The 72089-nt window shown below is 37.8% G+C and overlaps 1 protein-coding gene, 1 long non-coding RNA gene and 1 pseudogene across 2 annotated transcripts; all 3 read left to right on the forward strand.

The window, feature by feature from the left end:
* The first annotated feature begins 14953 nt into the window (after positions 1 to 14953).
* LOC137004146 (calcium-activated chloride channel regulator 1-like) lies at positions 14954 to 19733 on the forward strand (annotated as a pseudogene).
* An 8133-nt stretch (positions 19734 to 27866) lies between these two features.
* Positions 27867 to 29963, forward strand: LOC137004585 (uncharacterized). Its single transcript, XR_010892147.1, has 3 exons — positions 27867 to 28073; positions 29489 to 29677; positions 29807 to 29963. It is a non-coding gene; the product is annotated as an uncharacterized lncRNA (long non-coding RNA).
* An 8106-nt stretch (positions 29964 to 38069) lies between these two features.
* On the forward strand, positions 38070 to 46219 carry LOC137004968 (calcium-activated chloride channel regulator 1-like). Its single transcript, XM_067365704.1, has 15 exons — positions 38070 to 38179; positions 41798 to 41946; positions 42210 to 42347; positions 42441 to 42591; positions 42681 to 42786; positions 42868 to 43024; positions 43106 to 43333; positions 43475 to 43699; positions 43790 to 43970; positions 44128 to 44234; positions 44323 to 44538; positions 44624 to 44888; positions 44985 to 45149; positions 45345 to 45569; positions 45662 to 46219. Exons 2-15 carry the CDS (start codon positions 41800 to 41802, stop codon positions 46048 to 46050), a joined length of 2700 nt encoding a protein of 899 aa, XP_067221805.1. The 5' UTR covers positions 38070 to 38179; positions 41798 to 41799; the 3' UTR covers positions 46051 to 46219.
* Positions 46220 to 72089: the final 25870 nt, after the last annotated feature.

Consider the following 72089-nt stretch of genomic DNA (forward strand, 5'->3'; position numbering starts at 1 on the left):
ATATTGTTTACATTCTGAATGAATTTGAGGCTGTTCTCCGTGGCTAACAGCTAATGCTACACTGTTGGAGAGATTTATAAAGAATGAAGTTGTGTTTATGAATTATACAGACTGCAAGTGTTTAAAAATGAAAATAACGACGGCTCTTGTCTCCGTGAATACAGTAAGAAACGATGGTAACTTTAACCACATTTAACAGTACATTAGCAACATGCTAACAAAACATTTAGAAATACAGTTTACAAATATCACTAAAAATATGATGTTATCATGAATCATGTCAGTTATTATTGTTCCATCTGCCATTTTTCTCTATTGTTCTTGCTTGCTTACCTAGTCTGATGGTTCGGTTGTGCTGCTCCAGACGTTAATGGCTGCCCTTGTCTAATGCCTTTCATAATGTTGGGAACATGGGCGGGCATATGCAAATATTGGGGCGTACACCCCGACTGTTACGTGACAGTGGGTGTTATGTTGAGATTCGCCTGTTCTTCGGAGGTCTTTTAAACAAATGAGATTTATATAAGAAGGAGGAAACAATGGAGTTTGAGACTCACTGTATGTCATTTCCATGTACTGAACTCTTGTTATTTAACTATGCCAAGATAAATTCAATTTTTGAATCTAGGGCACCTTTAATCGGCGTTTGTTTCTTTCGAAGAGAAAGCACCCGTTTGATAGCCTAAATGAGCCAGTAGTGTAGAAATAATAACTTATAAGAAATCATCTTTTTTGAGTAATGCCCCCAACACTGACTATTACTGCGTTCACGTCACCTCGTATTTACCGGAATCTTGACATGACAACACGTGACGTTATATTCGGAGCTGTTCACGTCCTTTTGGTCCTTGGACTAGGAATTATGCGTTTCCATGACACCACTATCAACACCTAAATGAATCTACAGCGGTCAGGTGGTACAGCGGCCACGTGGAACATGTGGGAGCTCTCAGAAAACTACCAGCTTACAAGCTGTAATTACGATCTCTACGAGGACGTGAACGCTTTTTACAAGCTCGAATCTCGTAACTACAGGAATTACAAGGCCGCGTGAACGCACCTTTTAGTCCTCCTTGCTGGAGTGTGACGTGATTTGATGTGCAGGTGTGATGGATTACGTACAAACCAATAGGGTGTCAGAATGGTACGTTATATGTTTTATCTTCTCATCCAACCACAATCAAATTCACTCTATCCGGATGGCGCGATTTATCTGGATAGTTTTTTTTTTTTTTTAAAGCCGGAATGAAAACAAGCCGAAATGAAATAAGAGTAACGAGGCTATTTTTAAAATGTAAGGAGTAGAAAGTACAGATAATTGCGTGAAAATGTAAGGAGTAGAAGTAAAAAGTAAGCTGAAAAATAATTACTCCAGTAAAGTATAGATACCCGAAATTTCTACTTAAGTAAGGTAACGAAGTATTTGTACTTCGTTACTTGACACCTCTGATCCAGAGTGAGTTTGAGCCCTTTTTCTCTCTCTGGATGTATACAGTTCATGGAGAATACAGTTATCTAGTGTTATAGAATACTACTTTGATTCCTGAGAAGTTGACACAATGCTTGAGGCCAATAAGTTTATTTAAAAAGCACCATCAGATTTTAATCATCAATCCATAACAGCAGGCGTGTGACTTGGGCTAATAGTCCCTAATGTTTTATTTTTGTGTGTTTTTACTAGGATCATATCTAGTCATTTTTGAAAGTGTGGTGGCAATTGGATTGATTTAATGTGTAATGGCTGTAATTTAACATGTACAATTTAGACTGTAAATATTACCTGTTGAGCTTGTATTTTAAAGTAGAACTTAATTATGAACTTTCTGAGCACTCATGGCACTCATGTCATTTCCCCACTTCCTTGTCACAGCAATAATGACAAGGTAAAAATAAATAAATAAATAAATAAATAATAATAATAATAATAATAATAATAGAGGCAAAACGTTAATTTTATAATTCTGCCCTACAAAAGACAGTAACTTCATTTTTGGTCAAAAATGAGATATTGATATTTTGTGACATTCAAGACCTCATTTGTCATGTGGAAATATCTTTCTTTTTTTTTTTTTTTTTTTTGAGAAAAAAATAATGGGTTGTATTGACAGTAATTTCCAAAAGCCCATGAGAAACCAAGGCAGAACACCGTAACCCCAGTTACCGCTCTTTGACTTTGTTTTGGAACACTCAGATTGAGTTAGGGTTCTCTGTTATTATTTAGCCGTTGTTTAGAAGTTATTGTATGGCCTAGAGCAGCAGTTCCCAAACTTTTTTTCCTGTGCATCCCCTTCTATGTCCCAACCGGGTTGGCGCACCCCTATCCCCACTTCAAAAAAAAAAACGCAACAAAGCTTTGTTTTATCGCCATATAAAGACTCATGTTTAATCATGCGCAAATAACCAGAACACGCATGACAATAACAACATCAACAAAGTTTCAATATAATGCAACAAAGCTACACACAAGCTTCCACTTTTAAGAGGACGAGTGACAGACACAGGCTCAGTAACAGAAAGCACGGTTATTTTCAGCCGCGTAAAAGAAACATTGCAGCAATTGGCTAGCCTGCAGTGCATAAAAGAAGAGCAGTGCGTAGAACAGTGGTTCTCAACCTTTTTCCCAGTGGGCCGCACAATGGTCCAAGTGCAAGTCTCACGGGCCGCATATAATTTACATATGACGTCACTAATGCAAACCAATCAGATTTAATGTTATGGTATTAGCAGATAATACTATTATTATACCTAGATGTTGCACACAATAAATAACAAATAAAAATTAACTTACTGATATTAGCTTGATAATAATAACCAGATAGTATTGCTCAATGAACACACTGTGTTCAACAAACTGTATATACAATCACTTTAAGTTGCTATTTAATTCTGTATAACAAATGATATAAATACTGTTCGGTTTCTCGGACAAACCGATTGTTTCGTGTCTTAGGACATTAATGTGTCATCACGAGCCGTAGGGTTTAATTTGGATTTGTCTATGCATAATTTTTTACTCTTATAAATTGTGTTGCCAATCATTCGCATTATAAGACTGACAGACGGCAGCGGTTGCGGTTAAAAATCATAATTTGTGTTCTACTGAAGAAACAAAGTCACCCACATCTTGGATGCTCTGGGGGTAAGCAGATAAACATCAAATTTTCATTTTTGGGTGAACTATCCCTTTAAGAGTCCAATCTTAGTTAGATTTACATTATTGATTTTTTAAAAAGTTACAGAAAAACAGCAAAATTTAAATAGTGAGAATAAAGTAAATTACTAAGACAATTCAGCTCATAATTTATGCAGCAATGCATGATGGGAGGCATGGATGAATTTTGATTGGTGACACCCAGAATGCATTGCAACATGCTCACCACTGTTGAGATTCACAGACTGATTCTTGATGTCTGTGTGTTTAAACTCGTGTTGAGAAGTCCGGATCATTTTACTGACTTGGACTTTTGAGTCTCGTTCAACAAAATGAACAAATCTTTGTTTGAGTCATTTTGGTCATTTTAGCAAAATGTAATTTAAATGTTACGTGTTAATTCCCCAACACATCTACTACTTATGCAAATGTTGATCCCACTACAAACAATACAAAACTACAATGCTATAAGATTCAGAAATGATTAATTCATTACATGAGTCTTCAGTTTATGACAAGCTGATTAAGCTCACCTCACCTCTTGTCTTCGGGTTTAAGTAATTCCTTAATGACGTGACAGACAGTCCCATGCTAAACCAATGCATTCTGAGCCGGTAAGATAATTGATTAGTTAATTTCATGAGTCTTTCGGGTTTTTGAGTCGTTCCTTAAACACGTGACAGACCCATACGCTATTTCTGACATTTCTGTCACTGTTTTTGTTACTGTTTCTTGAGGATCTGTGGTGTGTTATTATAAATAAATAAAGCCCTGTTATAAATAAAATATTGATTAATTTATCTTTTTGACTGTCTATCTGTAAATAAACACTAGGCTATATAATAATATAATAATCCAAGCCAATACAAAGTATTTATAGCCTAGTTTGTTCATTTTTACTCCAATTTTGAGTTTGCTGTTATAATAATTGCTTTTCCTAGGCAGACTTGACATATTGGTCTAATATAAGAAGATTGCTCAAAAAGGACATAATGACATAAATTAAAAGCAAATAACATTTTGAATTTGAATTGTTAATGTTAGTTTAAAACATCAAGGAAATAACAACAGCAGCTTTAACAGTTGTAACAGAAACTCAAACAAAACTGGAGAGTTAACGTTATTTACTAATAAATATAATGTGCTTGGGTCACACAGCATAGCGTATGGGTCTGTCACGTGATTAAGGAAGGACTCAAAAACCCGAAAGACTCATGAAATTAACTAATCAATTGAATCATCAGGTGAACTACTTCTAGCAGTACAGAACCTGTAGAATATTGCACATGCGCAACTGAACGAATCACCCCCCGAGATGACTCGTTCTTCCCGAGTCACATTAAAGATTCGTTCAAAATGAACGAATCGTTCAAGAACGACACATCACTAGTTTAAAGTAAAGTTATTTTAATTCAGATCTTTAAATATATATATATATGGCGCCCCCTAGTGAGATGCATGCTGGATACCAGCATAGTACAAAACTTTTTTTTTTTTTTTGTAGAATCACAGTCTTGCTGTAATCAATAATGTAAATTTAACTAAGACTGGGCTTTAGATGAGTTCAGGTCAAATAATGATTATGTGAAAACATAACCGACACCACCTGATCATCTTTTAACTTTGCTTGTCAGGTTAGCTTTAATGCAGTTAAAACTGCCCAAACAAAAACTAATATTAAAAAGTCAAGGGTCAAGAGCTCGATGATGGTAACTTAAAAATAGTGATTTCCTCCTTTGGTGATTCTGCTTGTTATCATCAGGTATCTTCAATAATGGTCAATCATCACTCAGTTAAACACTTATTTATCTCATTAATGCTTCAGTGGGTGGAATAAAAATATGGCAGGACTTTTACTTTCTTTTTAATGAAATGTGAGAGATTTCTGTTCCTCCATTAACAGTCCACACAACTACCACTCTGACGCTTCGAAAAGTTCATGAAGAGATTGTAAAATTAATCCATATGAACTGAGTGGTTTATTCAATATTTTCTGAAGAGACTCGATTGCTTTATATGAGTAACAGATTTAATTTAAGCTTTTATGTACATAGGCTATAAACACTGGTCAGTGAATAGTTATGTATTGGTTAACACATAACCACCACATAATCTCTTGATTCACTAAATTCATACTGTGCTTTATTACATTACTAAGAGAATACATTTTTTTATTATCAAGAAACTACAAGAGCACCAAGATCAATCAGCTAAAAAAAATTTATTTTTAAACACATAAACAAAAAACAGCTGCAGCATTATTTAGACACACACAGATATCAAAAATCAGCACATCAATCTCAACAATGGTGGCAATAAAAAAGGACCATTCAGCTGTATAATTTATTCATGCTGCAGTGCATGCTGGGAGTTTTGTACTATGGTGGTATCCAGCATGCATTGCAACATTAAACTTTTGGATGTCACCATTGTTGAGATTCATATTCTGATTGTTGATGTCTTTGCTGTGCAGTAAATGCAGGAGCTTGAATAATTTTGTGCATTATAAGATTTTTTATATATATTCTCTCAACTAACTGATTATTGAAAGGCTGCTGGTTCTTATGCTTTTGAATCACAGATATAAAGATAAAATCAAAGACTAAACCCAAAAAGAGATCAGTGAATTAATGAAGTCCAAGATGATCACAGGAAAAACACCTGATCAACATGTTGGCTTTTTCCTATCATAACAAATGTGTTTTATAAACACTCAGTTACAGCAACCAGAAAAAACTAATGTAAAAGAGTCAAGAGCCCAACTAAAGCAGACACTGGTCACCACGATGGTGACTGCAAACTTCAATACATTTTTATTTTCAATAAAACATCAACATACAAATCTGTTAATTCTCAACAAGAACTTCTGTACATGTATGAAAGAAATAATGTCAAACTTGTTTGTGAACTGGTTTGACACTCAGTGTGGCTGAAGTCAGTTGTAGTTCTTGTGTTTCTGCTCGTGTCTTCTCTTTTTTATGGTCTTGTTTCTCTGTCCTTCAGTGATTCTGCTAATCAGGTGTTCATTAGTGTCTGAATTCACTCACTTCTTTTCATTCACTCTGTCAAGTGGACTATATTAATGAACTAATGTAGGGAATAGTGAAAGAGGGAATAGGGTGTGATTTAGAACACAGCCTGTGAGTTTTAATGGAAAATGTTTTTTTACTCTCAGAATTTGGCCGTTTTTCTACAGCAAGGTCTAACAGTGTATATTATAATTCAAATGTTTTTTGTTTTATTGACCACAATGTTGTTGTTGTTGATAATTGTTGAGAGGGGTACTTTTGTCATAATGATTTGTGAAATTGTGAAATATTATTTCAGTGGAAAAAGGCATACCCTTCAACACATAGCAGCTGGATAAAAGAGATTATGTCATACATTCTGCTGGAAAATATTAAATACATAATTTGAGACTGGAAACATATGTTTTAGGTCATTGAAGGGAACTGTCTGAGTCATTGGAGGGAGGGAGATTTTTGACATGCCCAGGAGGTTCAGTTTTCTCAAATTCTTGAGAATGATTATTCACTGGAAAGTGAATCAGTTTTGGTATTTTAGTGATAAGGGGAAAAACAGTTTTCTTAAAGAAGAACAAATTATTAAGACAAACAGCACAATGTCTGCTTTCTGGATCAAACCTAAAAGGCAGACACCTAAAGCCGAGTTCAGACTGCACGATTTTCAAAGCAGTCGGGTCACTGTTCTTTTCACACTGCATGACTATCTTGGCCAGCATTCAGTCGCTGCTGCGTTCATACTGCACGATGGATCGGCGACAGAAGGTTTCACACTGCATGACTTTACAATAGGAAGAATCGCCGACAACTCTGTCTGGCACGCAAACAACGTTTCACAACCAAACACACACGAGATGTGACAAAGAAACAACGCGATATCACCCGTGCAAGACCGGAGTTTTTATTATTATTATTAAAAACGGTAGCCCGCAAGAAGCTTGCAATATGAATTGCCGGTGCGCAGATTTGCAGCGAAAACAAGAAAAAGAGAAGAAGAATATGGAGGAGGAAATGGTTGGGGAGACTGTGGATTGTGTGTTCTGTAACCAGAGTTGGAGGTAAATAAATAACTTTTCAATGTGCTGCTGTTGCGGATGGTCAAGCAAATGTTTGTGCTTTGTTTCTGTTTGATAGAATTGTAATGTTTATGTGAATGAAGCCATGCTTGCTGATATTGTGGTCTATAACTCCTCCCCGAACTCCCCGCTGCTCTGTATCTTGCTCTCTCATTGGCTGTCGGTCATCGCCGATGTAGTTTTCAGTCAGAACACTTTTCACACAGCAGGATTTTGAATCGCCGACAGGTCCAGATATTTAGCATGCCAAATATCTCACGGGTGTCGGCGACTCGTCGGCAATTCTCTCAGATCGCGTCTTTGCTCATTCACACTGCGTGATTGTCACTCGCGTGAACGAGCACCGATTTGCCTGTGATTTCGGGCATTTGTCAGCGATTTCTCAAAACCTGTCGGCGAGCCAAAATCGGGGCTAAAATCGTGCAGTCTGAACTCGGCTTTAAACACAAAGTATTGGTGTGGGCACACTGTTAGACCTTGCCAGGCTTTTTTACAGTAAAATACTGGCAACACTGTTGCCAGTTATTTACTGTAATCTACAGTATGTAAAACCAATCAGACAAGCAAAGTTAAAAGATGATCAGGTGGCATTGGTTATGTTTTCACATTATCATTATTTGATCTGATTCACTGAATTCATTTAGAGCCCAATCTTAGTTAGATTTACATTATTGATTACAGCAGCACTGTGATTCTACAACAGAAAATCAACTTTATCAATGCAAAAAAATTTTGAAAGTTGTCCTTATCACAAAAAAACAAAACTTATTTTAGGCACAAACAGACATCAAGAATCGGCGTATGAATTTCAACAACGGTGATAAGCAACATATTCTGATAAACAGATCAACTCTGAACATTAGAAAACAAGCTACTAAAAAGTCACAGAAAAACAGCAAAATTTAAATAGTGAGGATAAAGAAAATTACTAAGACAATTCAGATCATAATTTATTCATGCAGCAATGCATGATGGGAGGCATGGATGAATTTGGATTGGTGGCACCCAGAATGCATTGCAACATGCTTTATTACTCTCACCACTTTTGAGATTCACAGACTGATTCTTGATGTCTGTGTGTTTAAATTATAAATTTTTTCTTCTTAAGTCAGAACTTTAAAAAAAAATATATTTTTTGTATTAATCAAAAGTTGATTTTCTGCTGTAGAATCACAGTGCTGTTGTAATCAATAATGTAAATATAACTAAAATGAGCTATGCGAAACCTGAAATATGACAGAGATAAAAGGGAACAATGCATTAAAATGAAAGTGTCCTGTTGTTGATAGGGGCACAACCTTAGTAAACGCTCCTATGGGTCGTATTTCAGGGAAGTGACAAACGACCTATATAGGCGTATTGGTTGGAGAACATGTTGAAATTTAAAGAATTGGGAGCTAAGCTTAAAATTTTACAGAATTGCTTTATTAACGCTTATTTGATTATAGCTGGAGATTTTAATGAAACTCCTGACGATGCACAAGATAGATTTCCTACAAGAACTACTTCTAATTCACATGTTTCTAATTCACAAGATGTTCATGCTGTTAATCATCAGTTTGCCCCATTTACTAACCACATTTTAATTTCTTTAGATCTTGCACAATATAAAAAGTTAAATAGAACAAGGAGTTATTGGAAATTTAACAACTGTCTTTTGGAAGACGCTAATTTTAATGATAGTGTAATTCAGCTGTCTAATTCTATGTTCAGTAATACTGAAGACAAACTTGGCTCTAGTTGGGAGTTCTTTAAATTTAAAGTTAGAGACCTTGCTGTTAAAGGTGCCTTAGAACCCTTTTTCACAAGATGTAATATAAGTCTAAGGTGTCCCCTGAATGTGTCTGTGAAGTTTCAGCTCAAAATACCCCATAGATTTTTTTTTATTCAATTTTTTTTTTAACTGCCTATTTCGGGGCATAATTAAATATGCGTCAATTCAGCGCACATCCCCTTTAAATGCTCGCACCTTTAATAGAAGTAGACAAATTAAAAGAGAAAAAATAAATTAAAGAATTTGAATTCATTCATAGATTACATTTGTTAATGCAGAAAGAAAATCCCAGTAAAGAAGATGAGGTTGAATTGAGCGTATGTCAATCGCACATTGAAAATGTGTACACAGTGATTGTTAAAGGTGCTTTTATATGCTCTAGAGCGAAGTGGATCGAGAAGGGTGAAAGAAACACTATTTACTTTTTTGCTCTAGAGAAAAGAAATCGTAAAAAGACATCTCTCTCTGCTTTAAATGTTAATGGTGTTTTATGTACAGATCCAGGAATGATCTCAACCTTTGTATATTCTTTTTACAAAAAATTGTATACTTCTCAATTTTCTCAAGAAAAATGTGATGATTTTCTTTTGTGTATTCATGATAAGGTTTCATGTATTAATGATGATTATAATCAATTTTGTGATTCTGATTGTAACGGTGGCTGTTTCAGAGGAGTAGGATCCAGATGCAGCAAACAGTTATTCAAACAAACATAAATCAAAGTAAATCCAGGCAAAACTGATAAATCCAGACATGGGCAAGGAAAAACTGACAACAACCGCACACACATAACATCCATGGAAGAACAACACCAGACAAAGAACATGAGAAACACTGGGGTATACACAAGGAGAAAACAGGCTACCAGAATAACAAGGATCAAGAAACACTGTAGACAGCCCAGGAGACACCCATCTGGGCCCCACATAGCTGTACTGGCTGGGTATAAAAACAACTTTAATAGGCCTACGAAATATATAGTCTACCGTTATCAGCATATTATGTTGAAATTCGTCACTGACAGAATATGCTCTGTTAATGCAGCGTCAGACAGCTCCGCCACTTTTTACTTTCACTTTGAATACTGACCGAGGTTAAGCTTCGGCATAATACTTGCACAAAGTTTGCAAGTGTGACGCATCCCCCTGGAACTTGCGGGTGTGCCCCGTGGATTTCATTGGATTCAGATGTTTCCTCAAATTCTTGTGAATGATTATTCACTGGAAATTGAATCAATGTTTTGTATTCTAGTGAAGAGGGAAAAAACTGTTTTCTTAAAGAAGAACAAATTATTAACACAGACAGCACAATGTCTGCTTTCTGCATCAAACCTAAAAGGCAGACACCTAAAACTCAAAGTATTGGTGTGGGCAGAATATAAATTGCCTGAATCACGCACCCTTTCACTTAAAAGAATTAATTGTCAGTTGAGGTTTATTTATTTAAAGTGTTGTTTAACATACAAAGAATACAGTATGACATCCTCAACTTGTAGTTTGTAACTTTAAGTGTAACAGACAGATTTGATTAAAGACTAATCTTATAGACTAAGACTAATAAAATTTAATTTTGTAATTGTTTTCAAGTGTCTTGTTGAGTTTTTATGTAATAAACAAACATTTAACCTGTGATGGTGAACACACACTTTTAGACCTTGCTGTAGAAAAACAGCCAAATTCTCACAGTAACAAACAATTTTCCATTAAAACAGTAATATACTGTAGAAACAATGCATTCTTGTTAATATTTGTCATTTTTGAGAAAGTAGCCTACAGGCAGAGGTGGGAAGTCCAGGAGTTAGAGAGTAAAAGTCCTGCCATATTTTTTCCACCCACTGAAGCATTAATGAGATAATTAAGTGATTAATTGAGTGATGATTGACCATTATTGAAGACACCTGATGATAACAAGCAGAATCACCAAAGGAGAAAATCACTATTTTAAGTTACCATCATCGAGGTCAGGGTTTTCTTTTTTTAAATCAGAACTTTAAATATATATATATTTTTTTTTTTTTTGGTGTGTTGCAAAAGTTAATCTTCTGCTGTAGAATCACAGTGTTGCTGTAATCAATAACATAAATATAACTAAGTTTGGGCTCTAGATTAGTTCAGATCAAATACTGATTATGTGAAAACATAACCAACACCACCTGATCATGTGCTTGTTGGGTTGGTTTTAATATAGTTAAAACTGCCCAAACAAAATCTAATATTTAAAAAGTCAAGGGTCAAGAGTAGTGATTTATAGTGATTTTCTCCTTTGGTGATTCTGCTTGTTATCATCAGGTGTCTTCAATAATGGTCAATCATCACTCAATTAAACACTTATTTATCTCATTAATGCTTCAGTGGGTGGAAAAAAATATGGCAGGACTTTTACTCTCTGACCCCTGGACTTTCCACCTCTGACTCACACCCTATTCCCTCTTTCACTATTCCCTACATTAGTTCATTAATATAGTCCACTTGACAGAGTGAATGAAAAGAAGTGAGTGAATTCAGACGCTAATGAACACCTGATTAGCAGAATCACTGAACGACAGAAAAAAGAGAAGAGATAAACAGAAACACAAGAACTACAACTGACTTCAGCCACACTGAGTGTCAAACCAGTTCACAAACCAGTTTGACATTATTTCTTTCATACATGTACAGAAGTTCTTGTTGAGAATTAACAGATTTGGATGTTGATGTTTTATTGAAAATAAAAATGTATTGAAGTTTGCAGTCACCATTGTGGTGACCAGTGTCTGCTTTAGTTGGGCTCTTGACTCTTTTACATTAGCTTTGTTTTTTTGCTGTAACTGATAGTGATGTCCAGTTTGCAAACGAATCATTCTTTTTAACAGGTTCACCAAATTGGTCTGAATTGTTCCAAACAGTTTGCATCTCCAGTTAACAAACACGAATCTTCAAATTACTAAATTTACTCACTTTTTGACGTGCCTGACACTACCTCTCGAAATAAACCAACATCCTGGAGTTATTCAGTTAATCCGACAGTACAGTGACTTAACCTGCTGTGAAGAGAGAACTGATGATGATGAGCACGAGCAGCAGAGTCAAGAACCGGTTGCAACGGTTTTCGGATCATCAGTACACAACCGAGAACCGCTTCTTTCGGACATGTCCGATTTGAGAACCGGTGAGCTGATGATACTGCGCATGCGTTTAACTTTTCAAGATAACGAAAAGCACGTTAGTCAAGTTTTGTTGAACATCAGACAGTGTGATAATATAAAACATACTGAAAATATGTTTGTGACTTAATTCCAAATACACCATAGCAGATTAATAGCATATAATACTGTTCATAATACTGTACATAATAAACTACATGCCAACATGAACATAATATTTTGTACACAGATCAAACTAATGTTCAGAAATAGTTCAACAAATTTATTTTTCTATATTAATGTTATTTAAAAAGCAATATAGTGAAAGTTGTGCAGTTGTGCTTTCAAGTTATTTTTTTTAAAGATTGAAACATTTATTTGTTTCATAAATAATCCATCAGTTTATTTAATTTCTAAACAAGGTGATATAAAGATAACTACAGCAAGAGCAAACAAGCGACTCCTTTTGAATCGCTCTTGCGGTTCTCGAATCTCAATCTCATTCTCGAGTAGAACCGGTTGCAACGGTTTTCGGATCATCAGTACACAACCGAAGAACCGCTTCTTTCGGACGTGTCCGATTTGAGAACCGATGAGCTGATGATACTGCGCATGCGTGATTCAGCGTGTGACTGATCTGAAGCTACCAAACAGTAACATCACAGCACCGGTTAACTAGGACAACTGATGCTATAAGAGGACTCGAATGAGGGGCCAATCTGGCGAAACGTAAGTTTATTTAATTACAAATAAATCGTAATGTAAGCGGATCAGGGTTTCTGCTCTGATGAAGACTAATTTATTTATAACTGTAAAACTTTGTTTGCACATCACTGCCAGTATATGTCATGTGTTTGGATGCTTTACATGCAAAACTAAATTGTAAGAAACGCTTCAGATTATGATGTTTTAGTTGACTGATGTTATGATTACTGACTTTATATATTTGAATGTGTTAAGTTTTTTCATCCCGGCCCGCGTAATGACGTAATTACGTCGGAACGTAAAAGAACCGTTGAACCGTTTTTTTCAACCGGTTTATTGAATTGAACCGTCCGAAAGAACCAGTTCGCGGAAAAGAACCGAACTTCCCATCACTAATAACTGAGTGTTTATAAAAAAATAAGAGAAAAAGAAAAAAACCAATATGAAGTTGATCAGGTTCATTGGCTCTTATAATGATTTTGTAGTCATCTTGTTTAGTTCACTGATCTCTGTGCTTTATACTATATTCAACAGAGTAAGAACCAGCAATGTTTCACTAATCAGTTGTTTAGAAGTAAATACAACATGCATAAAATGGCAGCAGAGACATCAACAATCTCATTGTGAATCTCAACAATGGTGACATCCAAAAGTTTAATGTTGCAATGCATGCTGGATGCCAGCATAGTACAAAACTCCCAGCATGCACTGCAGCGTGAATAAATTATGCAGCTTTATTGCCACCATTGTTGAGATTGATGTGTTGATTTTTGATCTGTGTGTGTCTAAATAATGCTGCAGCTGTTTTTTATCCATGGTGTGTAAAAATAAACTAATTTTAACTGATTGTTGTTGGAGCTTTTGCTGTAGTTTTGCAGTGGTGATAATGTAAAATGTTAGTTAATAATGTAACAATGGATAAAACACAGTATGAATTTAGTGTATCAAAAGAGTGATGTGACGGTTATGTTTTCACCAACGCAGAACTATTTAGCACTCAGTGACTTTTTTCTCTATATTTGTTTCTGCCATAATAAATGTGACAAAATATTTTAAGCTGTCAGAGAAAAAAACAAAAGAAAAAAAAGTCATGGGTAAAGAGCTCAACTAAAGGTAGTGCTGTTCTCCTCAATGGTGACATTAAACCAAACATTTTTTCAGTAGTTCTGCTTGTTAACAGCAGGTGTTCATCATTAATGCTCAATCATCACTTAAATATTAACTTAATTATCTCACTATAACGCAGCGTCAATTTTACTTTTACTCTACTTTTACTATAGTGTGGACACACGAGGATGTTTCTGTGGGGTTGAAAGGGTTAAAGGTGTAAGATAAAAAGACACACCCACAAATTATATTTTAACAGTGACAAATGTAAGTTAAAAAACAGTTATACACTGGCAACACTATTGCCAGTAGTTTACTGTAAAATTGAGTTTTGTGGTTCACCATTGTGCTCAAGAGTAGAGCCTGTGATTAAGTTCAGGAGAAGATCAAGAAACAATGATGATATGTTGCATGTTGTTTTATTTAACAGATGGTGACTGTGTAGTTGTTGATGCAGTGAAAGTCTCTTTATTTATTTTATGTTTTTTATTGAACTCCAAAGAAATAAGTTTATAGTAATAATGTGCTCATATGATTAGCATATAATTAAAAAATAGTTTGTAATTTTAAATGGCAGTCTGACAATTTGAGGCAGTTGGTTTCTGCAAATGAAATGAGGTAACAAATTTTAGTTTAGTGCATCTTTACAGTAACATACTGTAAATTACTGTAAATAACTGTACAATCAATAGTAAATCACTGGCAACAGTGTTGCAACAGTGCATTTTTAGTTGTATGCACTATTTTGAGCCCATATCAGTGCACTGACACAGTATAGTCACACAAAGTAAAATAATTGTTAGCAAACATTTTTCAAATGTACAATCCATGTGCAAATTTAATATATTAAGTACATATACATCTTATGTTTTAATTGGGCCAGAATGTAGTCACACCCCTGCTTGACATTGAACCACACACCCTCTTATCAGACTCCTTGGGGTCACTTGTGAAATTGTTTAAAAGGGGGTTTGAGGAGTTGCTGTTCATCAGAACTCTACAGCTATGGACTCAAAAACAGTGTTGGTCTTATTATGGATGTTGCTGTCGTCCTCCACTGGAATCAAACTAGATGGAAATGGTTATGTTGATGTTACCATTGCAATCAGTTCAAGAGTACCACAGGATAACACGCTCATTGATAAAATCAAGGTGAATATATGTTTTTTTGTCTATTTAACAAAATATGAATTAAGTGGCTTTTGTGAAAGATAATATTTTGTTGCAGTTTGTAAAGAAAATCATAGAAAGAAACATGGGGGGGAATTCAGTTGATTGGGACACTTTTTTGTCTCAATTGCAAAAATTGTTCCAATCATCCTCAAATCACCCTAATCAAGTTTCATTAACAGTATTTGTGAATGAACAAATTAAAGTATAATTACTTTTTTAGAAATACTGTATTTTGAGTTTTTCTAATTTTTCATTCTGACAGGACATGGTCACTAAAGGGTCGATTCATCTTCATCAAGCATTGGATAAAAAGGTTTATTTCAAAGAAGCTACGATACTCATTCCACCCCACTGGAATAGTACGGAATATACCAAAGCAAGAACAGAGTCCTATGAAAAGGTACAGAGAATTATGCCATTTTATCTTACGTGTCAAATATTAATGTTTACTCATTTCATTGACATACTGCTGACAATTTCAATGTGAAATCAGGCAAACATAAGAATTGATAATGCTAATCCAGCATATGGTGATGAACCCTACACTCTTCGATATGGTGAATGTGGAGCTGAGGCTCAGTTCATTCATTTCACCCCAAACTTCCTCCGAGACGACACACTCATTAAGACTTATGGGTCAAGAGGTGAATGTCATTTGTTATCCTTCAACATCTATCCAGGTTAATGCACTAATCTGTTTGTTTTATTAACAAGAATGTTTGTTTGTTTGCAGGAAATGTCTTGGTTCATGAATGGGCTCATCTGAGATGGGGCGTGTATGATGAATACAGTGAAACAAAACCATTCTACTACTCTAATGGCCGTATTGAAGCTACAAGGTCATAAAACTTAATAAAACAGAATATTTTTAAAATGTCACTGAAAATTATATCAACCATTGATTTCCTGCTTATCTTTAGTTGTAGCAAAAACATTGAAGGTCAGTTTTATGATGAATCACATCAACCGTGCCAGATTGATCCACAAACTTTACTACCAACTAAAGGGTGCAAGTTTTTTCCTAACAAATATCAAAACACAGACAGCTTTATAATGTTCTTACCAAGCCTGGATTCTGTAAGTACAGATTTTACATGTTCCCACACATGCAAATTTTATCTTTGACCATTTGACGAATTAAGAAATTATTTGAAATATTTGGTTTCAGGTGAGCACATTTTGTCATGAAAACGAGCACAATTATGAAGCCCCAAACCTGCAAAACAAAAAATGTGGCAAAGCAACACGGACTGTGATATTTGAGGATTCTGTTGATAAAGACGCACTTCGTTCTCTGAAACCACTGCTGTCCTCTCCACCAGCGCCAACTTTCAAAGTTGTACAGCGAAAACATCGGGTTGTTTGTCTCGTCCTTGATGTCTCAGGAAGCATGACCGTATGCCATAACATTAACTTTACTTGAAAACAAAGATGCTTCCAATTATTATTAACTTCAATGCTCTGATATGATCTTAATCATTTTAAATGAGTATAAACCTGATATTACATGCATTTTTTTTTTTAATGCACCCCTTTTCTAGGGCTCCAGAATCCTCCGACAGCAGCAGGCTGCCACACATTTCCTTCAGACCATCATTGAGGATCAAGCCAGTGTTGGAATTGTAACCTTTAGTTCTAATGCTAAAACTCTGAGCCCCTTGACTACTATTGACAGTGAATCCACACGAGAGAAACTCATCAAATTGTTGCCAAAAGTAGCAGATGGAGGAACATACGTTTGTAAAGGCCTCAATCTTGGCTTACAGGTGCAATATTGATCATGTTTATGATGTGTTAAGTATATAGCCTACAGTTTGTTTTATACCAATGTTCTGTATTTGTCTTCAAAACTTAAAGGTACTCGAAAAGGACAATGGGGATGTGATGGGGGATGAAATCATTTTTCTGACAGATGGTGAAGCATCAGACAATATTAATAGTTGTGTCCCAGCTGCAATTGAAAGTGACGCCATTATACACACAATAGCTTTGGGTGATAAAGCAGATAAAGCACTGAGGGAAATGGCTGAGAAAACTGGTAAGTACCATCATCACATAATGATGTACAATGTTCCAGAAAAAGTCAAAATAAAAAAAAAGAGAGTTCCAAGTTCCATGTAAATTATTATTTTTTTTTTTTTGGGGTTAATTAAATTTAAATTTATTATAGTATTTATTTATTTATTTATTATTATTACTATAATATTATTATTATTATAGTATTTATTTATTTATTACTCTAAATTTATTATAGTAGGCCTTCATCTATAGGTGGATCTTGACATGAAAAATTTTGGGAACTAACAAAATTTCAAAGCAATTGGCAAATCTACAAACATATGATGCTAGAAGAATAACAAATGATCTGAGCCACATTAGTAACTTTTAACCAACTGACCCCATGGTGATTTTTGTTATATATTGTTTGATGTTTTGGTATGTATTTGTGAAAAATGCAAAAATATAGTAAATCATAATATTCATATTATGAATGTCTGTTTATTATCCAGTGCATATTTCTCATATGTTTTATGTTGGAATTAGGGGGGAAATTTATCACAGCCAGTGACGACATTCTCTCTAATCAGCTATTGCATGGATTTTCTTCACTCACAATACCAACAGGAGATCAAACAAAAGACCCAGTTCAGGTTTGACAAGTGATCGCTCATTGCTCATGGTAAAACACTTTAAGATTATTATAAATATTCTGATAATTCATTTTTATCACCACTTTAGATAGACAGTGCGGGAAAAAAAACATCAGACTGGTTCAATGGGACAATATTAGTGGATCAGACCATTGGTAACAAAACCAGCTTTACAATAACCTATGAAAAAAGTTTACCTGACATTTCCATACAGTCACCAAGTGGCTCAACCTACAAACAAGTACAGATGCTTCACTATGAATCAGCAAAAACAGTCACTATAAAAGTTCCAGGAACTGCACAGGTGACAACCAGCACGAGATTTCATTAGCTTTCCTAAAACATTAAAATTCATTAATTATTAATCTAATAATACTATTGTGTGTTTGCTAGCCTGGGGACTGGAAGTACAGTATCCAAACTACAATAAGTCAGTCTCTGACTGTAACAGCAACGAGTCAACCGGCGTGAGCTGATGTTCCTCCTATCGTTGTCAAAGCCCACATGAACCAGCAGTTCAGTGACGGCACTAAACCCTTGATAGTGTTTGCTGAGGTCAGTCAGAATTACATGTCTGTAATAAAGACTGAAGTGTGGGCTACGCTGGAGTCCGAATCTGGATCTGCACAACAATTACGACTCCTGGACAATGGAGCAGGTAAATTACGCATAATTTTTGTTTCAAGTGTGCACTCAACTCAGATTTACACTATAAGGCCAAAAGTGCTCAAATTAATCGAGTATTGTTTTACAGGAGCTGATGCTTTGAAAGATGATGGCGTCTATTCCAGATATTTCACACAGGTGAAAAAAGGGAGAAGCAGCTTGAAAGTAAGAGTGAAGAATCTAGATGGACAAGCCAGATCTGCTATCCAAAAAAGGGGTGGTGCCCCATACGTACCTGGATATGTGGTAAACGGTAAATCGTGAGATTGAGACTATTAAAGCAAACTGTTCAAACATTTGTCCAAGTGGATGCTGCTCACTGGTGGTGTTTGAGGAGAAACCCCCTGATATGGGTGTACAGTAGTACAGGAAATGCAAAAACATATAAACATATAAATGCAAAACATATAAATACTTCATTAATTAATTAAATTCCTCAACTTTAAATGTACTAATGCGGTTCTTCTAATTTCAGGTGTAGTAGAGCTGAACCCTCCAAAGCCTCCAGTTTCTGAGGAATCACTCGAGGTTGGAAGATTTACCAGGACAGCCACCGGAGAGAGTTTTGAGGTGGCTTTTACAGGCTCAACCCCACCAAATTTCCCTCCTAACAGAATCACAGATCTGAGTGCTGAGATCCAGGAGGACTCTGTGCTTCTCAGCTGGACGGCTCCTGGTGAAGACCTTGACCAAGGGACAGGTAAAGCATACAGTTACTATACCAAAATTTAAAATACAAAGTTTTTCATCTTCACTGACAACATAAGAGTAGTTTCAAATTTAGATCATGAAATAATTTAAATTTAATTGTCTTGCATGGCATGTTTCTTTTGCTTTAAGCTAAATCCTATGAGATCAGGTGGAGCTATGACCTTCAAATGCTTCGAGAAAACTTCAGCAATGCTCATGTAGTCAACACATCTACCGTCTCACCGCTGGAGGCTGGATCAGTTGAACAGCATTCATTCAATCTCAGTTTCACAATCCAAAATGGCACCACACTCTTCTTTGCAGTTCAGTCTGAGGATGAACAAAATGCGAAATCTGAAACCTCTAACATCGCTCAAGCTTCAAAGATCCTCCCTGATCCAACCCCCTCTGCAATATCAAACCCAGGCTTGAATTTGACAGTTCTAGTAATTTCATTGTGTGTTGTAACTATGGTCATATGCTTTGTTGTTGCTGTAATCACATGGTCAGTGAGACGCAGAAAAAACTTTGATTTAAGCAGCAATTGGGAATTAACAATTTGGAATCCAACAACTTTAGAACATTACTTAAAATAACCATTTTTATCAAACAGAATTTCTTACTTTCTGAATATTTTTTCAAGTACATGTATTGCTATCTCATTTAGAAGTCACATTTATAATAGATTCTCAATCGATGTATCTTCCTCTGTAATGTGAGCGACTTTAAATACAAAAGAATAAAAATATTTTTGTACAGTAAGGCATGTATTAAACTTTTATTATGATGATTTAAAGCACATTTTTAGTTAAGTCAGTCTTTGAATTTTAAATGGGGACCTATTATGCCATTTTTCAAAGTATTGAATTTGTTTTTGGGCTCAACTAGGTTGTCATGCTTGAATGCTCAAAAAAACACTTTATTTTTCATATTATTTTATATTGTTGCAGCACCTTTCTTCCCAGTCTGTCAGTAATGCTTTTAGTTCCTGTCTCTGTGAAGCCTCTCCTTCTGAAAAGCTCAATGTTCTCTGATTGGTGGTGTGTTGTAATTGGTCAACCACTTTGAGTGTTTTTTTGGAAATGTCACTCCCCTTAACATAACCGTGAGTTTCAAGACACTACTACTAAGGGTACGTTTACATGACAATTATGTATTCAAAATGGAAATGTTTTTTCTTTGTATAATTCTGTGAAAATGACTAAAAACACATATCTGGCCTCTAGTTGGTAATGTCAGTTTGTAAAGAAAGACTACACTTCTGCACACATACACACATTTTTTTCACAGAGCACCAAACGTTTAAGCCCATAGGCTAAACATATAATAAAAATGTGCATGCTGTCACTGTTTTCACAGATTTACGTATTTGTAGTTTACATGGAGACGACAACGGAATAATTTTCAAAAACTTCCACTTTGAAACCTGTTTTCAAAAGTTTGCATTTTCAGGCCCCCAAAATGTTTTTGTCATGTAAATGAGTGGCCAAAATGTATGAAAAGGTAAACTCAAGAAACTCAACCAGGCATCACCCCCTTTTTTTTTTTTTGCATAAGCCTTGGACAGAAATTATTTATATGAAGAATATCATGACGTGAATGTTCCTGGAAGAAACTCAAGACTACAATCGAGGCGTTAAAGGATTAGTTCACTTTCAAATTAAAATTTCCTGATAATTTACTAACAACCTTGTCATTCAAGATGTTCATGTCTTTCTTTCTTCAGTCGAAAAGAAATTAAAGTCCCTGTGAAGTTGCAAACAACTTTTCTCCAGTGTTGTGATGTATTTCCAAGTGAAACGGAATATTGAATAAAGGGAAGGTTTTACTTTAGCGCTCCTCCTCTCCATCTCTCGCTCATAGCAGACTACGGTTTGAGGGGAGTGTTTTAAGTGTTTTCAACCCAAGCCGTCAAACTGACGTCATCAGAGAAGGGACGCCATTCCAGACCGGAAGTAACTTTTCAGATTTTGATTAAAGATTAAACCATTTTTTTCTGTGTAATAACTTGCACGGATTAATTGTTCACCACAAGACTAGTAATATGCACTAACAAAGTAAATAGGGTCAATTTTGATTTCATGACGACTTTAAGGTTTTTTTATGAAAACATTCCAGGATTTTTCTCCATATAGTGGACTTCAATGGAGCCCAATTGGTTGAAGGTCAAAATTACAGTTTCATTGCAGCTTCAAAACATTCTACACGATCCTAGACGTGGAATAAGGGTCATCTACAGAAACCATTGCTCACTTTCTAAAAAAAGATTTAAAAATTTTATACATTTTAACCATAAATGTTCATCTTGAACTAGCTCTCTTCTTCTCTATTAGAATTCCGGCATTGTAGACGCTGCTAAGTGTATTACTGCCCTCCTCAGGTTAAAGTTTAAACTAACTGTTATATACTTGCACTAGCATATTGTATATGAAAATTTTGTAGTTTTTGTAGAGCTAGTTCAAGATGAGCATTTATGATTAAAACATATAAAATTAATTTTTTTTTAGAAAATGAGCGATGGTTTCTCTAGATAAGACCCTTATTTCTCGTCTGGGATCACTGTAAACTGTAATTTTGACCTTCAACCGTTTGGAGGCCATTGAAGTCCACTATAAGGAGAATAATTCTGTAATGTTTTCATCAAAAACCTTAATTTCTTTTCGACTGAAGAAAGAAAGACATGAACATCTTGGATGACATGGGGGTGAGTAAATTATCAGGAAATTTTAATTTGAAAGTGAACTAATCCTTTAAGCACCCAAAAAATTCTGTTACCATTTACTCACCCTCATGTCATTCCAAACCCGCAAGACTTTCGTTCATCCTCAAAACAAATGAAGATATTTTAATGTCCATGCATCTACCACTTTGTCGCTTCAAAAAGTTCATAAAGAGATCATAAAACTAATCCATATATGAATCGAGTGGTTTAGTCCAAATTCTCTGAAGAGACTCGATTGCTTATATGATGATCAGATTAATTCACTTATCTAATGACTGAGCTTTTTATAAGCAAAATGTGATTAATTTAGTACTGGGTCTCTTCTAGAAATACATCAACAAAACCGTTTCAATCAGAAAATTTGAATAACACATTGCTCACTAAACACTTCAAACCTCCTGCAAGATTTACTTACACATAGACATCAAGAATCAGCGTATGAATTCTCAACAATGCTGACAATGGTGCTGCTGAAGGACAAAATACCCAGAGTAACATTGATCAATTACTGTTACTCCAGACCTTGCCTGAAGCCGATATGGTGGGCTATCTATATTCTATTGATTTTTATTTGGAATATATGTTAATATAATGTTTATGGCAGTTTAGCAGACAGATAATTATTAAGACAATAGACAGATCATATACATACACAAAATAATCCTAGTCTGTCATAATTTATGTTAATTATTTACAGAATGACAAATTAGTGCACACTAAATTAAGCCTAATATAAAACAATATTTGTTTAAGTTTACATAAGCTACTTCATCTATTGTTGAGCTGTCCTTGTCATGAATGGGTGTCCCTTTTTTTTTTTTTTTTTTTTTTTTTTAAATATACACATATGCAGACCTGTTTGTACCTACTTAATTTTCATATTGGAGATTTTTTGTGAAAAATGGAGACTTTTGAGGGCGATCCTAGAGATTTTCTAGAGAGGGAAGACAGCTCTCAGAAATGCAGTGATGATGAGACTGGGCAATGAATTATGGGGAATGTAGTCTTTGATGGAATGGCAAAAGTCTGTGATGCAGTGCACCCTGCTGGCTCTCAAGGGCACTTCAGCTGGTGATCGTGAAAATGTATTACTGAATGGCAAGAAAAAAAAGAATGTGATACTTTATTGTGTACCTTGAAACACTGTATCACAATAAAGCAGTTTTTATTACATTTATCATTTACATTTGTTGTTTCTTATTCATTTTATTCTACCTGTATTGTACAGCACTTTGGATCAACTAGCAGTTGTGTGAAAGTGCTTTATAAAGAAAGAAAGAAAGAAAGACACACAAGAAATTTTTTGGTGACAGAACAAGCTTCCAGTCAGAGGTGGAGATTCCAGGGGTCAGAAAGTAAAAGTCCTGCCATATTTTTATTCCACCCACTGAAGCATTAATGAGATAAATAAGTGATTAATTGAGTGATGATTGACCATTTTTGAAGACACCTGATGATAACAAGCAGAATCACCAAAGGAGAAAATCACTATTTTTAAGTTACCATCATCGAGGTCAGGGTTTGTTTTAGTTGAGCTCTTGACCCTTGCCTTTTTAGTTAGTGATGGGATTTATGGCTCTTTGAGGGGATTTGGATCTTCGTGATCCGTTTCTTTCCTTTGGCTCTTTTTAAATATTTAGTCAGTTTTAAGAAGCCAGCTTGGGGGCATCTTAGTTTATTCTGGAAATAATCACTGGGAGGAATGATGAGGTGAGATTTGTAGTCAAATAATTAAAACTCATATATCACACACCAATATCTGAGTTTGAATTATTCTGAAATATTGATTATTACCTCATTTGTCATGTGTGGACTATATTCCATAGGGTTGCACAAATCCCTCTGCTTAGACAGTGACATCGCTATTTTGGATTTACCTTTAGTACAAAGTGTGTGTGTGTGTGTGTGTAAAGCTACGTTGACTTATGTTATTCATACAATACCTACTCACAAATAAACATCAAAAACAAAGCCGACTGCAATGAATTTCTGTGCAAAACAGCTTTTACTACAAACACTTCTACACAAGAACATTGTTATCACACAAGAACATTTTGATAGAAAACAAAAAATATTTAAAGTAGATAAAATTAGAATAAATAAAATGGAAATGTCTACATACTACATACTATTACTACTGTAAACTTTGCAAATTGTTTTTTTTTTTTTTTTTTTTAACTGGAGTAAGCATGTGACGGCAGCGTGCACACGTCATGGCTCCGCTCCTAGCCAATGACAGAGGAACGCAGGGTTTTTTTCCACTGGAGTACTCACGTGAAGGATGCGTGCACAACTAATAACTAATATCATCACGCTATAAAGGGTTGGCCTGCGCTGGGTGCGCCCCTCCCCTATAACTGTTCTGTCTCGCGGAGGAGCTCATTTGTGTGCATCTGTGTGAAACACGCATAGGAAAAAAGAACGACAGAAAGAACGGCTCCCCTCCAGCCGCGACTCGGCTCCCATCGTTCTTGTTTATGAGCCGTTCAAAAGAATCGATTCGTTTGCGAACGTCACAACTCTATTTTTAGTATTAGATTTTGTTTGGGCAGTTTTAACTGCATTAAAACCAACCAGACAAGCAAAGTTAAAAGATGATCAGGTGTCGGTTATGTTTTCTCAAAATCATTATTTGATCTGAATCACTGAGCTCATTTAGAGCCCAATCTCTGAGTTAGTTTTACATTATTGATTACAGCAGCACTGTGATTCTGCAGAAGATCAGCTTATACAATACAGAATTTTGTTTAAAAAAAAGTTGTCATTATCACAAAAAAAAAAAAGAAATTATTATTATTATTATTATTATTATTTATTATTATTATTATAGGCACACACAAACATCAAGTATCAGTATATGAATCTCAACAACGGTGACAAGCAACATATTCTGATCAACAGATCAACTCTGAACTTTAGAAAACAAGCTACTAAAAAGTCACAGAAAAACAGCAACATTTTAATAGTGAGAAAAAAGGAAATTACTAAGACAATTAAGCTCATAATTTATTCATGCAGCAATGCATGATGGGAGCCATGGATGAATTTTGATTGGTGGCTCCCAGAATGCACTGCAACATGCTTTATGATGGCCACTGTTGAGATTCACAGGCTGATTCTTGATGTCTGTGTGTTTAAAGGAGCTTGGATTTTTTTTTTTTTTAAATCAGAACTCTTAAAAAAAAAATGTATTGTAAAAGCTGATCTTGTGCTGTAGAATCACAGTTCTGCTGTAGTCAATAATGTAAATCTAACTCAGAGATTGAGCTCTAAATGAGTTCAGTGCTTCAGATCAAAAAATGTTTATGTAAAAACATAACGAACAACACCTGATCATCTATTAACTTTGCTTGTCTGCTTGGTTTTAATGCAGTTGAAACTGCCCAAACAAAATCTAATATTTAAAAGTCAAGGGTCAAGAGCTCAACTAAAACAAACCCTGACCTCGATGATGGTAACTTAAAAATTGTGATTTTCTCCTTTGGTGATTCTGCTTGTTATCATCAGGTGTCTTCAATAATGCTCAATCATCACTCAATTAATCACTTATTTATCTCATTAATGCTTCAGTGGGTAAAAATATGGCAGGACTTTTACTTTCTGACCCCTGGAATTTCCACCTCTGCTTCCAGTACACAGAGACAACAACAGTACACATACCGAAATAAAATAAATCTATATGTGAATAAGATACACACTATAAACAAATTTGTATTAACTAGAATTAACAAGGAAAGGAATGGAATAAGAAGAGGGTATTGTATTGTAACTGTTATTGCATAGTTGTTGCACAGTGGGGAGAATATTTAACTGCTCATGATTTCCTGGGGGAATAAACTTTTCTTGTGCCTGTCTGTTCTGGTGCTCAGTGCTCTGTATAGCGCTGGCCAGACTGCAAAAGTTCAAAGAAAAGGATGCTTGGATGTGACGGATCCAGAGTGATTTTTTGAGCCCTTTTTCTCTCTCTGGATCTAATAGTTCATGGAGAGTATACAGTTATCTAGTGAATACTACTTTGATTCCTGAGAAGTTGACACAATGCTTGAGGCCAATAAGTTTATTTAAAAAGCACCATCAGATTTGAATCATCAGTCCATAACAGCAGGGGTGTGACTTGGGCTAACAGTCCCTAATGTTGTGTTTTTGTATGTTTTCACTAGGATCATATTTTGGAGCGTTATGAATCAGCGTGTCGAATCTATTGTTCGGAGCGCCAAAGTCATGTGATTTCAGCAGTTTTGGCGGTCCGAATCATGATTTGATACACAGATTCATTGTGCTCCGAAGCTTCCTGAAGCAGTGTTTTGAAATCGTGACACTTTGAAACAGCTAAAGTAAAGAAGCTAAACTATTTTTTTATTTGTTTGTTTTTATTCTATTGTTGAGGGCCAAAAGTTGAATGGAAAGGATGTATTACTTTAACATAGTTAACATACAATAACATAGTTGCATGGTTGTGAACGCATTTGTCACGGTTGTGTTTCTCTTTTCTTCAGTGATTCGCTTGTTAAGAGCAGATGTTCATCATTAAAGCTTAATCATCTCTTAATTAATCTTTTAATTACATCATTAACTGTCAGGGTTGGAGCTAATCTATGCAGGAATGTGGATCTCGTGGTCCAGATTTGAGGACACCTGCTATAGCATAAATAGGCTAGTCTCCTACACAGCAAAATCCAGAGTTAAATCAACTCTGCTCAGAGTACATTTAGGGTGCTTTCACACTTGGTTCGATTGCCTGGACCGAACCCGAGTTCGATTGCTCCCCCCTCCCCCTGCGCCCACTGGACTGTGTTCACATTATATTATTTGGGTCCGAACCGCGGTTCGTTTGCGTCATCAAATCAGCAGCTGTTTACTACGTTGCTTAGTAACGATGGCACAGGAGAAGGCGGCAAAATGCATAACGTTGCTCTCCTCACTTTTATATTTTTGTTTTTGAACCGTTGGTTTTGTTCATAACGGCTCTTGCGTCTATCTGCCGCGAATGTAGAATGTTGAAGGCGAGCAGAAATGAGAAAAGCTACGCTACAGCTCTCTGTTGGCAGCATGTCCGTCACGCTCGTCGGGAAAGTGAGTGAAACACACACACAAAAACACATTTTTATCAAATTATACGACATTAATAGCGGCTCACTTCCGCAATTTGGTATGTTTGCATTCATATCAGAAGCGAACCGTACCGGAGTTCACTTGAACCGCACCCCAGACCACCCTTTTTAAGTGGACTCGGGTACGGTTCGCGGGTGCGCACCCGAGTTCACAAGACCGTGTTCACATCATCCAAACGTACCGAACTCTGACGTCAATCGAACCCGGGTGCGCACCAAAACTGCTAATGTGAAAGCACCCTTAGTCCCTCTCTAAATAGTGTTAAAATAACACTGAAGCAGAGTTAATTAATGACTGATCATTAATGATGAACACCTGCTGTTAACAAACAAAATCACTGAAGAAAAGAGAAACACAGGAACTACAACTGACTTTAGCTGGTCTTTGCAAAGAGTCAATTGCACAAAAACAATTATTTTAAAACACAAAAAGGTCAAGAGCCCAACTAAAACAAACCCTGACCACCACGATGGTGGCCAGAGCCGGCCCGTTATATAGGCAGTATAGGCAAATGCTAAGGGCGCAATCTCGCTAGGGGGCGCCAAAGAGGCCGGATGCGTGGACAGGGGGGGGTTCTACCGGGATGGCATCTGCCCTAAGAAAAAGCTTTGCCACCCCAAAATTATCACAGAATAAAATATGTAAGCAATGTTTCAAGTACTGCTTTTCAGGAGCGGCGCTTCAATATGATGACTAAAAAAATTGCGTAATGCAAAGTGATGGCAAGAAAACACGTCTTTCAGTAAACTGTGCATGATGGTTTCACGCACACGCAGCGCGCCCAGTGTGCTTCATTAACAAATGACTCTTATGAACCGGTTCTTTGAGAGTCAAAAACACAGCGCAGCCAAGTTCAGTCAAGATTTTTTCCCATACTTGTACGTGAGTCGGAAAATTACTGCTTCCCGGCTAAATCAGAAGTCCTGTGAGAAATGTAGTCCCATCCGAATATGTCTGAGATTAATTTTCGTAATTTTTTGGCGAGCTGATTCAGCGACCGCCCGCTCCACTGTCATCATGGATAAAGTTTTTTTTTGCCATCCGACGAACCAATAACATGAAATCAATACGGAGATCCCGATCACAGAAAATAATAGCAGAGGTAAGAATCTATATGTATTTTAGCTTTTCTCGATTGCTAACACATTATAAGTGATTCAGGTGGTCCAGTTTCCCAAACCATTCGTTAATTTATCAAAACAAAGACACATTTCTCAAAAGTTTAACAATGACAACATTAGGGAGAAAAACTGATGACACACCAGTCAAAATCTGAGAGAGCTGAAAGAATAATTTACAGGGGTTTTAAACTTAAAACAGTACCATGTAGGCTACTTTAGATGAGGGAAATTTCACGTTGTACACCCTTAATGTTGTGATTGTCAACTTTCTTTGTAACCATTTGTTATATACTGTATTTTTTGCAGCACTGAGAAATGATTGCCTAGGGATATAGTCTTGTGTCAGAAGACCAATACACTGCTATAGTACTGTACTGTACTGTAATGAAATTTAGCCAAATGTGCAGAGGATGCTGAATTTACTTTTACTGCAATTGACAGTATACTGTATTGTGGTGCATACCAAGTTCATACTTATTTTTCTCATGCTTTTCATCTACTGCAAGATCAATTTATAATAGTAAAATGAAAAAGAGGTATTTTTGTTACAGTGTTATATGAATTGATCTCATTAGTGTTCACTGGGCAATGCAGTAGTCTGTGTATTTGTTAAGTTTTGTATGTCATCTGATGCCAAAGTTTGATTTTGTCAGACAAGAATAAATTTTTGACTAGAACATTTTATTTTGACCTGGACATTTGAGGTTTGTGCAGGTTGGTGTATAGTTTTGATATTGTGTTTAGTTGTGAGAAAATGTTGAATTGTTTCATGAATTGTGCATTAGCAATCAAGAAAAACAATAGAGACTGAAAAGTTTGAAGGACAAATTTATGTTGGCTTGTCATAAACCCAACTTCAAGTCATGTTTAAAAAATGTAAAAACTTTGGTCAGTTAGTCCAGAATATAGATGTTCTGGGTGATTGCTAAAGTGTTGCTAGGTGGTTGCTAGGAGATTCTGGGTGGTTGCTAGGCTCTTGCTATGCAGTTGCTGGGGTGTTGCTAGAGGTTGATAGGGTGTTTTGGGTGAACACACAGACATTCCCACCTCTGCTAATAACAGAAACTCAAAAATTGTTTTGTTGCTCTTTAACTTGCACTAAAATGTGATTTATACCATTGAAGTAGCCTGTGTAATATTCATAAAACTGCTCATCTCCTTTAGTGATACAAGCTCAGATTCATTTAGAAGTTTTTCATATATTGTATTTACTTGGTGCCATGATGGATATTGAAATTTTATTTATTAATTTTAAACAGATACTTTCTGGTAATGCAATGTTTGTGAACACAATTGTGTATGTAAGGCTATAAATCTCCAAAAACTATGCATGAGCGCTTGCTTTGGTGTTGCCACCCCTCATAGACCTCATGCCACCCTATAAATAATTTTCTAGATTCGCCCCTTTGGATAAATTGCAAAATGAGGGGGCGGCAAAAAAAAATCTTGCCTAGGGCGCCAAAGACGCTAGGGCCGGCACTGGTTGGCCCTGACCCTGAACCCCATCCCCACGCATTTGAGCCAAATGCTGCTGCTGTGCGCCAGCGTTTGGAAGTGATGCGTCGCTTGTAAAGAACAACAAAAGGTGTGGAAAATATTATTTATTCAAGAATTCCCTCATCGTGCAGTTTATTTCAGTCAGGGCAGTCTTGATTTCGCCCAACTCCTTGGCCACCTCTCTGATTGAACTAATGACTTCCCTCTGCATTTCAAGGACTGCATCGGTGAGGACACGTCCACTGCTGGAGGGTTGAGAGCCGCGTGCCGTGGAGACGCTGGGTCCAGACGGCTGCTCAGCTGCAGCATCGTAACCACTGGCCCTGCTGGAACACCCAGCAACTGAAATAAAATTGTTCTATATTAATAAACTGTAATTGTGTAGCCTGCATACATGTGACTTGACTGCATTCATTTTACTTATTTCTCTTACCTGTGTCACCCGGTGCATCTGGCGCGTCAGTGTCCCCCTCCGCCTCAGTCACCACTCCACTTAATAGGGATTCCCCAATAATTGCCGCCAGTCTCTCATCAAGAGGGGTCAGCTCCGGTGTCCCCTTTCCCCCACCCGTGGCAGACACACTCTGGCGATGGAGCGCTAGACGTTTTTTTGCCTCGACTTTGATGTCCGACCATTTCTTTTTTATTTCGGCCACGGTCCGAGGTTGTGAGGCTACAGCATTTACGGCGTCTGCCACCGTTTGCCACTCAAGTGCCTTTTTGGCATTAGTAATGCCCACACTGTGCCCTCCAAACAACATTTTTCTCCTCTTTTCCACCTCGCCAACGATAACTTCTACTTCACATTGAGACTGCGGTCAAGCCAGCCGCCACCCAGAAATGAGCGGTCAATCTAGCCGCCCATATATTTCGCGGTCCGCGCATACACTTGGTATTACGGTAAGACTGACTGAACCGATCTGAACGTGATTTCACATTCATTCATTTAATCAGTCAGTCAGTCAGTCAATAAAAATAACTAAAAAAAAATATTTCACAGCTCAATTTCACCTGAAAATGATAGTAAACCTCAAAGCCTGACATTGTATGCTGCTGAATTCCAAAATTAAAGCCCTCCAACACTCATACGCTGTTTTGTCCATGAATACATTGTGAAAATGAATACATTTCACAGAACTATTTTACCTCGTGTGGAGAGGACACATTCTCACAGTGTTAAAGGCACCGTTTCAGCAGGATATTCTGATGTTGGATTCCAAAATAAGAACCCCCCCAAAACTCATGTTTCTGCAGTTTTGCTCATATTTTCAGAAATTCATAAAAAATAAAATCCTAGTTTCCACAGACCAATTTCAACTCAGCTGGAGAGGACACATTCTCACAGTATCAACTGCACCGTTTCAGGACATTCTGATGTGGCATTCCAAAATAAGAGCCCCCCAAAACTCATGTTTCTGCAGTTTTGCTCATATTTTCAGAAATTCATAAAAATAAAATCCTAGTTTCCACAGACCAATTTCAACTCAGCTGGAGAGGACACCTTCTCACAGTGTCAACTACACCGTTTCAGGACATTCTGATGTGGCATTCCAAAATAAGAGCCCCCCCCCCCCCAAAACTCATGTTTCTGCTGTTTTGCTCATATTTTCAGAAATTCATAAAAAATAAAATCCTAGTTTCCACAGACCAATTTCAACTCAGCTGGAGAGGACACCTTCTCACAGTGTCAACTGCACCGTTTCAAGACATTCTGATGTTGCATTCCAAAATAAGAGCCCCCCAAAACTCATGTTTCTGCTGTTTTGCTCAAATTTTCAGAAATTCATAAAAAATAAAATCCTAGTTTCCACAGACCAATTTCACCTCAGCTGGAGAGGACACGTTCTCACAGTGTCAACTGCACCGTTTCAGGACATTCTGATGTGGCATTCCAAAATAAGAGCCTCCCAAATCTCTTGTTTCTGCAGTTTTGCTCATATTTTCAGAAATTCATAAAAAATAAAATCCTAGTTTCCACAGACCAATTTCACCTCAGCTGGAGAGGACACCTTCTCACAGTGTCAACTGCACCGTTTCAAGACATTCTGATGTTGCATTCCAAAATAAGAGCCCCCCAAATCTCATGTTTCTGCTGTTTTGCTCATATTTTCAGAAATTCATAAAAAATAAAATCCTAGTTTCCACAGACTAATTTCACCTCAGCTGGAGAGGACACATTCTCACAGTGTCAACTGCACCGTTTCAGGACATTCTGATGTGGCATTCCAAAATAAGAGCCCCCCAAATCTCATGTTTCTACAGTTTTGCTCATATTTTCAGAAATTCATAAAAAATAAAATCCTAGTTTCCACAGACCAATTTCACCTCAGCTGGAGAGGACACATTCTCACAGTGTCAACTGCACCGTTTCAAGACATTCTGATGTTGCATTCCAAAATAAGAGCCCCCCAAAACTCATGTTTCTGCTGTTTTGCTCATATTTTCAGAAATTCATAAAAAATAAAATCCTAGTTTCCACAGACCAATTTCAACTCAGCTGGAGAGGACACCTTCTCACAGTGTCAACTACAACGTTTCAAGACATTCTGATGTTGCATTCCAAAATAAGAGCCCCCCAAAACTCATGTTTCTGCTGTTTTGCTCAAATTTTCAGAAATTCATAAAAAATAAAATCCTAGTTTCCACAGACCAATTTCACCTCAGCTGGAGAGGACACGTTCTCACAGTGTCAACTGCACCGTTTCAGGACATTCTGATGTGGCATTCCAAAATAAGAGCCCCCCAAATCTCTTGTTTCTGCAGTTTTGCTCATATTTTCAGAAATTCATAAAAAATAAAATCCTAGTTTCCACAGACCAATTTCACCTCAGCTGGAGAGGACACCTTCTCACAGTGTCAACTGCACCGTTTCAAGACATTCTGATGTTGCATTCCAAAATAAGAGCCCCCCAAATCTCATGTTTCTGCTGTTTTGCTCATATTTTCAGAAATTCATAAAAAATAAAATCCTAGTTTCCACAGACTAATTTCACCTCAGCTGGAGAGGACACATTCTCACAGTGTCAACTGCACCGTTTCAGGACATTCTGATGTGGCATTCCAAAATAAGAGCCCCCCAAATCTCATGTTTCTGCAGTTTTGCTCATATTTTCAGAAATTCATAAAAAATAAAATCCTAGTTTCCACAGACCAATTTCACCTCAGCTGGAGAGGACACATTCTCACAGTGTCAACTGCACCGTTTCAAGATATTCTGATGTTGCATTCCAAAATAAGAGCCCCCCAAAACTCATGTTTCTGCTGTTTTGCTCATATTTTCAGAAATTCATAAAAAATAAAATCCTAGTTTCCACAGACCAATTTCAACTCAGCTGGAGAGGACACCTTCTCACAGTGTCAACTACAACGTTTCAAGACATTCTGATGTTGCATTCCAAAATAAGAGCCCCCCCCCCCCCCCAAAAAAAACTCATGTTTCTGCTGTTTTGCTCATATTTTCAGAAATTCATAAAAAATAAAATCCTAGTTTCCACAGACCAATTTCAACTCAGCTGGAGAGGACACCTTCTCACAGTGTCAACTGCACCGTTTCAAGACATTCTGATGTTGCATTCCAAAATAAGAGCCCCCCAAAACTCATGTTTCTGCTGTTTTGCTCATATTTTCAGAAATTCATAAAAAATAAATCCTAGTTTCCACAGACTAATTTCACCTCAGCTGGAGAGGACACATTCTCATAGTGTAAACTGCACCGTTTCAAGACATTCTGATGTTGCATTCCAAAATAAGAGCCCCCCAAAACTCATGTTTCTGCTGTTTTGCTCAAATTTTCAGAAATTCATAAAAAATAAAATCCTAGTTTCCACAGACCAATTTCACCTCAGCTGGAGAGGACACGTTCTCACAGTGTCAACTGCACCGTTTCAGGACATTCTGATGTGGCATTCCAAAATAAGAGCCCCCCAAATCTCTTGTTTCTGCAGTTTTGCTCATATTTTCAGAAATTCATAAAAAATAAAATCCTAGTTTCCACAGACCAATTTCACCTCAGCTGGAGAGGACACCTTCTCACAGTGTCAACTGCACCGTTTCAAGACATTCTGATGTTGCATTCCAAAATAAGAGCCCCCCAAATCTCATGTTTCTGCTGTTTTGCTCATATTTTCAGAAATTCATAAAAAATAAAATCCTAGTTTCCACAGACTAATTTCACCTCAGCTGGAGAGGACACATTCTCACAGTGTCAACTGCACCGTTTCAGGACATTCTGATGTGGCATTCCAAAATAAGAGCCCCCCAAATCTCATGTTTCTGCAGTTTTGCTCATATTTTCAGAAATTCATAAAAAATAAAATCCTAGTTTCCACAGACCAATTTCACCTCAGCTGGAGAGGACACATTCTCACAGTGTCAACTGCACCGTTTCAAGACATTCTGATGTTGCATTCCAAAATAAGAGCCCCCCAAAACTCATGTTTCTGCTGTTTTGCTCATATTTTCAGAAATTCATAAAAAATAAAATCCTAGTTTCCACAGACCAATTTCAACTCAGCTGGAGAGGACACCTTCTCACAGTGTCAACTGCACCGTTTCAAGACATTCTGATGTTGCATTCCAAAATAAGAGCCCCCCCCCCAAAACTCATGTTTCTGCTGTTTTGCTAATATTTTCAGAAATTCATAAAAAATAAAATCCTAGTTTCCACAGACCAATTTCAACTCAGCTGGAGAGGACACCTTCTCACAGTGTCAACTGCACCGTTTCAAGACATTCTGATGTTGCATTCCAAAATAAGAGCCCCCCAAAACTCATGTTTCTGCTGTTTTGCTCAAATTCTCAGAAATTCATAAAAAATAAAATCCTAGTTTCCACAGACTAATTTCACCTCAGGTGGAGAGGACACCTTCTCACAGTGTCAACTGCACCGTTTCAAGACATTCTGATGTTGCATTCCAAAATAAGAGCCCCCCAAAACTCATGTTTCTGCTGTTTTGCTCATATTTTCAGAAATTCATAAAAAATAAAATCCTAGTTTCCACAGACTAATTTCACCTCAGCTGGAGAGGACACATTCTCATAGTGTAAACTGCACCGTTTCAAGACATTCTGATGTTGCATTCCAAAATAAGAGCCCCCCAAACTTCATATCTATGCGCTGTTTTGACTATACGTTCAGAAAATCATAAAAATAAAAGTCCTAGTTTCCACAAAACAAATTCACCTAAGATGGAGAATACACCTTCTCATAGTGTCACCTACATCGTTTCAGGACATTCTGATGTTGTGTCCCAAAATAAAAGCCCCCCAAACTTCATATCTATGCGCTGTTTTGTCTATACATTCAGAAAATCATAAAAATAAAAGTCCTAGTTTCCACAAACCAAATTCACCTCAGATGGACAGTACACCTTGTCACGGTGTCACCTACATCGTTTCAGGACATTCTGATGTTGTGTCCCAAAATAAAAGCCCCCCAAACTTCATATCTATGCGCTGTTTTGTCTATACATTCAGAAAATCATAAAAATAAAAGTCCTAGTTTCCACAAACCAAATTCACCTCAGATGGACAGTACACCTTGTCACGGTGTCAACTGCACAGTTTCAGGACATTCTGATGTTGTATTCCAAAATAAGAGCACCCCCAAACTTCATATCTATGCTATGTTTTGTCTATACATTCAGAAAATCATAAAAATAAAAATCCTAGTTTCCACAAACCAATTTCACCTCAGATGGACAGTACACCTTGTCACGGTGTCAACTACACAGTTTCAAGACATTCTGATGTTGTATTCTAAAACAAGAGCCCCCCAAACTTCATATCCATGCGCTGTTTTGTCTATACATTCAGAAAATCATAAAAATAAAAGTCTTAGTTTCCATAGACTAATTTCACCTCAGATAGACAGTACACCTTCTCATAGTGTCAACTACACTGTTTCAGGACATTCTGATGTTGTATTCCAAAATAAGAGCCCCCCCAAAACTCATGTCAGCTGTTTTGACTATGCATTTAGAAAATCATAAAAATAAAAGTTCTAGTTTCCGCAAACCAAATTCACCTCAGATGCACAGTACACCTGCTCATAGTGTCAACTACACCGTTTTAGGACATTCTGATGTTGCATTCTAAAATAAAAGCCCCCCAAACTTCATATCTATGTGCTATTTTGTCTATACATTCAGAAAATCATAAAAAGAAAAGTCCTAGTTCCCACAAAACAAATTCACCTAAGATGGAGAATACACCTTCTCATAGTGTCACCTACATCGTTTCAGGACATTCTGATGTTGTATTCCAAAATTAGAGCCCCCCAAACTTCATACACAGTTTGGAATACAACGTCAGAATGTACTGTAACGGTGTATTTGACATTGTGATAAGGTGTACACCCCATCTGACATTAAATTGTTCTGTGGAAACTAGGACTTTTCTTTTAAATGATTTTCTGAATGTATAGACAAAGTGTATATATGAGATTTTGGGGGGCTCTTATTTTGGAATGCAACATCAGAATGTCTTGAAACGGTGCAGTTGACACTGTGAGAATGTGTCCTCTCCACCTGAGGTGAAATTAGTGTGTGGAAACTAGGATTTCATTTTTTATGAATTTCTGAAAATATGAGCAAAACTGCAGAAACATGAGTTTTGGGGGGCTCTTATTTTGGAATGCCACATCAGAATGTCCTGAAACGGTGCAGTTGACACTGTGAGAATGTGTCCTCTCCAGCTGAGGTGAAATTAGTCTGTGGAAACTAGGATTTTATTTTTTATGAATTTCTGAAAATATGAGCAAAACTGCAGAAACATGAGTTTTGGGGGGCTCTTATTTTGGAATGCCACATCAGAATGTCCTGAAACGGTGCAGTTGATACTGTGAGAATGTGTCCTCTCCAGCTGAGTTGAAATTGGTCTGTGGAAACTAGGATTTTATTTTTTATGAATTTCTGAAAATATGAGCAAAACTGCAGAAACATGAGTTTTGGGGGGGCTCTTATTTTGGAATCCAACATCAGAATATCCTGCTGAAACGGTGCCTTTAACACTGTGATAAGGTGTCCTCTCCACACGAGGTAAAATAGTTCTGTGAAATGTATTCATTTTCACAATGTATTCATGGACAAAACAGCGTATGAGTGTTGGAGGGCTTTAATTTTGGAATTCAGCAGCATACAATGTCAGGCTTTGAGGTTTACTATCATTTTCAGGTGAAATTGAGCTGTGAAATATTTTTTTTAGTTATTTTTATTGACTGACTGACTGACTGATTAAATGAATGAATGTGAAATCACGTTCAGATCGGTTCAGTCAGTCTTACCGTAATACCAAGTGTATGCGCGGACCGCGAAATATATGGGCGGCTAGATTGACCGCTCATTTCTGGGTGGCGGCTGGCTTGACCGCAGTAAATACACGGTGCGCTGTCATTCATGATGAAAATAAAACTAAATGTCATTCTCCATGATTTCAATGAATAATCCACCTGGTCAACATAATGTTTTATTCATTGATACTTTTAATTGAATAATGCCTATCACTTGAAACAGTTTTGCTGATTTGTATTTATTAAAACAATGTATTTTAAATTTATATTAGTCTACATCAACTTGTATTCCTTGTACATAACAATAAATGTGTCGGAGGATAAGGGGATATTTGAATTATTTATGAATAAATAGTGTATTTTAAATCAGTGACGCAAGATCCTTAATAGAAATCTCCACTTGGACGCGAGAAATGCATCTTTACAGATATAATGAAAGAGTTTTTGGTTTGATTTGTTTTATTTCGTTAAGCAATAATTTAAATCTCTCCATCTATGTATTTGATGTCGGTAAGGCTTGTATTGTTTTGAGGATAATTCGTTTCCACTGGATAAAAAAAAGTGCAAGTGACGGCTCTGGCGCCTCTGTATTGCATTGTGCAAGCTTCCACTCTCCACACAAACCAATATATGCGCCTATACCTTATTTATATCTGACGAATAAAAAATCTTCCCATTACAACTTAATTAATAAAAACAGAAACGAAATCACTGCCATACATACAAAACGGAACTATTTTAATAGCTGAAACGATGTCTAACAGAACAGCACATATTCTCTTCTGTGCTTTTAAAAACAGACATCAAATAAACATTAGACAATCTTTATTATTATTATTATTATTATTATTTTTAACATGGCAATAAAACGGCGCAGTAGACCAATATAACCAGAACCTGATTTTATTTTATTTTTTTTCCCCGCAGCCACAGTAGCCTACGCCGGAAATCCGGCGTGATGCCGGAACGCTATCACCCCTGCAGAATACAGAGGTTATACGTCTAAAGATATATACAAGAATATACACACCTATGTACAAGAGTGGAAGTAGAGAAGGAAAGAGAGAAGGCAAGTAGCAAACTTACAAACAATCCTTGAAGCCAGCACGGAAATCAGTTTCATCATCTAAGATTGACAAACGGCAGTATACTTGCATTGGTTGTGTGTGTCGAATTTCAGTTTAGCGCTGGTGCAGTTCGTTGGTTTCTTCCGTTCCGCGGGAAAGTTTGAACTGAGGACTTGAGAGTGAGTTTCGCTGGAAGATGGCGGTCCCGAAGACAATCGGGAGAACAAAGGAGAAGGTGTGTGTCGTTGTTTTTATGGAAACCCAAGCTAACACACCTCCTGAATTGTAGTGGCCAATAGACACGCAGCACTATTTGGCGGGCAAAGTTCCTTTGTTTGGTCTCCTAGCTGAATTTACATAGGCTACCTAATGACCAAAATCAGATTGGATTTCGAGATGGAGTGCTTTCTTCACAGTATAATTAAACACATAGAAAAAATGCATTTGTCAGCTATGTGACATATCTCTGAATAGCTCGAGTCCGGAGCTTTACGGAGAGATCAAACTCAATAGATCAGAAATGCATATAACAGAAGTTATGGTTTACAGACAAAATTCCATAATAAAAAAATGCACACTAGCACAAATACACTCATTTAAACACTAGGAAAACATGCATATGCTCTAAATACATGATGGATATATTTTGGCATAGTTGTATTTTACATATACAGACAAAAGTGTATGTTTGTGTGTTTCTGTATGTGTTTGTGTGTGGGTGTGTTGGAATGTGACAGTCTCTGGGGGGTAGTGTTCCTTTGAAGTCACCAAAGTGAGGAAGTTGGAGTTTTCTGTTTACCTTCACGGGTCCACAAAGGTGTCAAGTGGGCTCATCTTATGCAGACTGGTCGGAGCCGGGATGAGATTTACAACCCAGTCCAGCATGCTAAAAGCATTCTGAACATTCCAAAGTTTATTGATTGTCCTGATACGTGTGCATATGCTACAAGTGATACACAGAGCCGTTGGGTAAAACCAAAGTCCCTTTAAGACAAGTCATTTCACTCGGCGGCCATCTTTGAAACGCCTCTCGGGCATCCTGGGCATCATGCAGCTCCTATCTCTTTGAATGGGGAAAGATCAGATTCTCCAAAACTATTCGCCAACCTTACGATTAAATTTCATATTTGAAATCACCAATGAAATCTAACAACAACCGGCTCATAAATTTAGTTTCTAAACGCTCGAATCATGACAAAAAAAATGTATTTTTCAGGCTGGATCAAGCTAATGCGCATGCGCAGACCTAAATGCGCGTCTCTTCGGAGGCCCGCGTCTGACTGTTTCTATAGAAACCGGTGATTGTAACGGCCGCTGAAGTGACGCGATGACCCGCACGTCACTCCCGGATAACTGAAAATGGGCAAAGAGGCGGGGAGGTGGTTTGAGCTGATATGACTGGTTGCTGAAACCACACCCGCCTAGCTTGACGTGACCGTGTTAGCAAGCAAAGGAGCTATCTATCTAGATACTATCTAAATTATTAATGAAGATAAGTTTTACCATCAGAAAGTTCTAAAGGTTTACTGTCAATCTACGGTGTTTTTTTAAGACTTAGATGCTCCAACACCAGTAATTTGTGTTGGGTGTGCAAATAACAACATGGAAAATTAAAATGGCACTTCATACCTTTATAATAGAGATTGCGAGATGAATCCAATCTGTGGCACTTGGGTAAAATATAAAATATCCATTGCAAAACAAAAAACAGTACTTTTTGTCCATGAAATATTGATATATTATCCATTGTTTGCATAACATTTTGAATGATCTGCTCTCTGTCATCGTTCTTCAAGAAATAATGCAATCTGAGCAGCGTTTATGTTGTAAAACTGTATACGATCGTATCTAACAAACAAATGTAAACAAAAGTATATATTTTTTTATAAATAGTGCAGCAGTTTTAGTTATAATATCCAAGCAGTGCTGTCGGAATTTTGATATCCTCACGCCATTGTCATTGTAGTAAATCTCACAAACAAAACTTTTAGCCAATCCCACGATCCAGCAACGTGTGTTCTGTTTCTTCCGCATGCATGCACATCAACACAGACACATGTCAGTCTCGAATATTATGCAGCAAGCCATATTTTATAATTGTATAAAATAATCGAGCACAAATACGGCTGAGATGCCAAATTCAGCAGGTGGAATTAGCTGAGGTAACGTGACGGCTCACAGACAGCAGCGCAATCTACCTGTCACTCAAGTGACCACGCCCTTAATTATGCAGAACTTTAAGGCTTAATATAATTTAAAAGAATGAGTTAGAAAAAAATTCACCCCCCTCACAGTTGTCATGAAGGGCAAAATTAGCAGTATAGACCAAAACCACAATTTGAACCAACTTGTAAACATGTTTTTTTCTGCTGTAAACTTGGCCAATTTAACATGGAACTCAATGAGATTCTGCTCTCTTTTGGAGCCTGTCCCTAGCGGCCAGTCGATGAATCGCAGTTTAAGTTACTTCTGTACTGGCTTCACGAGAGACTGGGGGAGGTTGCCGCTTGGGTAAAACACTACTAGTGACCAATCAGAATCAAGGACAGGAACTAACCATTTTATAATTGCAAATAAAGCAGCGTATCAATCCAGTGAGCCGAAGAGAACAAAATCGTCACTTCCTGATAAACTGGTAATAAATATCACTAAGAAAAATGGAAGTTGCTGCAGTAGAAGCCACTGTATATAATAATTTGTGTATATAATAAATTATTTGCGCCTCAGAGCACACAGATGAAACACAATAAACTCTGTCATGTTATCTTGCATTCAGATGCCTGGTGTTCAATTGTGTGAGGCGCTTCTGGGAGGGATTTATACTGAACCACTTTGGCGAAAGACTTTGTTCAGGCATTATAGAATGATCAAAACAGGATGCTGTGCAAACACATGTCCTGCAAAGACTTTCATGCCTACTTTTACAATTTCTATAGTCGATCTTCAGGAATGTATAGCATAGAACACAAGGAGGACTGAAATTATTTTTTTAAATGTTATTTTAGCCTATGGCCATGAAAAGAAACAGTGTCATGTAAAAGATGTTAAAAGCTAAACTATTTTTTTATTTGTTTGTTATTATTCTATTGTTGAGGGCCAAAAGTTGAATGGAAAGGATGTATTATTTTATGTATTAAATTACAATAACATAGTTGCATGGTTGTGAACGGATTTGTCAAATTGTGGTGCATTACAAACAAATTTGATAGATTGCAGTCTACTTCATTTAGCTAGCTAGCAGCCTATAGCATAAATAGGCTAGTCTCCAAGGCTACTAAATTCTCCATATAACAAAGCAATTGTAAATCATCCAAAATAAATGCCATGATCACTAGATTTTATACAGGTGTTACTATAATGATTTTGTAAATGGTGACCATCAACCAAATATTGATAATGTGACAATACAAAGGCAGAGTAATTTTTCTCAGTTTCACACTCTAGCAAGTTAATGTCTTTTGCCTTTTAGAGTAGCATTGTTTTCTTTTGTTGAGTTTTTACGTAATACACAAACATTTAACCTGTGATGGTGAACACACTGAAGTGTTCATTTCCTGTTTTCTAAGTGCTCTTATGAGCCCATATCGATGAATTGCCACAGTATAGTCTCACAAAGTAAACTAATTAAAAGTTAGCCAACATTTTTCAAATGTACCAGCCTTGTGAGCAAATTAAGTATATGAAGTATATAGATCTTATGTTTTAAACAGACCATGATGTTAGCAGAATGTAGTCACGCCCCTGCATGACATTGAAGCACACACCCTCTTATCTCTGATCAGACTCCTCAACATCATTTGTGAAATTGCTCAAAACTGGGTTTCGTGAGTTGCTGTTCATCTAAACTCTACAGCTATGGACTCAAGAACAGTGTTTGTCTTATTATGGATGTTGCTGTCGTCATCCACTGGAATCAAACTAGAAGGAAATGGTTATGTTGATGTTACCATTGCAATCAGTTCAAGAGTACCACAGGATAACACGCTTATTGATAAAATCAAGGTGAATATATGTTTTTTGTCTATTTAACAAAATATGAATTAATGGTTTTAATGGCTTTTGTGAAAGATCATAGAAAGAAACATATAGGGAGATTCAGGTTGATTGGGACACTTTTTTCTCTCAATTGCAAAAATTGTCCCAATCACCCTCAATTCACCCTAATCAAGTTTAATTAAAAGTATTTGTGAATGAACAAATTAAAGTATAATTACTTTTTTTATAAATACCGTATTTTGAGTTTTTCTCATTTTTCATTCTGACAGGACATGGTCACTAAAGGGTCGATTCATCTTCATCAAGCATTGGATAAAAAGGTTTATTTCAAAGAAGCAACGATACTCGTTCCACCCCACTGGAATAGTAAGGATTTTACCAAAGCAAGAGCAGAGTCCTATGAAAAGGTACAGAGAATTATGCCATTTTATCTTACGTGCCAATATTAACGTTTACTCTTTTCATTAACATACTGCTGACAATTTCAATGTGAAATGCAGGCAAACGTAAGAATTGATAATGCTAATCCAGCATATGGTGATGAACCCTACACTCTTCAATATGGTGAATGTGGAGCTGAGGGTCAGTTCATTCATTTCACCCCAAACTTCCTCCGAGACGACACACACATTAAGACTTATGGGTCAAGAGGTGAATGTCATTTGTTATCCTTCAACATTTATGCAGGTTAATGCACTAATCTGTTTGTTTTATTAACAAGAATGTTTGTTTGTTTGCAGGAAATGTCTTGGTTCATGAATGGGCTCATCTGAGATGGGGCGTGTATGATGAATACAGTGAAACAAATCCATTTTACTACTCTAATGGCCGTATTGAAGCTACAAGGTCATAAAACTTAATAAAAAAGAATATTTTTAAAATATCCTTGTAAATTATCTCAACCATTGATTTCCTGCTTATCTTTAGGTGTAGCAAAAACATTAAAGGTCAGTTTTATGATGAATCACATCAACTGTGCCAGATTGATCCACAAACTTTACTACCGACTAAGGAGTGCAAGTTTTTTCCTAACAAATATCAAAACACAGACAACTCTATAATGTTCTTACCAAGCCTGGATTCTGTAAGTACAGATTTGACATGTTCCCACACATGCAAAATGTATTTTTGACCATTTGACGAATGAAGAAATATTTGGTTTCAGGTGAGCACATTTTGTCGTGAAAACGAGCACAATTATGAAGCCCCAAACTTGCAAAACAAAAAATGTGGCAAAGCAACACGGACTGTGATATTTGAGGATTCTGTTGATAAAGACGCACTTCGTTCTCTGAAGCCACTGCTGTCCTCTCCACCAGCGCCAACTTTCAAAGTTGTGCAGCGAAAGCATCGGGTTGTTTGTCTCGTCCTTGATGTCTCAGGAAGCATGCAAGTATGCCATAACATTAACTTTACTTGAAAACAAAGATGCTTCCAATTATTATTACCTTCAATGCTCTGATATGATCTTAATCATTTTGAATGAGAATAAACCTGATATCACATGCATTTTTTTATTGCACCCCTTGTCTAGGGCTCCAGAATCCTCCGACAGCAGCAGGCTGCCACACATTTCCTGCAGACCATCATTGAGGATCAAGCCAGTGTTGGAATTGTAACCTTTAGTTCTGATGCTTTAACTCTGAGCCCCTTGACTACTATTGACAGTGAATCCACACGAGAGAAACTCATCAAATTGTTGCCAAAAGAAGCAGATGGAGGGACATACATTTGTAAAGGCCTCAATCTAGGCTTACAGGTGCAATATTGATCATGTTTATGATGTGTTAAGTATATAACCTACATTTTTTTTATACCAATATTCTGTATTTGTCTTCAAAACTTAAAGGTACTCAAAAATGACAATGGGAATGTGATAGGGGATGAAATCATTTTTCTGACAGATGGTGAAGCATCAGACAATATTAATAGTTGTGTCCCAGCTGCAATTGAAAGTGGCGCCATTATACACACAATAGCTTTGGGTAATAAAGCAGATAAAGCACTGAGGGAAATGGCTGACAAAACCGGTAAGTACCATTGTCACCTATTTTATGTTATATATTGTTTGATGTTTTGGTATGTATGTGTGAAAAATGAAAAAATGTAGTAAATCATAATATTCATATTATGAATGTCTGTTTATTATCCAGTGCATATTTCTCATATGTTTTATGTTGGAATTAGGGGGGAAATTTATCACAGCCAGTGACGACATTCTCTCTAATCAGCTACTGCATGGATTTTCTTCACTTACAATACCAACAGGAGATCAAACAAAAGACCCAGTTCAGGTTTGACAAGTGATCGCTCATTGCTCATGGTAAATTACTTTAAGATTATTATAAATATTCTGATAATTCATTTTTATCGCCACTTTAGATAGACAGTGCGGGGAAAAAAACATCAGATTGGTTCAATGGGACAATATTAGTGGATCAGACCATTGGTACCAAAACCAGCTTTACAATAACCTATGAAACAAGTTTACCTGACATTTCCATACAGTCACCAAGTGGCTCAACCTACAAACAAATACAGATGCGTCATGATGAAGCAGCAAAAACAGTCACTTTAAAAGTTCCAGGAACTGCACAGGTGACAACCAGCATGAGATTTCATTAACTTTCCTAAAACATTTTCATTAATTATTCATCTAATAATACTATTGTGTGTTTGCTAGCCTGGGGACTGGAAGTACAGTATCCAAACTACAATAAGTCAGTCTCTGACTTTAACAGCAACGAGTCAAGCGGCGCGAGCTGATGTTCCTCCTATCGTTGTCAAAGCCCACATGAACCAGCAGTTCAGTGACGGCACTAAACCCTTGATAGTGTTTGCTGAGGTCAGTCAGAATTACAGGCCTGTAATAAAGGCTGAAGTGTGGGCTATACTGGAGTCCGAATCTAGATCTGCACAACAATTACGACTCCTGGACAATGGAGCAGGTAAATTACCCATCATTTTTGTTTAAAGTGTGCACTCAACTCAGATTTACACTATAAGGCCAAAAGTGCTCAAATAAATCAAGTATTGTTTTACAGGAGCTGATGCTTTCAAAGATGATGGTGTCTATTCCAGATATTTCACACAGGTGAAAAAAGGGAGAAGCAGCTTGAAAGTAAGAGTGAAGAATCTAGATGGACAAGCCAGATTTACTATCCAAAAAAGGGGTGGTGCCCCATACGTACCTGGATATGTGGTAAACGGTAAATCGTGAGATTGAGACTCTTAAAGCAAACTGTTCAAACATTTGTCCAAGTGGTGTTTGAGGAGAAACCCCCTGATATGATTGTGAAGTGCATTGGGTGTACAGACAGGAAATGCACTAGATAAATATTTCATTCATTCATTCATTCAGTTCCTCAACTTTAAATTTATTCATGCGGTTCCTGTAATTTCAGGTGTGGTGGAGCTGAACCCTCCAAAGCCTCCAGTTTCTGAGGAATCACTCGAGGTTGGAAGATTTACCAGGACAGCCACTGGAGAGAGTTTTGAAGTGGCTTTTACAGGCTCAACCCCACCAAATTTCCCTCCTAACAGAATCACAGATCTGAGTGCTGAGATCCAGGAGGACTCTGTGCTTCTCAACTGGACGGCTCCTGGTGAAGACCTCGACTATGGGACAGGTAAAGCATACAGTTAACACAAAATAAATGTGGGGATAACAAAATAATGTATATCTTTTATAGGCCTCACAAGGTGTTTCCTTCTTTTTAAGCTAAATCCTATGAGATCAGGTGGAGCTTTGACCTTAAAGAGCTTCGATTCAACTTCAGCAATGCTCATGTATTCAACACATCTGCTGTCTCACCGCAGGAGGCTGGATCAGTTGAACAGCATTCATTCAATCCTAATATCACAATCCAAAATGGCACCACAGTCTTTTTTGCTGTTCAGTCTGTGGATAAAGTGAATGTAAAATCTGAAATCTCCAACATTGCTCAAGCTTCAAAGATGCTCCCTGGTCCAAAACCCACAAACATGCCAGATCTAGACCTGAAGGTGATGTTTATTGCAATTTCTGTTTGTCTGGCAACTGTGATGATTATTGGTATTATTGCGATAACAACATGGGCGTTGAGTCGAAGAAAACTTTCTGGTTCTTAGACTACAACTAACATTAATATCTGATGCAAAGAAAATCTTTCTGTTGTACAATTACTGTGCTGAATTTTCTTTAGTTGTACACCATATGCTTGGCAAAAATAAAAAATGCAAAATACAGTTTGGAAAATTGTGTTTAGATTTGTTTATATTGGAAATGTTTGTGTTCTATAGAGGCATATAATTAAACTCACTCAGATGATGACTGCTGTTCAGTTTTTTTTTTTTTTTTTTTTTGGTTTTTTGTGTACCCTGAATATAATTAAATAAATGTGTCTAAAAGCATTATGATTCCCATCATTTCAAATTATGTCCATATCTACAAAAGATGTGTGCCCTCCCATGATAGATTAATAAATAATTAAAAAATGAATAAATAATTCTGTTACTCAGCAGAAAACTTGTATAAATATAAGATATAAAAAATAGAATCAAATTTGATTCTGCACTGTTATAAAAGCTTAATTTTGTTGATTCATTCCAAACACAGTCACTTTGCATGATATCCACAGACATATTAGCATATCTGTTATGATTTACTGTGTGTCTGATATATTAGTTACGTGTTTTATATAATTTTTAACTTTTTTTAATCATGAAGAAATGTTTCACCATCTTCCACTTGACAAGTCATGTTTAATGTTGTTGAGAGTTGCTTAATAAATTTCATCAGATCCTGTGATAGGGTTAAGCAAATAAGATGACATGTCATGTAGATATAAATATATCAATACGCCTTATAGTCATGTTTGAGGGTTTGTGAGAAAAGGTCTGTCTGGCTTTATGGATGGGCTGATTGTGACATTTGAAAAATCATAAGGGCGATCTGGGTTCAGTCATGGCATTGTTTATGAGGACTTTATATTGTCATTAGATCTCATTATGATCATTCATGATATTGTGCTTTCTGCCAGTGATGATATTTACATTATATGGCAACTATTCAGTCATATAGTTAGATGAGGGGGCAATGATCTTGTAAAAGGAAAATCATTGTCTAAATAAAAACGCAACTGCTGGAAAATGACAATAGTTTTTCAGCCATTAAGTTATTAGACACAACAAACCCCACGGCAGTATAGTACAAGTACTCAATTACTTTCTACTTAACATTTTATAAATGATACCCCATATGTCCATAATACATCAAAGCTTAGACAGCTATGCTTTTATGCCGCACATGTTTCAAATGTTATGACTACATTTAACTTATTATTAATATACATAGCCTATATTTTATTTTCAAGTAAATGTTTTTGAAAGAAGTCTCTTATGCTCACCAAAGCTGCTTTTATACAAAAATACAGTATATTGTTAAAAATTATTACAATTGAAAATAACCGTTTTCTATTTTATTATATTTTAAAATGTAATTTATTCTTGTGATGCCAGTTTCAGTGTCACATGTTCCTTTAGAAATCATTCTAATATGCTGATTTGCTGCTCAAGAAAAATATCGTTTTAGCAATGTTGATGCTGCTTAATATTTTTTCATACATTTTTAAACTATACAGTTTTGAGGTTATAGAAAACTTGCTAAATATTAGTGAAATATGTGTGCATTGCACCTGCAGATTTTGTATTTACTATTTAGTTTGCAATTTATTAAATGTTTTTTTTCTAACTTTTAATTCTTAGAGTTAAGATGTTTGTGTCCGTTTTCAAATTGCAGTATAACGCCACATTCAACTTGATGCTAACTCATGTCTGATGCTGTTGAGACATAATTACTCAACAAAGATTAAGAAGCACTGCAAGAGGGTTAAACTGATAAGGCCCTTTCTATTGCCACACTTTTTGGGGGAATTTAGTTTTTCTCTTCGGTACTGTACAATTCTGATTAGTTGCACCTGTCTACTCTGTTTTGATTTTAATTGGCATATGATATCTGGAGTAAGCTTATTTCACAGACCAGGAAACTATAAAGCATACCCAGAACAAAGAAATCTAGCTTCTGATTGGATGAAGCAAGGCGCTCTCAGGCATGCTGGGAGTATGGCAGGATGACACAGCGTCTCGTTCTCTATTCAGGGAACCAGTGTTACAGACGTAATCCGAGACGTTCCCTTTCATGGGAACTCACGCTGCGTCAAGAGGCGGTGGGAACACCATACCCACTACACCATATGCTGAGTGTATCAGGACGACAGAAGAGAAGACCCCAGAGTGGAGCCAAGATCTAGGTTATAGAACCTAATAAAAGTGTGAGGTGAAGACCACAATGCTGCATTGCAAATATCCTTCAGGGAGACTCCAGAAACCAAACAAACCGTTGATCTGTCTTACACCACAGGGAAGCTCTGTGTACATAAGCATCTAATGCCCAAACAGGGCAAAGCAGATAAAGTTTTTCCTGATCTGGATTAGAGAAAGGTGGAGGACAGAAGGCCTGCAGCATAATAGGACCTGCAATATTAGTAGGAACCTTGGGCACGTAATCTGGGTCTTGGTTGAAGAAAAGCTTTAACCATGCCTGGAGCAAATTCCAGACATGGGGCCCTATAATACACCTGGCGCAATGCGACGCAAGGCGCAGCGCAAGTGTGTTTGCTAGTTTGCGTTCATTCAGTTCCTCAACTTTAAATTTATTCATGCGGTTCCTGTAATTTCAGGTGTGGTGGAGCTGAACCCTCCAAAGCCTCCAGTTTCTGAGGAATCACTCGAGGTTGGAAGATTTACCAGGACAGTCACCGGAGAGAGTTTTGAGGTGGCTTTTACAGGCTCAACCCCACCAAATTTCCCTCCTAACAGAATCACAGATCTGAGTGCTGAGATCCAGGAGGACTCTGTGCTTCTCAACTGGACGGCTCCTGGTGAAGACCTCGACTATGGGACAGGTAAAGCATACAGTTAACACAAAATAAATGTGGGGATCACAAAATAATGTATATCTTTTATAGGCCTCACAAGGTGTTTCCTTCTTTTTAAGCTAAATCCTATGAGATCAGGTGGAGCTTTGACCTTAAAGAGCTTCGATTCAACTTCAGCAATGCTCATGTATTCAACACATCTGCTGTCTCACCGCAGGAGGCTGGATCAGTTGAACAGCATTCATTCATTCTTAATATCACAATCCAAAATGGCACCACTGTCTTTTTTGCTGTTCAGTCTGTGGATCAAATGAATGTAAAATCTGAAATCTCCAACATTGCTCAAGCTTCAAAGATGCTCCCTGGTCCAAAACCCACAAACATGCCAGATCTAGACCTGAAGTTGATGTTTATTGCAATTTCTGTTTGTCTGGCAACTGTGATGATTATTGGTATTATTGCGATAACAACATGGGCGTTGAGTCGAAGAAAACTTTCTGGTTCTTAGACTACAACTAACATTAATATCTGATGCAAAGAAAATCTTTCTGTTGTACACCATACACCATATGCTTGGCAAAAATATAAAATGCAAAATACAGTTTGGAAAATTGTGTTTAGATTTGTTTATATTGGAAATTTTTGTGTTCTATAGAGGCATATAATTAAACTCACTCAGATGATGACTGCTGTTCAGTTCTTGATTTTTGCTTTAGCTATTGTTGTGTACCCTGAATATAATCAAATAAATGTGTCTAAAAGCATTATGATTCCCATCATTTCAAATTATGTCCATATCTACAAAAGATGTGTGCCCTCCCATGATAGATTAATAATAAAAAAAATGAATAAATAATTCTGTTACTCAGCAGAAAACGTGTATAAATATAAGATACAATATTTATTTAAAAAAAAACCTTGCAAACAAAAAATAGTATCAAATTTGATTCTGCACTGTTATAAAAGCTTAATTTTGTTGATTAATTCCAAACACAGTCACTTTGCATGATATCCACAGACATATAAGCATATCTGTTATGATTTACTGTGTGTCTGATATATTAGTTACACGTTTTATATCATTTTTAACTTTTTTGAATCATGAAGAAGTGTTTCACCATCTTCCACTTGACAAGTCATGTTTAATGTTGTTGAGAGTTGCTTAATAAATTTCATCAGATCCTGTGAGAGGGTTAAGCAAATAAGATGACATGTCATGTAGATATAAATATATCAATACGCCTTATAGTCATGTTTGAGGGTTTGTGAGAAAAGGTCTGTCTGGCTTTATGGATGGGCTGATTGTGACATTTGAAAAATCATAAGGGCGATCTGGGTTCAGTCATGGCATTGTTTATGAGGACTTTATATTGTCATTAGATCTCATTATGATCATTCATGATATTGTGCTTTCTGCCAGTGATGATATTTACATTATATGGCAACTATTCAGTCATATAGTTAGATGAGGGGGCAATGATCTTGTAAAAGGAAAATCATTGTCTAAATAAAATCAAAACTGCTGGAAAATGACAATAGATTTTCAGCCATTAAGTTATTAGACACAACAAACCCCACGGCAGTATAGTACAAGTACTCAATTACTTTCTACTTAACATTTTATAAATGATACCCCATATGTCCATAATACATCAAAGCTTAGACAGCTATGCTTTTATGCCGCACATGTTTCAAATGTTATGACTACATTTAACTTATTATTAATATACATAGCCTATATTTTATTTTCATGTAAATGTTTTTGAAAGAAGTCTCTTATGCTCACCAAAGCTGCTTTTATACAAAAATACAGTGTATTGTTAAAAATTATTACAATTGAAAATAACCGTTTTCTATTTTATTATATTTTAAAATGTAATTAATTCTTGTGATGCCAGTTTCAGTGTCACATGTTCCTTTAGAAATCATTCTAATATGCTGATTTGCTGCTCAAGAAAAATATCTTTTTAGCAATGTTGATGCTGCTTAATATTTTTTCATACATTTTTAAACTATACAGTTTTGAGGTTGTAGAAAACTTGCTAAATATTAGTGAAATATTGCAAAACTGCATTGCACCTGCAGATTTTGTATTTACTATTTAGTTTGCAATTTATTAAATGTTTTTTTTTTCTAACTTTTAATTCTTATAGTTAAGATGTTTGTGTCCGTTTTCAAATTGCAGTATAACGCCACATTCAACTTGATGCTAACTCATGTCTGATGCTGTTGAGACATAATTACTCAACAAAGATTAAGAAACACTGCAAGAGGGTTAAACTGATAAGGCCCTTTCTGTTACCACACTTTATACGGTACGGTAATGTACAATTCTGATTAGTTGCACCTGTCTACTCTGTTTTGATTTTAATTGGCATATGATATCTGTAAGCTTATTTCACAGACCAGGAAACTATAAAGCATTCCCAGAACAAAGAACGCTAGCTTCTGACTGGATGAAGCAAGGCGCTCTCAGGCATGCTGGGAGTATGGCAGGATGACACAGCGTCTCGTTCTCTATTCAGGGAACCAGTGCTACAGACGTAATCCGAGACGTTCCCTTTCATGGGAACTCACGCTGCGTCAAGAGGCGGTGGGAACACCATACCCACTACACCATATGCTGAGTGTATCAGGACGACAGAAGAGAAGACCCCAGAGTGGAGCCAAGATCTAGGTTATAGAACCTAATAAAAGTGTGAGGTGAAGACCACAATGCTGCATTGCAAATATCCTGCAGGGAGACTTCAGAAACCAAACAAACCGTTGATCTGTCTTACACCACAGGGCAGCTCTATGTACATAAGCATCTAATGCCCAAACAGGGCAAAGCAGATAAAGTTTTTCCTGATCTGGATTAGAGAAAGGTGGAGGACAGAAGGCCTGCAGCATAATAGGATCTGCAATATTAGTAGGATCCTTGGGCACGTAATCTGGGTCTTGGTTGAAGAAAAGCTTTAACCATGCCTGGAGCAAATTCCAGACATGATGGAGCAACCGAAAGAGCCTGTAAGTCTCCAATTTTCTTAAGAGACGAAATGGCCACCAGAAAGATGGTTTTGAGAGTGAGGAACTTTTCAGGAACCTCTTCCAAGGGTTCGAAAGGAGCCAGGGTCAGACCTTCCAGTACTATGGCTAGATCCCAAGCCAGTGTTCTTGTGCACTTAGCAGGCCTCAGCCTCAGTGTACCACAGAGAAATCATGTAACCAAAGGATTCCTCCCCACAGATGTGCCCTCAAAGGGTAGATGGTATGCAGAAATAGCTGCAACATAAACTTTTAGAGTAGACAAGGATAATCCAGTGGAGAAACATTTTTGCAAGAACTTGAGATTTGGTTTTTGGACCTAGTGTCCTTTCTAGACAGTCCTCCTATGGAAATTCCAATCAGACAAGACCTCCTGTTGCAGGCAGGAAGTGCCACATTGCACTCTTATCCAGAGTTGTGGAAGCTGTGGGTGTGGCCCCTGAGAGGGCTCACCTCACCCCAAGGTGGTTGAGACCATCCTCCAATCCAGAGCTCCTTCCACAAGGAGATTGTATGCCATTAAGTGGAGACTGTTTAAGAAATTTAGACCCAGCTGTCCTAACTGAAGTAAGCGCTGACCTCGATCACGGTGACATCAAACCAAACTTATTTTCAACAAATCATCAACATCTAAACCTCTGGTAATTCTCAATAACAACTTTTGTTGATGAATGTCAGAAATAAAGTCAGTCTGGTTAGTAATAAGTGAGGCTGTTAATGCTGTTTGTGGAGATGTTTAATCAGATCTTCAGTGATTTAATGTCTTTTATCTTCAGTTGATTTCATCGAAGGCTGTGGCTGAAGTTGTAGTTCTTGTTGTTTCTCTGTCCTTCAGTGATTCTGCTCGTTATCACCTAATTATCTCATTAACTCCAGTATGTTTCTGTGTAACATTTAACAGCCTGTAGTGTGCACACTGAGCAGTGTTCAGTTCATCTGGGCTAACCCATGTGGGGCCTCCATGGAAACCGTGGACAAAAATGTCTTGGCCCCAGTTAGGCTGCCCAGGTGACATCCATCTGGGACCCACCATGCTATGTTGGCTAGGTAATCGCTCCACGAAGAGAAACAGTCACCATGTAATGAGGTGAACTCCATTCCTCCCCAGAGGGGACCACCCTCAGAAGCCTGACACTGGTGTCAGGACTTCTTTGCAGAGATTCAGGACGTTTTCCTAGAGATGATGACAGTCCTCAGATCTGCCTTCTTCTCTGGAGCCTTCGGCTGCGACCGCCACCCGGACCCCCAACCACCCTGCTTTTGTGGAGGAGCCCGAGTGACAACGCTGAGCTTTTGTTGGGCTCTGTGTGAGGAGCTTGTACTCGGCTGAGGCTGCTCCCACCCAGCAGCCTCAGAGACATGAGTTCGGCGGGGAAGAATTTTCTTAAATGCCGCCGCTTGTTTCTTTGCCTCCTGAAACCTGTCGATGACAGCCGGACATGCAAGAAGGTGAAAGCGGGGCATTTAAAAGGAAACTTTAATCTTTCTCCTTTATACCGGGCAGGTTTAGCCATAAATGCCTCTCAGTGGCCACCAGGCCTGCCATAGAATGGCAGACTGACTTGGCCATCTCCTTAGTGGCCCTGAAAGACAGATTTGTGGCTTGACACAGTTCTCGAAGTGCGTCAGCAGAAAATTCCCCACCCTCATAAATCTCTTTTAGTAGGTCAGCCTGGTATGCTTGCATGATGGCCATAGTGTGCAAGAGGCTGAGTACAGTTTGAGACCCAACAGCAGGATGACCTTTTTTTTTTTTTTTAGAATAATACATTATGAACTGAAGCTTCTATGTTTAACTCCCTGAGGTCTGAAAACGCGTTGGCGCGTTTTGCAGGATTTTTTTCACATTGCAGCAAAACAGACTTAAAATACTCCGTCATTTCTTGTCATAGAGACATAAGTAATATATCAATTGAAACTATAGAATGTCTTCAAACTGCATTTATGTACATTCAGAGTAAAAACACAATGTTGTGCTTTTTGTAAAATAAAGAAAACTAACATGATGCGTGATCTCTCCTCTCCCTCTGAACGAAGTCCAATCTGATAGTTCTCAGAAAATGAACTGTAACTTATGAATACTAATGACAAAAAAAAGACACTTACATCTAAAGAAACGTTGAAATGTCAGGTTTTAAATCGTGCAAGTCAAATCGAAAACAAACATTCTGTGTTTATGTAATCTGTATGAAAAGAGAGCCATGTCAGAAGTCTGTGATTCAGCTCATTACCCGCTAATGCGGCCACGCCCACAGAGCCAGCGCTATTCAGAAGCAAATTCTAAATCAATACATGTATTTATTGTCTTGAAAAGTGTTTATTTGGATGTTAAAGCCATGGTTAGCGATCTGTAGAAGACATGCAGTTAGTTCCTAGTTCCTTTTCTTCTTTATATGAATTTGTGGCCTAAAGGTGTACAGAGAGCGCCCTCCGGCTGAAAGTATGAATTAAAAACACCATTCCTGAAATGTCCTCTTCTTCTTTAGAATAATTTGTGGACTAAATGTGCACAGAAAGCGCCCTCCGGCTGCAAGAATAATTTGAAAACACAGTATCCAGCACTCATATTGATGACAATAAATATTACTTCTCAGTATAGAAAATTGACATAAATATATAAGAATCCATCAATATGTCTCCAAATGTGCATGCTTTTAAGCTAAAAGCCTATATGAAATGCCATAGAGGTAACATAATTGTTCAGACACTTTGCATCACAGAAATACATTATATTTTAAAGAATATAATAGAATACCATTATTTTAAATTGTAATAATATTTCACAGAATTGCTGTTTATGATGAGCTGAGACATTATTACAGAGGGTTTTTTCCACAGCCTACCTGACTGAAAGGCCTCATTAATATGCAAGTCATTTCAGGTCATTATTTATGTGATTCTTTTGTCTTCTCAGGTGTAAATGGCCCATTATTGATGATAATTCACGCCTCCATGCATACTGTGTTTCTTGACAAAAAGTGTCTTACAAAAACTAAATCAATCTATTGTTTTATATGAAGGAGTAGGCAGCATAATTTTTACATAATTCTGAAGCAAAAACTCTAGTCTACAACCTCCAATACCCAAAAGTCTTGTGAATACAGATTTAATATACTTTTTTTGGCCTTATTTCAGTGACTTAATTTTTTTGTTTTTTTCAATAACCACGCATAAACATTATTCCTTCAAAAATACAAACATGTACATACATGTTTGTGGATATTGTCATTTCACATGTACAAGTCTGAATGACTTAATCAGACATTTAAAAGGCCATATAGATGAGGGCATGGAAATACAATGCCCCTTTAAGAGTTGTGAGAGGGCATTTAGTGTAAAATCCACAATTACATCTCATATCTCAAGAACACACAAAACAGCAGAGGTGGGAAGTCCAGGGGTCAGAGAGTAAAAGACCTGCCATATTTTTATTCCACCCACTGAAGCATTAATGAGATAAATAAGTGTTTAATTAAGTGATGATTGACCATTATTGAAGACACCTGATGATAACAAGCAGAATCACCAAAGGAGAAAATCACTATTTTTAAGTTACCATCATCGAGGTCAGGGTTTGTTTTAGTTAGCTCTTGACCCTTTTGTTTAGGCAGTTTTAATTGCATTAAAACCAACCAGAGACAAGCAAAGTTAAAAGATGATCAGGTGGTGTTGGTTATGTTTTCACACAATCATTATTTGATCTGAATCACTGAACTCATTTAGAGCCCAGTCTTAGTTAGATTTACATTATTGATTACAGCAGCACTCTGATTCTACAGCAGAAGATCAACATGATTTATTACTCTCACCACTGTTCAGATTCACAGACTGATTTTTGATGTCTGTGTGTTTAAATGGAATTTTTTTTTTTAAATCAGAACTTTAAAAAATATATATTTTTCATTGTAGAATCACAGTACATTTTTATTTTCAATAAAACATCAACATCCAAATCTGTTAATTCTCAACAAGAACTTCTGTACATGTATGAAAGAAAAAATGTCAAACTGGTTTGTGATCTGGTTTGACACTCAATGTGGCTGAAGTCAGTTGTAGTTCTTGTGTTTCTGCTCGTGTCTTCTTTTTTCTGGTCTTGTTTCTCTGTCGTTCAGTGATTCTGCTAATCAGGTGTTCATTAGTGTCTGAATTCACTCACTTCTTTTCATTCACTCTGTCAAGTGGACTATATTAATGAACTAATGTAGGGAATAGTGAAAGAGAGAATAGGGTGTGATTTAGAACACAACCTGTGAGTTTTAATGGAAAATGTTTTTTTTACTCTCAGAATTTGGCTGTTTTTCTACAGCAAGGTCTAACAGTGTATATTATAATTCAAATGGTTTTTGTTTTATTGACCACAATGTTATTGTTGATAATTGTTGAGAGGGGTACTTTTGTCATAACGATTTGTGAAATTGTGAAATATTATTTCAGTGGAAAAAGGCATACCCTTCAACACATAGCAGCTGGATAAAAGAGGTTATGTCTTACATTCTGCTGGAAAAGATTAAATACATAATTGTGACCCGATCTGGCGAAATGAGTCGGAAGTCGCAACATTCTATTTTAAGATATGGGCCGATAATGTGGAAAAACAATGAAAAAATCGATTTTTTTAAGGTAATTTCAAAGAACAGACTTTCAAAAATAATCTCCCAAAGTTTCGTAGTCCAGATAATTGAGTAAAGGTATTTAAATGGCTATTAAATTTGACATGGTTTTACTAAATTCGCTGGACGCCCCTAACTTCTCAACTCCTCTCGTCACTTATGAGCATTTCCCGGTATTCCTGAAACGTCATTATCTCTGCTCTACAAATATGGTGTTACACGTTGTATATAACCAATCAAAAAGCTTAGAAATGTAAACACACTGACCTAAACGCTGATTTTTAACAATGGGAAGCCCCGTTTCGACTGACAGGCACGCTATCGGTCCAGCCATCCTCCTGTCAGACTAGCGCGCCTTAAAAAATAAAACTCCCATTTGCGTGTCTCTCTTTAAAAGCCAATAAAAATTGAATCCATATAGGTAGCACAAAAATTCTTTTTGCATACAAAACCAGAGACTTTAAGCTTTCATATCAAGCCTCCAACATGCTTCTGTTGCGTTGTTTTCACCCTCTGATGAGTCTGAGTAATATGCGTTTACAACAAAAATAGCACAGCCGCTAACTGAATACAAGTATGTATATTTCACGTGCTCATAACTTCATGAAAAATGCACAGATCATAAAAATCGCACATCAATATTTAAAGCAGATTCTCAAGATTAAAATGAATCCAAAAAATATAATATATTGCGTTGATCACAAGATATTACTCACGAAATGATTTAACATACTTGGCTAAAAACATGTCTCTCATCTCTCCAGGATGCATAGTGTATCCAATGTTCCCGGACCAATCCATGTTCGTTTTCCAACGTGAAATAACACAATAGATATCATTTTAAAGCTTTGAATCTCATCTTTTTAATGCATCTAACCATTTTGAAAAACTCCTAACGAGTGCTGAGAAGTGGCTCTAAACAGGAGTTTACCGCCCGTTGGCGCCACCTGGCTGCGGAAAAAATGAACAACAATTTTTCAAACTATTCTTTATAATATCACCACGAAATTTGAACCAGATGCAGCTCACATATAAGAGAGCATCACCAAAAAAGAATTTACTTATTGTGTTCCTGAGTTATTCCATGTCAAATAAAAAAAGAAAAATAATTTTTAAAAAATTATATATATTTTTTGTCTTTTATTAGCTGTTTCTCAGCAAGATAATGTCCAAATGTAATGTAATTTATATTTTCTTAAATTTTAAAATGTTTTCTATCAAATGATACCTACCTTTTGACTCTCCTTGCTAAAGTTTTGGAGTTATGAGTCTTTACTTTTGTGTGTCGCTCAGAAAAAAAAAAAGAAAAAAAAAAGAACTCTAAAAAAGCCTTCAGGTCTTAAAGGGTTAATTCAAATACTTTAAAATAATTTGAGCTTCAGCATGGTTTAATAGCATTTATATATATATAAATGTCTTTGGTCAAATTAAGCTGTAAAATAAATAGTTTATCCCTTTAAATGCAATGGATTTTGAAAGTTATCAACAAAAAAACGGGCAAAAAACTTTAAAAGCGATTTATGACATAGATAAAAGGGAACAATGCATTAAAATGAAAGTCTTCTGATGTCGACAGGGCCACAACCTTAGTAAACGCTCCTATGGGTCGTATTTCAGGGAAGTGACAAACGACCTATATAGGCGTATTGGTTGGAGAACATGTTGAACTTTAAGTATAATAGATAGACATGATTAAAGACTAATAGTTGTAATAGTAGGTAAAAATTAAATGTTATAATTGTTTTCAAATCTGTTGTTGAGTTTTTATGTAATAAACAAACGTTTAACCTGTGATGGTGAATACACTGAAGGGTGCATTTCCTGTTTCCTATGCACTATTTTGAGCCCATATCAATGCACTGACACAGTAAAGTCACACCAAGTAAACTAATTGTTAGCCAACAATTTTCAAATGTACAATCCTTGTGCAAGTTTAATATATGAAGTATATATACGTTTTAAATGGACCAGAATGTAGTCACGCCCCTGCATGACACTTGAAGCACACACCCTCTTCTCTCTGATCAGACTCCTCAAGATCATTTGTAACATTGTTCAAAACTGGTTTTCGGGAGTTGCTGTTCTTCAGAACTCTACAGCTATGGACTCAAGAACGGTGTTCGTCTTATTATGGATGTTACTGTCGTTGTCCTCCACTGGAATCAAACTAGATGCACTCTTAGAAAGAATGTGTTAAAACTGACTCAAACTGTGTTAAATTCTTACACATCAATGGGTGAGTTTAAGGATGACGCTTGTTGTGTTAATTCTGACACATTCATTGAGTCAATGATTTTAACACAGTGGATGTGTAAGGAAGGTTAACCAGAGGTGTAGTCAAGGCCAGACCCTCCAAGACGAAACCAAGACCATACAAGAGTGAAGTTAATGAGATTATTAAGTCATTATTCAAGCACTAGTGATGAACACCTGCTGTTAACAAGCAGAATCATTGAAGGAAAGAGAAAAACAACAACAGAATAAAACACCTGTGCTACTTCTGAACATGAAGATCAAATTTGCAATGATCTCTTTGTCAAGTCCAGTCAAAAAAAAAGAGAAAAAAAGTCTTACACATCAGTGCTTGTGTTATGGGGCAACACTTTTTACACATTCACTGTGTCAAACACAGACATTAAGAATGTGTCAAAAAGCATTTGTTAAAAAACGACTCAAATTGGCTAAATTCTTACACATCAGTTTGTGAGTTTACATTAGCAGGAGATCAGCTTTTTCAATATAATCCAATACATTTCTCAAAAGTTGTTCTGATTTAAAATAAAAAAAAAAAAGTTACTATTTTTACGTTACCATCATTGAGGTCAGGGTTTGTTTTAGTTGAGCACTTTACCCTTGACTTTTTAACACTAGATTTTGTTTGGTCAGCATTAAAACCAGCCAGACAAGCAAAGATAAAAGGTGATCAGGTGGTGTTGGTTATGTTTTTACATAATCACTATTTGATCTGAATCACTGAACTCATTTAGAATCCAATCTAGAGTTGTGACGTTCGCGAACGAACTGATTCTTTTGAACGGCTCATAAACATGAACGATGGGAGCCGAGTCGCGGCTGGAGGGGAGCCGTTCTTTCTGTCGTTCTTTTTTCCTATGCGTGTTTCACACAGATGCACACAAATGAGCTCCTCCGCGAGACAGAACAGTTATAGGGGGAGGGGCGCACCCAGCGCAGGCCAACCCTTTATAGCGTGATGATATTAGTTATTAGTTGTGCACGCATCCTTCACGTGAGTACTCCAGTGGAAAAAACCCTGCGTTCCTCTGTCATTGGGTAGGAGCGGAGCCATGACGTGCGCACGCTGCCGTCACATGCTTACTCCAGTTAAAAAAAAAAAAAAAAACAATTTGCAAAGTTTACAGTAGTAATAGTATGTAGTATGTAGACATTTCCATTTTATTTATTCTAATTTTATCTGCTTTAAATATTTTTTGTTTTCTATCAAAATGTTCTTGTGTGATAATGTTCTTGTGTGGAAGTGTTTGTAGTAAAAGCTGTTTTGCACAGAAATTCATTGCAGCCGGCTTTGTTTTTGATGTTTATTTGTGAGTAGGTATTGTATGAATAACATAAGTCAACGTAGCTTTACACACACACACACACACACACACACACACTTTGTACTAAAGGTAAATCCAAAATAGTGATGTCACTGTCTAAGCAGAGGGATTTGTGCAACACTCTGGAATATAGTCCACACATGACAAATGAGGTAATAATCAATATTTCAGAATAATTCAAACTCAGATATTGGTGTGTGATATCCGAGTTTTAATTATTTGACTACAAATCTCACCTCATCATTCCTCCCAGTGATTATTTCCAGGATAAACTGAGATGCCCCCAAGCTGGCTTCTTAAAACTGACTAAATATTTAAAAATAGCCAAAAGAGCCGTTCTTTTGAACGGCTCTTTGAAAGGAACGGATCGCGAAGATCCGGATCCCCTCAAAGAGCCATAGATCCCATCACTAATCCAATCTCTGAGTTAGATTTACATGATTGATTACAGCAGCACTGTGATTCTACAGCAGAAAATCAACTTTTACAATACAAAAAATTATTTTTTAATCTTCTGATTTTAAAAAAAGTTTCATTTAAACACAGACATCAAGAATCAGTCTGTGAATCTCAACAGTGGTGAGAGTAATAAAGCATGTTGCAATGCATTCTGGGTGCCACAAATCAAAATTCATTCATGCCTCCCATCATGCATTGCTGCATGAATAAATTATGAGCTGAATTGTCTTAGTAATTTTCTTTATTCTCACTATTTAAATTTTGCTGTTTTTCTGTGACTTTTTAGTAGCTTGTTTTCTTGTTTTTTTTTGTGTCAAGAACAACTTTTAAAAACAAAATTTATATTGATAAAGTTGATTTTCTGCTGTAGAATCACAGTACTGCTGTAATCAATAATGTAAACCTAATTCAGAGATTGGATTCTAAATGAGTTCGGTGGTTCAGATCAAATAATGATTATGTAAAAACAGTTTTAATACTATCCAAACAAAATCTAGTGATAAAAGGTCAAGGGTCAAGAGCTCATCTAAAACAAACCCTCACCTCGATGATGGTAACTTAAAAATAGTGATTTTCTCCTTTGGTGATTCTGCTTGTTATCATCAGGTGTCTTCAATAATGGTCAATCATCACTCAATCAAACACTTATTTATCTCATTAATGCTTCAGTGGGTGGAATAAAAATATGGCAGGACTTTTACTCTCTGACCCCTGGACTTCCCACCGCTGGTGACAGGACATTCACAGACAGCGCATCCTCTTTTTCTCTTTTGATGCACCTAAATGATTTAAAAGCATTTGCATGAATAAGAGCGTGATATTATATTGTAATGCTAGCGAAAGGATGACATAAAAAACGGATGCTGCATTTGCGTTAAATATTTTTGACGCGTACAGCACTGATTTACCCAATTTTCTGTTCAATGAACACAAAACCAATTCAAAGTCAACTCTTAACATGTCCCAAAAAAATTTTTTTTTAACTTTATTCTTGGCGTAGCGCCTTCCAGGTTCAGACTGCATGCTCTGTCCATGAGAGAGCTCATGATAGCTCTCTCTGCTTGCCTGCTGCGTCACGTGGTTAGTTTGCGGCACATTCAAAAACAGATATTTATTAAACAAAAGACAAGTTATTTCGAGTCATTTAACTCAAGTCCGAGTCAAGTCTCAAGTCATGAATGTCAAGTCAAAGTCAAGTCAAGTCTTTTATTAAAGGTGCCATCGAACTAGTTTTAAAAATATGTAATATAAGTCTAAGGTGTCCCCTGAATGTGTCTGTGAAGTTTCAGCTCAAAATACCCCATAGATTTTTTTACACTAATTTTTTTAACTGCCTATTTTAAGCCATAATTACATATGCACCGATTTAGCGCATGGACCCTTTAATTCCGGCGCTCACCCCGCCCAAGACTGCTCTCGACTGCCTTAAACAGCATTTAAACAAAGTTCACACAGCTAATATAACCCTCAAAATGGATCTTTACAAAGTGTTCGTCAATCATGCCGCATGCATGCATGGATTCCAGTGAGTACAGTATTTATTTGGATGTTTACATTTCATTCTGAATGAGTTTGAGGCTGTGCTCAGTGGGTTAAGCTAAAATTACACACTGTTGGAGAGATTTAGAATCAGAATCAGAATCAGAAAGAGCTTTATTGCCAGGTATGTTGTTTACACAGAGTAACAGTGACAAGACAAGACACATAATAAAGAGAATAAAATAATAATATACAAATTTATAAGATAGACAAAGTGCAAAAAAAAGCAAAAAACAATATATAATATAGACAATTTGTATGTACAGTTATCTGTGCAAATTTGATATATAAATAAGCGTTTTAAGTAAATAAAGTGTAATAGTGTTGTGTGTTCTTTGTTTGTCAAGTGTTCATGAGATTAATTGCTTGAGGGAAGAAACTGTTCCTGTTTCTGGTCGTTCTGGTGCTCAGGGCTCTGTAGCTTCGACCAGATGGCAACAGTTCAAAGAGGGAGTGTGCTGGATGTGAGGGGTCCAGAGTGATCTTCTTTGCCCTTTTTCTCACTCTGGATAAGTAAAGTTCTTGGAGAGTGGGGAGGGTTGTGCCAATGATTCGCTCAGCAGACTGGACTACCCTCTGTAGTCTTCTGAGGTCAGATTTGGTAGCTGAGCTGAACCAGATGGTAATTGAAGTGCAGAGGATGGATTCAATGATGGCAGAGTAAAACTGTTTCAGCAGCTCCTGTGCCAGGTTGAACTTCCACAGCTGGCGAAGGAAGTACAACCTCTGCTGGGCCTTTTTCACAATGGACTCAATGTAGTTGTCCCACTTCAGGTCCTGGGAGATGGTGGTGCCTAGGAACCTGAATGACTCCACTGCAGTCACAGTGCTTGTGGCGAGGGGGGCGTGGTTTAGCGGCGACGTGGAGCAGATGATCGATCGCGTGGTGCTGGAACAGTTCACCACTCGGCTCCCGAAGAAGACCGCCGAGTGGGTCCAGTGCCACCGGCCCACGTCGCTGGATTCGGCCATCCAATTGGCGGAGGACCACTTGGTGGCGTGCCCAGGGGTCGGCGAACCCCTGCCATCTGTCTCTCTCTCTCCCTCTCTTCCTTCTCTCTCTCTCTCCCGACCTGTCCCTTTGCCTAGGTCCCGTCCGCCCGGCCCGCCTCGTGTTCCACCCCGGGGGCGGGGTGGAACGGATTTCCGGCCGTTCGTGGCGCCGAGAGCCCCGCCCAGGGGGGCGGGACTGGCCACCGCCGGGCTGGACCCCGCGCCTGCTTCTCCCCTCTCTCCACGCCAATCATCCGGCCCGTTCTCCGCCACTGGAGCGGCGGGCAGGTCTGGGCCGGGCTGCTGGCGTTGCGGGGACCCGGATCACTTCATAGACCGGTGTCCAGGGATGGAGGTGGGGACATTGATCCGGGTCCCGGACGACCTGCAGGTTGCCCCCGGTCAAGCTGGTCAGTACCAGATACCAGTGAGTATCAAGGGGGGTACATATCAGGCTTTGGTGGACTCAGGTTGTAACCAAACCTCTGTGCATCAAAGCCTGATTTCATCCGGGGCATTGGATACAGGCCGCATGGTTAGGGTACGGTGTGTGCACGGGGATATCGCGAGTTATCCGTTGGTGTCAGTCAGGATTCTATTTAGGGGACAAAAGCATAGTGTGGAGGTGGCAGTTAATCCGCACCTCCGGCACCCGATAATTTTGGGGACGAATTGGCCCGCATTTAATAAATTATTGGGACATTTATGTTCGGGTGCCTCTTGGAATAGATGTTCGCGCGGGAAGGAAGTGCGAGTGCAGGCGGGGGAGACTGATCGGGGACCAGTGGTGACTGCCTCAGGTGAACAGAGCGGAATCGGGAGACTGATTCTCTCGGACCATGATGATTTCCCCCTGGAGCAGTCTCACGATGACATGCTGAAAAATGCGTTTGAGAGGGTCAGCACGATCGACGGTCAGCCTCTTCAGCCTGGACGACCACTGACTTATCCCTATTTTGCGATTATTAAAGATAGGTTGTATCGAGTGACCCAAGACACTCAATCAAAAGAAGATACAACCCAGTTATTAGTACCAAAGAGCCGCAGGGAAATGCTTTTCCATGCGGCTCACTCTAACCCAATGGCTGGACACTTAGGACAAACAGCGACACTAAATCGCCTCATGACCCGATTCTTTTGGCCGGGCATTCACGAGAACGTGTGCAGGTGGTGCGCGTCTTGTCGTGAATGTCAGCTGGTAAATCCTCCGGCCACTCCAAAAGCGCCTTTGCGCCCCCTTCCATTAATGCAGGTCCCCTTCGAACAAATTGGCATGGACCTCATCGGGCCATTAGAGCGATCAGCGAGAGGGCATCGTTTTGCATTAGTCATTGTGGATTATGCAACACGATATCCAGAAGCAGTGGCTCTCCGCAACATTTCCGCTAAGAGTGTTGCGGACGCCCTCTTCAGTTTAATCTCCCGAGTGGGGATTCCGAAAGAAATCCTCACTGATCAAGGCACGGCGTTTATGTCACGTACGCTACGCGAACTGTACGAATTGTTGGGCATTAAATCGATTCGAACCAGCGTCTTTCACCCACAAACGGACGGGTTGGTCGAACGTTTTAATCGCACGCTTAAATCCATGATTCGTAAGTTCGTTCAAGAAGACGCCAAAAATTGGGATAAATGGTTGGAACCCCTGGAACCCGCAAGCCTCCACGGGGTTTTCCCCCTTTGAGCTTCTCTTTGGGCGCCACCCCCGCGGGGTGTTGGATGTCCTAAGAGAGTCTTGGGAGGACGGACCATCTCAATCGAAAAATGAAATTCAGTATGTGCTGGACTTGAGAACAAAACTCCACACTTTGGGGCGGCTATCTATGGAGAATTTGTTACAAGCCCAGGACAGACAGTGCCGGTTGTATGACAGGGGAACTAATCTGCGTAAATTTGCACCGGGAGAGAAAGTACTCGTATTACTCCCCACGTCAAGCTCAATATTACTGGCGAAGTGGCAAGGACCATTTGAGGTCACACGGCGAGTTGGTGATCTCGATTATGAAGTAATACGGTCCGATAGGAGAGGGGCACGTCAAATTTATCACCTCAACCTCCTGAAAAAGTGGAGTGAGGCGGAGTCAGTGATGCTGGCGACGGTGATTAGCGGAAAGGATGATCTCGGGCCAGAGGCGAATGTAAAAAAACAATCCCTCGCTCTGGCCCCGGGGGGAGATCACCTTTCGCCCTCACAGCTCACTGATGTTTCCAAATTACAGGCTGAGTTTGCCGACGTGTTCTCTCCCCTACCGGGCCGTACTGACCTCATTCAGCAGCACATCGAGACCGAGCCGGGCGTGGTGATTCGCAGCCGGCCGTATAGGTTACCTGAACACAAAAAAAAAGTGGTTCAGGCAGAATTAGAGGCAATGCTTGACATGGGGGTAATAGAGGAATCCAGCAGTATCTGGGCGAGCCCGATAGTTTTGGTTCCCAAAACGGACGGCTCAGTGCGGTTCTGTGTGGATTATCGCAAGGTGAATGCAGTGTCGAAATTCAACGCGTATCCAATGCCGCGTGTGGACGAATTGCTTGACCGGCTTGGTACAGCTCGCTTTTATTCGACACTGGACTTAACTAAAGGGTATTGGCAGATCCCCTTGTCTCCATTATCCAAAGAAAAGACCGCTTTCACGACGCCGTTTGGATTACACCAATTCGTGACCCTTCCGTTCGGGCTGTTCGGGGCACCGGCTACCTTTCAGCGACTCATGGACAAGATCTTACGGCCCCATGCTGCGTATGCGGCTGCCTATCGGACGGCTCCCCGGCCTGAGTCGGGCGGTGGGGGTATGTGGCGAGGGGGGCGTGGTTTAGCGGGTTCTGCAACAGGAGGGAGCGTCTGGGGAAGCGCGGTGATTGAACGGGTTGAATGCAAATCACGAACACCTGTTTCTCGTTCCAGTAATTGGCGTGGAGACAGGATAAAATGCCAGGAGAAGCAGGAGCGGGGGAGAGAGAGAGAGTCTGCTGACAGTCAGTGTGTGAGCCCTGCTCGTTGCCTGGAGTGAAGCCCGTCCTCGGATGTGGAGTTATTGAGTGTGCGTTGCACCGTCCTTTTGTTTGTTTTGTTTGATATTTTCTCTGGTGAGAATAAAAGGACTGTCAGCAGCCAAAGTCGATCCCTGTCCTCTTCCTTCCCTCTACACAAGAACCTTACCACAGTGCTGTTCATGATGGTGAGTGGGGGAAGAGCAGGGGGTTTCTCCTGAAGTCAATGATCATCTCCACTGTCTTGAGCGTGTTGAGCTCCAGGTTGTTAAGACTGCACCAGACAGCCAGCTGTTCAACTAAGCAGACTCGTCACCATCCTGGATGAGGCCGATCAGTGTGGTGTCATCCGCAAACTTCAGGAGCTTTACAGAGGAGTCTTTAGAGGTGCAGTCGTTGGTGTACATGGAAAGGAGCAGTGGCGAGAGAACACAGCCCTGAGGAAATCCAGTACTGATGGTGAAGGTGCTGGATGAGAATTTTCCCAGCCTCACTAGCTGCTGCCTGTCTGTCAGGAAGCTGGTGATTCACTGACAGACAGAGGTGGGCACGGAGAGCTGAGTTAGTTTGGGCTGGAGGAGTGATGGGATGATGGTGTTAAAAGCAGAGCTGAAGTTCACAAACAGGATACTCACATAAGTCACTGGTCTGTCCAGATGCTGGAGAACATAATGCAGTCCCATATTGATTGCATCATCCACAGACCTGTTTGCTTGGTAAGCAAACTGCAGGGGGTCCAGTAAGGGTCCAGTGATGTCCTTCAGATAAGCCAGAACCAGTCTTTCAAATGACTTCATGGCCACAGACGTTAGAGCCACATGTCTGTAGTCATTTAGTTCAGTAATTTTGAGTTTCTTTGGGACGGGGATGATGGTGAAGCGTTTGAAGCATGAGGGGACTTCGCACAGCTCCAGTGATCTGTTGAAGATCAGTGTGAAGATGGGGGCCAGCTGGTCAGCGCAGGTTTTCAGTCAGGCTGGTGAAACGCTGTCTGGGCCTGGTGCCTTTCTTCTCTTGTTCTTTCTGAAGACCTGGCGCACATCACCTTCACTGAACTGAATTGCAGGTGTGGGGGAGACGGGGGTTGTTGGAGGTGTGAATGGTGATTTTTCAAACCTGCAATAAAACTTGTTCAGATCGTCTGCCAGTTGTTGATTCTCCACAGAGCTGGGGGATGGTGTCTTGTAGTTGGTGATAACTTTCAGATCTTTCCACACTGAAGCTGTGTCATTAGAAGAGAACTGATTCCGAAGTTTATCAGAATAATTTCCTCTTTGCCCCTCTGATCTCCTTTTCCAGTGTGTACTTGGCCTGTTTGTACAAGACTTTGTCCCCTTTTCTGTGAGCATCTTCTTTGGCCTGACGGAGCTGGCTGAGTTTTGCAGAGAACCAGGGTTTGTCGTTGTTGTAAGTTAAATGAGTCTTTGTAGGAATGCACAAATCCTCACAGAAACTGATATATGAAGTTACAGTCTCTGTGAGCTCATCCAGATCGGTGGTAGCAGCTTCAAAAACACTCCAATCAGTCCATTCGAAACAGGCTTGTAAAGCCCGCTCTGTTTCGGTGGTCCATCTCTTTACAGTCCTTGCTACAGGTTTAGCTGATTTCAGTTTCTGCCTGTAGGTCGGTATGAGATGAACTAGACAGCTGCCTGTGGGACAGAGTGATATGCATCCTTTATTGCTGTGTAACAGTGATTCAGTGTATTACTGTCTCTGGTGGGACAAGTAACATGCTGTCTATATTTTGGAAGTTCACGTAAGAGAATCGCTTTGTAAGGCTTGATTTTCCTGCTAAACGAAAACTGAGATCAAGCATCCTGCAATAAAGCAATAAAACTCGCCTAGAGAAGAAGATCTCAGAGAAATAGCAAGGGGCCAACGCCTTGCCCTAACTCCAAAAGGACAACGCCTTCCCCCACCACACACACACACACAAACTCTCCTTTCCCCCTGACTGAAAGTTATTCAACACGTATAATGTAACTTATGTACTTATTGTTTTTCCCTTTTCATGTTTGGTATCATTTTAAAAGTCTCAGTGCGATTGGTAAAATGGTCTCAGTTTCACAGCAGTCACTAAAATTATGAAGAAGATGGAAAATTAAGGAAAATTCTGTCCTCTTTTTGGGTGGTGTCTCTTCTCCTCTCCCCCAAAACAGGTGTTGGTGTAATAAATATTTACAATCCTTTTGTTCTGGTCCTGGTATAAAAGGTAAAGAGCAAAGCAGTCATGGGTAACTTCTGTAACCAGAACCCCCATACAGAGATGGGTGAACGTCTGAAGACATTCATGTATCACTGTGTGTATATGCATTTCTCTGAGTAATCGATGTTATGCATTTACCATTTCTGAATTGGCTTCTAATTGTCTAACTGTAATGTAATTGGCATGATCCATTTTTACTTGACAAATAAAATGTTATATTTGATTTACTCTGGATTCTTCTGAAATCATTATGACCAGTAGATTATTGGAGTCCGTTATTTCCGTAAATCTGCGTCAGGGCAGGTCAAACTAGAGAGCCCCATGAAAGGAGCATGTGGGCACATCATGGGACTTTTTGAGTTTGTCTGTTATTGACTTAGCAAGTTGCAGTATCATGACTAAGAAAACTTTATTTTTGTATGAACAATCATGTGGCGGTTCGACTCAGATGCATTAGTAAACTCTGCACCCTCTGACTAAGAATCATAAACTGGCGAATTTAAGTCCGTGAGAACACAGTCGGCCGATGCGAAATTCTCTAAGCGATAATGGGTCCGTAATGAAAGAATAATTGAAAATAAGAGATACCCAGAATAATCAAATATCTAAATTAATACATAACAAATGATCAATTTCTAATTGGAGACACAACCCTAAGAATAAGAATCATTTGAAATTGGAGTCAGATTAAACAGGTGAAATTAAGTGAACTTCACAGAGACGCTGAAAAGTCATACACGCGTTAACCTTCGCCCAATGCCGTCAGATTCCGTTTTTTTAGTAGCTTGTTTTGTGATGCTCAGAGTTAATCTGTTTATCTGAAAAATTTGTCACCATTGTTGAGATTCATACAAAGAATCTTGATGTCTGTGTGAATCTACATAATGTTGTCTGAATAATTTCTGCACTATGTAAAAACATTAAAAATCTCAAAGTAGAATCAAACGCAAGTGCTCCTAAAGAAATATGTTACCATAGAGCCTGTGTATGACAGTCGTAACTGATATGTGAACAATGGTTTTCTTCAATACGTAGCCATCTACACCCGATCTTATTTCTTTTTTTTTTTTGGTTTTTGTGCCATAACAAATGTGTTTTATAAACACATGGTTACAGTAATCAAAAAAAAAAAAAAAAACTTATATTAAGTATAAACATTAAGGGGAATGCAACAACACTGAATATTTAGAGAAATCTGTTAGCTGGGGCACTTGTTAAACAGGCAAGAGAGGAGGGTAAGAGGGCATCCTTCTTGGGGCCTTTTGCTTTCATTGAAGGTCAGAGAATTAAGGCCAAATTAACCTCAGACAGTACTTTTTTGTGATTACTGAGCTTGTGAGGTTTAAGTAATCACTCATTTTCAACAATGCTTCAATGTTTTTGTAGAAGACATTACTGATTTATCACCACCTACCCTGTTCAAGGACAAGAAGTTAACTTCTTTAGCCAAAGTAGGTTGTCGTGTTTACCAGCCATTTTGCTGTTTTTTTGTCACACTGCATTTAGTGTTAAATGTTCATGCATTCTTTTGAGTTTTCTGCTTTTAGTTTAGCCTCTCGTAATGGTAGAGGTTCAAGAGATCATATGAAAAGGAAAGCCTTAATTTTGTATTGTAAACAATAAAGAAAGTCACTCTGAATCAGACACCAATTTTTGGAAAAAAGTGAGTCACGGATCTACTCTTTCTGCTGGAACTCTAATTTTGATGCATAAATTTATAGGAGACATTTTGGAATCTGATTCATCTGATGAAGCTAGAGGATTCATTCTAGTATATGCAAAAATGTGGTATTCATTATATGTTATGTTTATGGGGACAAATCACGGAATGCCAACGCATCCATGTTTAAAGAATTGGGAGCTAAGCTTAAAAGTTTACAGAATCGCTTTATTAACGCTTATTTGATTAAAGCTGGAGATTTTAATGAAACTCCTGACGATGCACAAGATAGATTTCCTACAAGAACTACTTCTAATTCACATGATAATATTTCATAGTTGTGTGAAAATCTTTCAGTTGTAGATGCTTGGTGTTTCTTTAAAAGTGGTTGTAGAGGCTTTACTTGGTCCAACAAATCTGAATCACTTAAAGCTTGAATTGATCTTTTTATTATTTCTCATAAGATGTTCATGCTGTTAATCATCAGTTTGCCCCATTTACTGACCACATGTTAATTTCTTTAGATCTTGCACAATATAAAAAGTTAAATAGAACAAGGAGTTATTGGAAATATAACAATTGTCTTTTGGAAGACGCTAATTTTAATGATAGTGTAATTCAGCTGTCTAATTCTATGTTCAGTAACGCTGAAGACGACCTTGGCTTTAGTGGAGTTCTTTAAATTTAAAGTTAGAGACCTTACTGTTAAAGGTGCCCTAGAATCCTTATTCACAAGATGTAATATAAGTCTAAGGTGTCCCCTGAATGTGTCTGTGAAGTTTAAGCTAAAAAAAACCCATAGATTTTTTTATCATTCAATTCAATCAAAGAGCTGTTAAATGTATTTTCTCTTGTCTTTCTTGCCATAGAAAAATAGCAAAAGTAGCCAGAGAAACACTTCCGCTAAAACAGTTAAGAGTCAAACTGCCTAACTGAAGTAAGCGCTGACCTCGATCACGGTGACATCAAACCAATCTTATTTTCAACACATCATCATCATCTAAACCTCTGGTAATTCTCAATAAGAGCTTCTGTAGGCGTGTTACAGAAATAAAGTCAATCTGGTTAGTAATAAGTGAGGCTGGTAATGCTGTTTGTGGAGATGTTTAATCAGACCTTGAGAGATTTAATGTCTTTTATCTTCAGTTGATTTCATCGAAGGCTGTGGCTGAAGTTGTAGTTCTTGTTGTTCCTCTGTCCTTCGGTGATTCTGCTCGTTATCACCTAATTATCTCCAGCATGTTTCTGTGTTACATTTAACAGCCTGTAGTGTGCACACTGAGTAGTGTTCATTTCATCTGGGCTAACCCATGTGGGGCCTCCATGGAAACCGTGGACAAAAATGTCTGGGTCCAGTTAGGCAGCCCAGGTGACACCCATCTGGGCCCCACCATGCTGTGTTGGCTGGGAACACTATTTACTTTTTGCTCTAGAGAAAAGAAATCGTTAAAAGACATCTCTCTCTGCCTTAAATGTTAATGGTGTTTTATGTACAGATCCAGGAATGATCTCAACCTTTGTATATTCTTTTTACAAAAATTGTATACTTCTCAATTTTCTCAAGAAAAATGTGATGATTTTCTTTTGTGTATTCATGATAAGGTTTCATGTATCAATGATGATTTTAAGCAATTTTGTTATTCTGATTCTGGAGTAGGATCCAGATGCAGCAATCATTTATTCAAACAAACATAAATCAAAGTAAATCCAGGCAAAACAGATAAATCCAGACATGGGCAAGGAAAAACTGACAACAACCGCACACACATAACATCCATGGAAGAACAACACCAGACAAAGAACATGAGAAACACTGGGGTATACACAAGGAGAAAACAGGCTACCAGAATAACAAGGATCAAGAAACAACATTGACAGCCCAGGAGACACCCATCTGGGCCCCACATAACTGTACTGGCTGGGTATAGGCCTGTAATTAAAATTATTAACAGTCTATAATATTTCCTAACACTGCAGTCATCAATAAAAATTAAGACCAGCTTTACTTAAAGCACAGACTTTAAAAAAACAACTTTAATAGGCCTACAAAATATTCTTCTCATTTGTACATGTACGGGCCACAAGAGAAATAATGGAATAAATTATGAGAGTTATATAGCCTACCGTTATCAGCATATTATGTTGAAATTCGTCTCTGACAGAATA

Source organism: Chanodichthys erythropterus, chromosome 17 (assembly GCF_024489055.1).
Source record: "Chanodichthys erythropterus isolate Z2021 chromosome 17, ASM2448905v1, whole genome shotgun sequence".
Lineage (NCBI taxonomy): Eukaryota > Metazoa > Chordata > Actinopteri > Cypriniformes > Xenocyprididae > Chanodichthys > Chanodichthys erythropterus.

What these genes read in the sequence shown, in the direction of transcription:
- LOC137004968 (XM_067365704.1), top strand. Translation starts at nt 41,800, where the DNA reads ATGGACTCAAGAACAGTGTTTGTCTTATTATGGATGTTGCTGTCGTCA. An exon ending in TCTTACCAAGCCTGGATTCT is followed by an intron (nt 43,025 to 43,105) that starts GTAAGTACAGAT and finishes ATTTGGTTTCAG; the next exon opens with GTGAGCACATTTTGTCGTGA. An exon ending in AGACCTCGACTATGGGACAG is followed by an intron (nt 45,570 to 45,661) that starts GTAAAGCATACA and finishes CTTCTTTTTAAG; the next exon opens with CTAAATCCTATGAGATCAGG.